Below are 72,089 nucleotides of genomic sequence, written 5' to 3'. Positions count from 1 at the left end.
AGTGACAGAGGTGGCCATGGAACAGGTGGTGCAGCAGCTCATAGAAGGACAGCAGAAATTGGAATGGGCCATCGGTCAACAGATGTCGGCGGCCGATGCCGACCGCGACATGTTTAAAAACACCATAGCAGCCCAAATTGAGGGACTCCAAAAAGTAGTACAGAACCCTGGAGTGCCTATTCCACTGGAAAGACGGAGTTTTGGTCCCCATCCTTCAGGAATGCAGCTACAAAAATACGTGCCAGGAGAAGACCCGGACGCCTTTCTTCTCAATTTTGAGCGGGCAGCCAGAGCCTGTGGGTGGCCTGAGGAGAAATGGCCTTTCTTTCTAGCACCCTTGTTGTCTGGTGAGGCGCAAGCAGCCTACCAAGTGGCCAACCATGCGGGGGTAACACCATATGCAACAATTAAGGCGGTGATCTTAGATCATTTAGGACTTGATACCAAAGCCTACAGACTGCGGTTCAGAAAAGAGAAAGGGATCGCTGGCGAACACCCTAAGACTTTATATCTGTGGCTAAAGATGGCCGCTGATAAGTGGCTAAAACCCGAGAGTAGGAGTAAGGAGGAAGTGATGTCCAGCATATACCTGGAGCAATTTATGGAGGCGTTGCCTTATGGTACACAGCGGTGGCTCAGACAACATTCAGGCCTGACCGCTGAACAGGCCATTGAGATGGCTTCGAACTACAACAGAGCCATGCCCCGTACTTTTCCCTGGGAAACAGACAAAGGTCCCAAAGGAATCCCAGGAACAGCAAAACAAGAAAAAAAAAAAAACAAGCATCAGAGACATTGAAGTTACGCCCTATGAGATTTGAGACTCCACCCACAAGAGGACCTCAGTGTTTTGAGTGTGGGGAGTGGGGGCATATAGCCAGAATGTGTCCCCGGAAAAGGCCAACAGAAGAACCTATGGAGGTCGGATACATCCCGAAGGCCGTGATGTACACTGCAGAGATGGGACCGTCATTTTACGTAAGGGTACAAGTGAACAGCAAATGTGTAAAAGCCCTTTTAGATTCTGGCTGTAAACAGTCGGTTGTCAAGAAGCAGTTAGTTCGACCCTCCCAGATAGGCCCCAACATGGTGGTGCACATTAGATGTGTACACGGCGACGTGAAACCCTACCCTGTGGCTCAACCGTCCATAAGACCCCTGGGAGGGAACCCCTGTACAGTAAAGGTGGGAGTGGTGGATACGTTGCCTGAAGACCTCATCTTAGGGGTAGATAATCCAGATTTTTTGAGTCTCTTCAAGAAGAAGATAGAACAGACCAGAGGGATATACTTAACTACAGAACCTTGGGAATTAGACCGGGGTTTCAAATTTGCTCAAAGCAATGATCCCACCCTTCTGAATGCATGGGAGGCAGCTCACATCGGGGAGACCACACAGAGACAAGGATACCCCAGATTCCGAATTATAAACAACCTGTTGTACAGGGAAGGAAAAGCAGACGAACCACCTCAACTGGTTGTTCCAAACGACTTTAGAGAACAGATACTGTTCTATGCCCACACACATTTAACAGCAGGACATAGTGGAGCTGAGAAAACTCTTCAAAATATCACCAGACTGTTCTTTTGGCCTGGTATTTATAAAGCAGCAGAGGTCTATTGTCGACAATGCGAGGTATGCCAAAAGAAAAATATGTACCGACCACCTGCAGTACCCCTTCAACCACTTCCCATCATTGGCCACCCCTTTGAGAGGGTGGGGATGGATCTCATCGGTCCCCTCCCTCGTACAACTAGGGGACATACCTACGCTTTGGTTGTTGTGGACTACAACACCAGGTTCCCAGAAGCTTTTGCCCTCAGCGCTCCTACAACCAGAAATGTGGCGGATAAGTTAATTGAACTATTCTCAAGAGTAGGATTCCCCAGGGAAATACTTACAGATCAGGGAACACCCTTCGTTTCTAAAATGATGGCTGAGGTGTGCAAGACCCTAGAGCTCAGGCATATACGGACTTCAGCTTACCATCCCCAGACGGATGGGTTAGTTGAAAGGTACAATCGTACACTTAAGACAACCCTCAAAAAAATGTTAACAGCAGAGAACAGGGACTGGGACAAGTTATTGCCTCTGGCTCTCTATGTCCTAAGAGCACAAGTACAGAGCAGTTTAGGGTATTCCCCATTTGAGTTGTTATACGGGCGTCAGGCAAGATCCCTCTTGGAAATAACAAAGGAAGCCTGGGAGAAGGAGGAGATGGCAGAACAAAGATCTCTGCTGGAGTACACGAACCAGTTGAAATCCAGGCTAGGGAAGCTAAGGGACCTAGCTTACTCCAACCTGGAGAAATCCCAAGAGAGTCAGAGATACCAATATGACAAGGGCAAGAAATGGAGAGTCCTGAACAAGGGTGATTGGGCATTGGTCCTTCTTCCATCGTCCACTCAAAAATTCAGAAGTGAATGGAAAGGGCCATATGAAGTGGTAGAGACTATTGGAAAAACAACCTACCGCCTACAGGTTTCACCAGGACGACAACAAACCTTTCATATCAATATCCTGAAGAAATGGATAGGGTCCCCCCACAAATCAGCAAACCTAACGTTGCCAATAGCAGATAAAAGCAGTACTCTGGAGATGCTTCCCATGAATCCAGAATTGTCAACAGCTGAAAAAGGAGAGCTACTACATAGACTACAAAAGTTCTCCCCCATGTTTTCGGATGTACCCGGCCGAACACATCTAGCAGAACACTGCATAGACACTGAACCAGGCAAGATAGTCAAACAGAGGGCCTACCGTATTCCGGCGGCACGAAGAGTTGATGTGAAAAGGGAAGTCAGGGATATGCTTCAACTAGGAGTCATTAGACCCTCAAGAAGCAACTGGAGCTCCCCCATAGTGATGGTACCGAAACCGGATGGGTCCACCCGGTTTTGTATGGACTTCCGCGCTCTAAACGCTATATCCTCTTTTGATGCGTTTCCGATTCCCAGAGTGGATGAGTTGATAAAGAGGATAGGAGAAGCCAGGTGCATCACAACTCTAGATTTAACCAAGGGTTATTGGCAGGTCCCACTAAGAGAAAAGGACCGACATAAAACTGCCTTTGCCACCGATGATGGGTTGTTCGAGTTCACCGTTCTACCTTTTGGACTCCATGGAGCCCCAGCAACTTTCCAGAGGCTAATGAACACGGTGTTGGCTCCACACACTGAGTATAGTTCAGTGTATCTAGATGATATTTTCATCTTCAGCAAGACCTGGAAGGGACACCTAGAACACTTAGAACGTATACTACTGGACTTACAAACCGCCGGGTTACATGTTAACTCAAAAAAATCAAGGGCGGCTTTCCCCAGGGTCAAATATCTGGGGTTCATGTTGGGAGAGGGGGTCATCGCCCCTCAGGAGGAAAAAATAAGAGCTATCACGAGTACGCCTTTTCCATCCTCGAAGAAGGAACTCCGGGCCTTTCTTGGGCTGATAGGATACTACCGGCGGTTCATCATGAATTTTTCTGTGATTGCCGCCCCTTTAACAGATCTCTTGAAAAACAACGCCAAGAACAGCATAGGGAAGTGCCCGTCCCAGGAAGCCACCTCAGTCTTTGAAGTGTTAAAGAGGGCCATTACCTCAAGCCCTGTGTTGATACCACCAAACTTTGAGAACACTTTCTCCCTATCTACAGACGCCTCCGATGTTGGCATAGGGGCAGTTCTGTCACAAACGGGCGAGGATAGATTGGAACATCCCATCCTCTTCATAAGCAGGAAACTCCACCCCAGGGAATGCAAATACCCAACAGTCGAAAAAGAGTGTCTGGCAATCCGCTGGGCGGTGGACAAGTTGAGATATTACTTGGAGGGTAAACCATTCACTCTCTTCTCAGACCACGCGCCCTTGCAGTGGATGCAGAAAAATATGACTCAGAATTCCAGGGTGTTAAGATGGTTTTTGTTTCTCCAGCCCTTTTCATTCAGGATTGTGCACAAAAAAGGGACTGACAATGGCAACGCTGACTACCTGTCGAGGGCACCCATTCTCCCCGATCGGGAGAATCCAGGGGGGGAGGAGTGTAACGAGGTCGGGAAGGGAGGCCGGGAGGACTGGTGGACCCCTGATGGTATTTCCCCTTCTACTCTACAGACTGAAAGAGCGAGGGATGCGTGGGAGCTTCCGCAGGACGAGAGCGAAGAAGCGTCCCCGGGTTCCTTTAAGTGGGCGTATTGCAACGAATAGGAGCCCCCGCCTCCTGATGACGTCTACTCTCCCGGATGGATGAATTCGGGGGAAGTCCTCTACACGGCGTGTGACGACACTGGAACAGCGAGGACCGGACCAGGCGAGGAGAGGAAAACGGAGACGCGAGCCGAGGACGGAGAAACCGAAGGAATCGACTGTGGAGGAAAGCCAGGAGGCCAACGATTCTACGTTCCGCCGTGCCATACTCCCGAGGGAGGAGTATGGCTTAGCCAGGTACGGCGGCGTTTCGCGGGCTGGTTGGGGAGGAAGGGTGCCCCTGTAAATAGTGCCGATAGCGTAAAGCCTTCTTAGTGTGTGACCGTCTTTCCGCAATTCTCCCACCCCCTCTTTCCGCTACCCGCTCCTCGTACCTTTTCCCTTACCCCTGTACCGCACACGTCTCCTCCCTCTCCAGAGCACGTTAGTGAATACGGGTGCCCCCTGCACATACACCGGGTTCCTTTGGGCATACGCGGACAAGAAAGTAGTGGCTAACGGCGTCCCTCTCTTCTTCTTCTCTTTCCATGATCGGAGCCCTGAGACATCACTACAGTGAGAGACGACCCAGGAGGAAGACCAGTACCCAGGGACCATAGAAAGGCAACGAAGACCACCATCACGGATAACTCCGTATTCGCGAGGGAGAGACTAACTTATAGAACAGGTCGTACTATCAAAATAAAACCCAGCTTAAAAAAATATACTAGTCAGCCTCTTACTGCTGCAGCACCTGTTCCTATCCCGGAGACTGTCCCTAGCACCCCTCCCACGCTTACACAATGGTAATCTCTCAAGTTTTTCGATGCTCAGGATTGTATAGTCTGCTCCTTTCTGTGCCAAGCTGATTTGTTTATCAGTAAGGTTAAAGATGGAAAACAATGACGTTGTGTTGATTAAACGCCATGGCACATAGCCTGAACGAAGATTCTGCAGCGTCCAGCCTAGCTGTACAATAGAACGTAATTGTGACTGGCCATGTTGTAACATTAGCAAGTCTTTGTCTATTATATCAATGGCAGATGATACAATACTGTTCAGTGAATATATTCTGGAGGACAGAGTCATTAACCCATTGTCCACAACAGAAAGTGATTTTTCCAAATTAATACGATCAATTTCTCGTATTTTTTCAGCTGTTTCAATTTGCATTACTTTCCATGCCTCGTTGTAAGCCGCATATACACTTGCCGCTATGAAACGTTTTTGACGCTGTTTGCGTGGTCCCAAAATGAAATCGCGCAAATCAGCACCATCTTTTTTTTATTTTTTTTTTATTGAAAGTTCATGACAATATAGTGTACTCTATACAAACAGTAGATATTAATACAGGAATATAAATATACATACATGAAGATAAATACGCATGCTTAAGAGTTAAAAAGCTCAGCTGATAAAAAGGGGTAATAAATACTATAAATACTATAGTAGTGGCTACATTAGATTTTTGAGGAGCTATGGACCCCCGCTTTTTAGCTGCCTCCATGATGCCACGGGCGCCCAAATCCTTAATCCCATTTCCCTAGATTTCACTCCCTTTAGGGCGTACAGCTCTGACTCGATGTTATGGATCCCGAGCATCCTGCACATCCACATTTGGAAGGTTGGGGCCTCAATATCCTTCCATGCAGCAGCAAATAATATTCTGAGAACAGCTGTCGCTATAAAAACAAGCGCCTCAGATTCTGTACTTAAGCCCAATTTAGCGTCACACCCAATTATTAAGAGTGTAGGGGATAGGTCTATTTTGACAGCTAGCAACCCCTGTCCTGTTCCTCACAGACATCAACGGTAAAGGGGGTAGCTATCATGGGCCGGGTAGGCCTGGGAGGAGCAAAAAAAGCAAAGGCTGATGCACTGGGAAGATGGGCAATATGCGAATGGAAAATAGGCATAACTCTATGTTCAGTTTACGGCTCCAACCTGGATGACCCAGGGGTGATGGATCATATCGAAAGAGAACTTACCAACTGGTCTTCACCTATAGTAATGTGCGGCGATTTCAACATTTCAGCGGATTTTATAGGTGATACCCCATATATTGGTCGTAAGCCCCGGGTATTCAGGGCTGTATCTTCCATAATTAAATCTCATGGGCTGAGGGATGTGTGGGGTAGCCTAAAGAAAGATGAACCCGGGTTCACATACTTCTCACATCCATTTAATAAACATACAAAACTGGATTATTTTTTAATATCAGCAACCAGCCTCCCTAATGTAGAAATTGAATTACTTCCTAGGCTTATATCGGATCACAACCCCCTTATTCTCACCATGACCATGAATATACAAAGGGAGAAGAGCAGACCCTGGACTTTTGATAGGAAGATTTTAGCGGATAGCAATTACCTAGCACATATCAAGAACTGGTCCCAATCCTTCTTTGATGCAAACAGATACAGTGCATCCCGTGTCATGGTCTGGGATAGTTTCAAAGCTGGCTCGAGGGGAGAGACAATCAGCTTTTCGGGTAGGTTGTGGAAAAAAGCTAAGGAAGACAGAGAACGACTTTTGGTTAGATTGGCGGAGGCAGAGGAGCAACACAGGAAAGACGTTTGCCAGGGGATACAGGGTAATCAGAGTTTAGAAAGGTTGAACAGTTTGAAGGCAGACATACAACGGCAATTGGCTAAAAAAGCCGCAGCAGATTATCAGACCCACAGAACCAGTATGTATGAAACAGGGGAGAATGCAGGTAGGGCTCTAGCGTTAAGGATAAGACAGGCTACATCAAAAAATATTATCACCGAAATTAAAGAAGGCGATCAGATCTACAATAAACCAACTGAAATCCTCGAAGTATTTAGGAGGTTTTATCAGGATCTTTATAAGGAAGAAACGGATATAGTTGATCCGGGTATAAACTGGCCGGATACAGGTACTAAACTTAAATCTAGCGAGATAGAATTCCTGGAGCAAAATATTACCGCGGATGAGCTCTCTCAGGCACTAAAAGATCTATCAGCAGGCAAGGCAGCAGGGCCTGATGCTATACCCCTGGAGGTCTATAAACACCTGAAGGAAGAAACGGCACCTCTTCTGTTAGATTTGTTTAATGGAATTATAAATACAGGGGTTATACCAGAATCTTGGACCAAAACCAATATAGTGGTATTCCACAAGAAAGGGAAGCCCAAGGAAAATCCTGGCTCTTACAGACCCATATCGTTAATAAGTAGCGATAACAAACTCTATGCAAAGAAAATGGCTACACGGTTGGGGGGGATGATCGCGACCCTCGTCTCGCCTTGGCAGCATGGATTTGTCACCGGTAGGGATACTACCGACCATATTAGAAGGGCAATAACCCTGTTCGATATCCATGCGGCTGGTGGGGGGGGGTCGCGATAATCCTCCTCGACGCAGAAAAAGCATTTGACCGTGTTAGGTGGAGCTTCCTGTGGAAAGTGATGGCAGATAGAGGCTTTGGTTCCAGATTCTTGCAGGCAATCAAGGCTATGTATTTTAATCCAATAGCTAGTATCCAGCTTATGGGTGAAAGTTCTAGGCAGATTCATATTACGAGAGGTACGAGACAAGGGTGTCCGTGTTCACCCATCCTTTTTGCATTATACATAGACCCCCTAATTACACTTATAAAGAATAACATTAATATAAAGCCGGTTGTTACTAATGGATTTCACACCAAAATCCTTGCATATGTAGATGATTTAGCCATAACTACCACTGATCCAGACAGTGCAATAAGGGGAATAATCAGTATTACATCTGACTTTGGGAAGTTATCCGGATACCGACTCAACGTGGCAAAAACACAGGTACTATGTTCAAGAAACATAGTCAAACTTGATGATAGATATGTAGATTCAGTAGTTTATCTAGGAATAACAATCAACGCACAGCCAAGGGAAATCATTAAAGATAATTTCTCGCCATTACTTGAAAAAATGAAAAAAGATCTTAAAAGAATTGATACCCTCCATCTATCAATCATAGGTAGGGTCAATGTCATTAAAATGACAATGTTCCCGAAGATCCTGTGTAAATTTAGGTCTATCCCCTTTAAAGTAGATGACACATTGATTAAAGAAATGGAGGCAATCTTCATGAACTTTGTCTGGCAATATGGCAAGGTGAGGAGATCAATCAAATTCTTGTCTCTCCCCCAAGAAAAGGGTGGGTTAGGAATTCCTAATCTCATGTTTTATAATTGGTCTTGCCTACTTACAGAAATGGCTATACTCTTACTTCCCAACAATAGGCTACACAGTCAGGGAGATATTCCATCCATCTATCAACTGGCTCTAGGAAGCGAAGCTCACGGGGCATTTCTAAGGAAATACGATAAACGCTTTTATAAGGCTACAGGTTATAAAATACTGGAAGACATCTGGAGTCTATGGTCCTCGGTACAGAAGAATCAGAGCATCCCAAAGTTTAACAAACATACTATACTCTGGGAATCAGGACTTTTTCCACACCTAAGTAGAGATGGCCCATGGAGACACTGGGAAAGACAGGGAATCACTACATTAGGTCAAGTGATGACAAAGGATGCGTTGAAGCCCCTTGAACTTCTGAAGTCACGATACTCACTTCAAGGATGCCAAGAGTTTAAATATATGCAGTTGGCTAACACAATAAAATCAAAAAAGACCGAGTATAGACATATCTAAAGATTGTACAATGCTGGACTATATGAAAGGAGGCGGCCGCAGAATCAGATCATTCTATGGGTTGTTCTTGGAAACACTTCCCGATGACATCCCCAAAACAGAGGCCGCTTGGGCTATTAAACTGAGAGATCCAGATATCGACTTGGATAGAGCTATCCTAATGGGTAAAAGGTTTTTACGCTCCTTAAATTTAAGAGCACAGCACTTTAAGACTCTATTTAACTTATATTACACTCCGGCTAAACTGTATGAATGGGGAAAAAGGGAGGATAGCAACTGCCCTAGATGTGGAGAGGGGCCTGCTGATGCTCTTCACATGTTTTGTAGTTTTGGTAAACTAGGAACTATTAAAAATGAAATCGAAAAGTTCCTAGAGGGGTTGCTACCTGTCAAAATAGACCTATCCCAAATCAGCACCATCTTTAAGTAAAGATAAATGTTGCTTAATTTCTGCCAGTGTGGATGTTCCTAGCCATTCAAGGCAGAGTTTCCCTACACTGTATGTTGTTACTATCCCTGGATGTTGTCCTTGGGAGTATCTAGGGTCTGGTCTGGTCATTTTAAACCCCTGTGTTTTGTTCAGGAATCTATCTTGACAGTTATTCGTGTCAGTAGGCCAGATGAACCACTTTTTCCAATCAGGATGTGTTCTGTTTAGATGTAAAATTTGTGATACGTCTATTTCAATATCTGTGGTTACATTATCAGGTATTGGCTTTGGAATAGACGGTTTGTTAACGTCTTTAATCTTAGCTAGGCCAAGACATGATGTTGGGTGAATTGTGTCATTTAAGAACATTATTTGTTCTGGGATCATGCAGGCTCAAAATAATGCTTCTAGGCCTTGTACCGGCCAATCCTTTGTACCCCAGATGGTATTTGTTTCAATGTTGTTTTTCCAAAAATCAAAACCAAATGTCATCATTTTTTCATAAAATGCTTCTGAATATATTAATTTAGTATTTGTCAGCATTGTTTTCAACCCTGTTTTATCCAACAGTTTATAATAAAACGTTTCTGCATCACTGGTGTTAAACCCTGAGAAGTATTGGAATCTCTCATAGAATGTTTTCGAACTACTTTTAGGTGGAGTAGCACAATGTTCCCATTGGTTATATTTAAAAACATTTCTTGGTTGTGCAGATTTATGCAAGTAGTGGTCACCTTAATGTGTGAAACAATACATCTGTTCATAATTGGATGAACCTTGTAAATAGTCATGTTCTGTAAATTTTGCTGACAACACTAAATCAGACATCATATTATTTATACTTTCAAAATCCCAATCATCAGAAAATGTACTCGGTTTTACAAAGTCACTTAATGAAAGCTTGAACTGGTGAGGATATTTCAAGATCTCGACCGGGCCATATACTTCATAGTCAGTTTTGTCCCATACTACCCCGCTGGGTATTGGAATGGCTGTGACATTCACTGATGATAGATCTCTTTTCTCGACGTGAGATGATTTGTGTGGTTTCAGGACTAAGTTGATGTTCTGACTTGCTGTGTCCATTGAACTGTAATACATTTTCCTAAAATTAAAAGCAAAATTAGGCCTAGTAGGAGTATAAGTACCCCTGATATAATCCAATGCTCAAACACCGGTGCAATCAGAAATGTTTCCTTAAGTTGATGAAAGAGTTCTGTTGCCTTTTCTTTAAAAGACTGTTTCTGGCATCACTTCTCGGTCGTCTTGATCTTCAGAAAAGTTATCGAAAATGATGAAGTAGCCAGAGGCAGTTCTGTCAATTGTTGGAATTGTTTTCTCAAATTGTCTTTCATTAGCACATTCTGATGCCACATCATTGTAGACTGGTGTTTCTTGACGAACTGTTTCAATCTGTGTTTCAAGAGGCACGAATTCCATGGCATTATTGCGTAGTCCCTCTCTGTGCACTGCAGGTTTATCAAATGTGATTAGTCTTTCAGTTTGAACCTCTTGGATTGTTGCAAATTTGGGTATTCTGTTATTTCTTGGGAGTCCACTTGGCCTACTGTTGATTATAGGCCACATGATTGTGGTTTTACCAGGCTGATTGATACAACTCTGTTCTCCTTTTTAACAGCAAGGGCGGTAGTACTACTGATCTTGTTCCGTTGATTGCTAAGACAGGTACTGCTTTTCTGTAAGAAGGCCCAAATTCCTTCTTCACCGCTATTTTTTCTCTGACTAGATCCCCAATCTTTGGAATCCAGACAGGTCTTGCTGGGGCTGGTGGTGCCTCTTCAGTGGTAGTTGGCTGTTGCTTTATTTTTATGTTGCTTAAGGATTTTCTTGTTTCATTCAAGTTCTGTAAAACAGCCAAACGATCTTTGATGTCAAAGTCTTTATTCTTATCTTTTCTCACTGAAGCCTGACTATCAAGGTCCTGAACATGCATTCTAGTTCCGAACAATAGTTCGTACGGGCTGAAACCTTTTAGAGAATTTCTTGGCAAATTATTTAGGCTAAGTTGGACACTTATTAAATGTTTGACCCACCCATCACCCGAACCTAATACCTTCGCTGTTATGGATTGCTTTATGTCTCGGTTTTTCTTTCCACTACACTGTTTCCTTCCGGGTGAAATGGACAAGAGAACCGCAATCCAACACCCATACTGGCCATGGCCTCCTTATAAGCTCGAGAGCTGAAAGCAGGACCCTGGTCAGAATGGAACATGGCAATTGCGTATGTGTCGATAAAGACTTGCAGATCTTTTATAACAGTTTTGGCGTCAGCCGAGCGCTGGGGCCTCATTTCTTAAGTGAATATAGTCTTAAACAATTAATAGGACGCTGGATTGCATATAGACAGCATTACCCTACCTACATACAAGGCCATGGCATTACTGCGCTTGACTCATTGCTGCGATCTCTGTCACGGTCCGGACAGTTCTTCACATATTTATATTGGTGCAGGCTCATCCCTGGCCACCAGTACTCCGATTGTAATTCAGTCAGAGATCCCTTCATCTGTTTGTGCCTTGGACCTTCACCCATGTGTGCGTCTGCTATTAATAACTTTATCCTGTTCGTGTTTGGAATTACCCTATCCCCCACTCCAGGGATTCGGGCAAAAGGAACAGAGTTTGCATCAATTACGTATGCATAATTGAGTGGATAGTTCACGGGTAGTGCTGCACAGTCGCCTTTTAAGGACGTTTTTACTGCCACCATGGTTTCCCCAACTATATATTTTCTGAACGCTTTTTTGTGGCTACGGAAGCCGGTTTAGTTGCTTCCGCTGTGGCTGTAATATCCAATGAATTCCCTGCAACGTGAACGCCATCACGTTGATGACTCAATGTGTGTATCACGTGAGTCTTTTGTAGTTCTTTCTGTAAAAGAACTACTTGCTTCCAAAGCATTTTATGCTTGATTGTGGCACCTGTGTCATCTTTGTAATCATTTTGAACCCAGCTCTGCAACTCATTATTGTAAGAGTTGACGCAAAAATGCGAATCGCACACTATTAGTGTCGGGAATTCACGTTCTGCATTTTCAAGCGCCATCTTTAAAGATCTAATTTCAGCTCGTTGAGCCGAACATTTTCTCAGTGATTCAGTTTTTGTTATTTTCAGTCTGAATTTACCGCACAGCCGGCGACCTTTAACAATCGCGCAGGCTGCATCGTAGGATTTGTTTTCTACATTGTAGTGCTGTACAAATCTGTCTGTATATATTATACAGGAATATTGTTGTAGAGGAAGAATTTCGATTGGCAGAGGATATTCTTTTCCAAAAGTTAAATCATTCAGTTTTCTCATGCGCTGGGTGAAGTAGTATTTCACGTCTTCTGCAGCAAGAGAATTTTCCCACTGTATCCATTTTGGATCCAGTGACACTGTAGGTATGTTTACTGGGCTGAATAGTGCCTCAAAAGCGGATTCTGCTGTAAGAACAGTGATCCTTTTGCCGTTTGCTAGTTCCCGTTCATTCGCTATTGCAGTTTGCACTGCTTTTACAGTATTTTCTGTGAGACTGAATGTTTTTTCTGCTTGTGTGTACAAGTGAGATCTGTAAGCTATTGGTACCATTTCTCCCTCATTAGAGGTCAGGTACGTGAATCCGGATATTCCTCAGATGACTCGCATTACAAGGTTGCGTGTATTGTCACATGTTTCTAATTTTGTTTTTGCTAACATGTCTGTTTGCAGTGATCTCAAAATTTCTGTGTGTTTTTGAGTCCAGTTGATTGGTTTAAAATCAGGTTTAATTAATTCGTAGAGAGGTTTGACCCTCACCGCATAATTTAGAATGTAAGTTCTTCCGAAATTCAGGAAGCCTAGAATCGATTGTAAGTTTTTCAGCGTTTTAGGTGCTTGGAGTACTGCGCGCTTCCCTAAGAAGTTGTCCGCTAGGCTTTTTCCTTCACTTGATAATTCGTATCCTAAAAATAATACTGTCAGATGGGCAATTCTTGACTTTTTAAAGTTGAATTTGTAACCACCTGCCGCGAACCCAAGTATTATGGTGTTCACCCTTTTCAAGTGAGTATCCAAGTTGTCGTCTGTTAGATAGATGTCATCGACATAAGACAATGCTTCATCATCATATATTTGTAGTAACTCTGTTACTCTGGCTGAGAATAGTCCTGGGCTGTTCTTGAATCCCTGTGGAAGCCTACAGAAATGTTACTGTAACCCCATTACTGAGAAAGCGGTCAAGTACCTGCTTTCTTGTGCAATATTTTGACAAAAGAACCCATTAGATATGTCTAATGTTGTTTTTTATTTTTTCCGAACTATGTTATTCATTAGTGCAGCACTATGCGAATTTTGTACTGCAAATGTTTTTCAACATGAGTTAAGGTGTCTGTAGTCCAAAACTAGACGATACGAATCATCCGGTTTGGAGACAGGAAACAAAGGATTGTTCATTTGAGAGGTGCATGTTTCAATCAACCCCTGGTATTCAAGTTGATCTAAAATCTCCCTGACCTGTTTTTTAGCTTCTTGCTTAATTGGATACTGCCTTTGTGCAGTCGGTTGACTTTTTAACTGGATTTTGTGAGGAGGAGAGTCCTCATCCCATCCTACATGATTCTTATATACTACTGTTGCCTGGGCTACTGCCCATTTCCTCGCATATATATATTTTGTGTGAATCGGAATGTGATTTGAGAAGGCAGGCATAATCATTTCTTCGCCACGAGGACACTCCCTGACAAACTCTGGGGGCCAATCTTTTTCAGCTAACAGGATGTCATAGCCTTTTGAGAGGTTATTCCAAAATAGACCCCTTATTTTCCTAGTCTTATCTCCCTCTATACGCAGTGTTATTTCGTATATCTTATGAGGTGTGCTAACTCTGGTGTCGGCAGTTTCTACTTGAATGTATTCATTCATGTCCACTGTCTCCAGATGACTCATCAGGATCTTGCGAGCTATGCTGATTTCTGCTGCACTGTCTAGCATTGTCTGTGCCCACTCCGTTTTTCAGGTGTGTCCTCAGTATTCTCGGCATGTTCGATTACTCTAACACTGGCTACCTTCTTTCTTGGAAATTGTAACTTTTTACTTTGAGCAGGTTCCTTGTCATTGGACTTGGTGTGCTCTCCTGGGCCTGACCGTCCTCTTCTTTCCGATTTCTGCGAAAAAGATCGAGAGGGACGTGTATCAATACTTTGATATCTATCAGGCTTCTTCAAGTTATCCCTATTTCTAAGGTTATATCTTTTCTCAGAGGGCTCCCGCTGGGGAGACTGGTGTTCTCGAGTCGGAGTTCTTTCCTTCCGTCGAGGAGACCTTCCTCTGGACTTGAAAACTTTTTCCTTGGGAGTGGATTGTTTATTTCCCTCCCAGTTCTTTTTAGGAGTGTTTGAATTATTTTTAATGAATAATTTTTTAGGATTTTCGAGTAGTTGGGGTTTTACTGGTTTCCCACCCAAACTATCTCTACCTAATTCTTCATAACATTTTTCTATAATTCTGGCAAGCTCAATTGGATCTGTTTTAGCACATCTGGTATTACCGCCATTGACGGAACACCATGCGTTTTTGTGTAAATGGAAGCAAAAACTGTACCCCAAGTGTCACAGTCTTCCACATGTGGTGCGACCTCCATTGGAAGGCAGGTGGTCAAGATTCTGTGTTTCTCAATAGGGGTAGTATTCGGAAATACTGCCTCTATTTGAGTAATTTTCTGCGCTAACCAGAAAGGAATTTGTTCCCGTTTTATGGGTGTTTTACCAAGACATGATTGTATGTTCTGTGGTGTAATGTTATTTGTGTTCCCCTGAGGAGGGGTCAGCTGTGGAACATTAACAGCTGTTTGGACTGTTGCAGTCCGCATTACATATTGAACTAATTGTCTATGTATTTTAATAAGTGTTTTTAGCTGTACTAACAGCTCTTCTTTTGACATTTTTGCAATGTCCGGATGTGGTGTGTAGCTGGCTAGAACCTGCCACGTTGCTCCTGGTCTACCTAGTGGACCAAGCCTGGTAATATGGTCATTGTGTTTTAGGGCGCCTTTAAACCAGAGCAGATTCTCTTGGTATTTTAATGGAATTTCAATCTTCTCGAAAGGAGCGTACTCATCCTGTGGTTCCCCTATTTTGTAATAGTGGAACTCGTTTGTTGCAGCGTTTGCCGCTGGAAATTTTATCCAAGAACAGAATACCTCTGTCTGCCGATATTCGTGTGCCTCTATCACGAAGACGACTGTGCCACCTTGTGTGGTCAGTCCGTTTTCTATAAGTTTTAACGTTATAGTTTTTCTTATGTTGACCGGGATGATTATTGCACCTGGTTCATTAATCTCATCGGGTCTCTGCTGAGTCGCATTTACTGCGGCCTCAGTGGTTCCGCTTTCATTGCCATTATTTGACATTGTATAAAATGCAAGTTTTTGCAGAGCAGGTCCCCAAGGAGACAATGATTAGGTGCACAATATTTTGGAACACTGTATCCTTCAACGTTGAATATACCAGAAACTCTACATAGGAATCTCTTCCTACTAAGTTCGGGTGGATTTTAGCCTTTCACCCACTCCAGACGTCTATTGGAGTATTTACGGGAGAAAGGGTCTGTGTGAAAAAGCACGACTGAGTTACTCTAACGTCTTGCATTAGTTTTATCGTCTTACCAAACGTTTGGGCGCCATGTAGTGTAGTTCCTATTTTCCCTATAGGCCCTGCGCATTGGAATAACATAAACAGCAGTGTAGACGTAGAAGTGCGGTCTTCCAGGTCTCTACTGACTATGTTAGATTTAATTGGGTTTGTACCAACTAGCTCAAAGGTCACTGGAAACTTTCTTGACTCAATAGGAAGTGATCAGCTTCCCTGGCTCAGACAAGAAGGGATTCAGTTTTCCAACAACCGCATAAACATGACAACTTTGCTCCTTAGAATAAGAGACAATCTCTAGAGTCGTGTGAAACAATAGACAGCTAATTCACTCATTCAGTTGTGCAAGAATTACTTTCACCAGGATGCAGAGAATAGAGAGACGGGCGTTTTCAATAAAAGGTATTATTTATTGAACAGTCTTTCTTCTCATGCAAGAGAAATGAATTGCCACGATTGCAAGACTTGTTATTATAAAAAGTTCGTACAGTAAAATGAGTATTGCGAAATAATACTGTAAAAGCATTGATATAGTTTCTTAGCCATACGATAGTTAAAATGAGTAAAATATATACATTCATATATACTTTAGGCTAACGTCCTCAACTGGTGCTTCTAACTATGCCTACCCCGGTGTACCTGACCTAAGCCTAATACTTGGGAGGGAGTAAGTAGCAGTTTAAGTTAAGTTGGTTTTGCCAAGGGTTTGCTTCAAGAATTCTCTCTAAGGGTTTAGTCAACACCATACCTCTGGAATAGAATGTTGGAGGTCTGGTATCTCCTCTCAGGACTCGATATTCCAGTCACCCGCAAGGGTAGGCTGGAAACGCCGGAGCTGGATTTTCTCTGCAGGAGAAAAGACAGCGTCTTTCTCAGCGCGTCAAGGAGGAGGAGGGGCAGCGTCCGTGGGCTTCTCGCATCTGCTGGGCTCTGCAAGGGACAGCTGTTCTGCTCCTGTATTCACCACACCATTGCATTTTCTTAAGGCAATGTTGGTAATATTTATACCTGAAAGGTGCCTTGTTTGACCTAAGTTTTTGGACATAAGACGTCAATAAAGATGTCACTAGGAACTGGTCGTTCTTACAGTGCTCATTAGAGTTCTATTACTAATAAAAACAAAGCAAGCGGGGATTTCCCAGGTTTCTGGGAGTTTTATCTGTTGAAGAACTCGGAGTGTAATCTAGGAATCTAAGATAGTGGCTTCTGCTGTGTCATCTACTGTAATGAGCTGCAGAGGCGATTTTCTGAAATATGGCTGAAATATGGCTCTGATCGTTTATGCCATTATAGGGGTATGAATTGATTATAGCTGTATAGGGGCATAAGATCACAATATTGATCGGGGTCCTAGATAGAACACGACAGTAGGGTCTGTGGTCAACAGTTTGTACGAATTGGTATCGCTAAGCTGTCTAAGGTACTCTGCGTGATAGGCGTTAGTATCCATGATAACTGTGGCCCCACCCTTGTTGGCTGGTTTTATTATGATAGTCATGTCTTTAGACAGAGTGTCAGCTGCAGCTTTCTCAGAGCCAGACAGGTTCTGGAATGTCTTTTGTTTGGAGAGGTCAAGGGACATGATGTCATGGGCAACCGCCTGCTCGAAAGCACCTACCATGGGGGGTTCTTGGAGAGGGGTAAAGGTAGATTTCCTTTTGAGGCCTGTGTTGGTATCCGTCATTTCTTCCTCATTGTCTTTTGTACTGTCTGAGAAAAAGAAGTGGAGGCGGACTTTTCGGAAGAACTTTTCAAGTTCACAGCGTAACTGGAATGGGTCTCCATTGTTCGTGGGGACAAATCCCAGATCTTTGTTCAAGACTTGGTGCTCATTCGCGATGAGGGTACGGGAACTCAGGTTGACTACGAGATCCTTCCCTCTGCACTTGTCCCTGCTTGCTGTTGTTGTAATTGTTGTACCCGTCTGCTGCATGTGTTTGGGAATGTCTGTTTGTCTTCCCAGTGTACCTGGGGTTGGCCTCTTCGTCTGCCTCGGCTCCAGTCACGGCCCTACCCTAAAAAAGCCTGGCTATCAAAGAACTGTGGCTGTGGTGGAAAATGTGGCATTGTCTGTGGATACTGAGGTTGTGGGTAGCCCCATGGTGCAGGTGGCCACCATGGACCTTCTTGGTAAAAGTTACCCTATGTGCCTATCCTGCGATTAGGTCTGTTTTGTTGGCCCCTCCCTCTCCCTTGTGGTGTATTGCTGGATCCAGAGTCAGAGTCACTTGAACCCTGATCAAATGAGGACATGGAATAGTTGGACCCATATCGTCTACCTTTTTTGTTGAATTGAGGGGGTGTGTAGGTTGCGCTAGTATATGGATAGGTTTTTTTCAAGAGAGAATCTTGCCAGATCCTTTTTGAATTTTTCTATCTTTGTAAATATAATAGAGTCTTTATATTCTTTATTGGATTTGTTTATCTCTTCCATGTTCTTTTTGAAAAGTGTGCTTGAAAGCTTGGTCTTGATATGGCCCTTCAAGACTTGGACTTCAATGAGGATGGCATCCGCCACCCTCTTGGCTGTTGTAATAATTAGGATAAGCCAATAACGGGTACACCGCCACGAGATTAAAGACCAGTCTTTCATGAAGTCTTGTCCGTCAGAAACAGTCTGGGAGCATTTATTACTATGAGACCAGTAGGTGCACATTTGCCATGTAGGTACTCAGCCATGACTTGACCATGAATACATGTGCGTGAGTGAGTCCTTTTGAGATTGAGAATGGTGTTCCAGTCATCTGGTGGACTAGGTCCAGTAGTTGGTAATGTATCTAGAATACTGGGATTCTCAGTGAGAAAGGCCCGCAAAGTCAGCCATCTTAAATGCAAAAAATAAGAAGGAATAGAAGTCACCAAGGTGAGCAAAACCAACAATTAATCTCAAATTGTTGTCGTGCAAGAAGACCCGCAGCCATGGCTGCTCTAATATATATAAAACTAAACTTCACAGAGGGTCCAAGGGGAGATTAATGTTTAAAGACCCAAGTCAAGTCAAGTCGGAATATTTATATAGCGCGCTACATACCCGGAGGGTCTCAAGGCGCTTGAAGAAGGGTGGGGAATTATTTGTCGAATATCCAGGTTTTAAGTTGCTTTCTGAATGCTAGATGGTTCTGAGTGAGACGAAGGTGAGTGGGGAGTGAGTTCCAGGTTTTAGCTGCGATGTAGGAAAAGGATCTACCTCCCATGGTGTTTTTATTGATGTGAGGTACGGTAGCAAGGGCTTGGTTGGAGGATCGTAGCTGACGGGAGGGGGTGTAAAAGGAAAGACGTGTGTTGAGGCATTCGGGTCCAGTTTCATAAAGTGCTTTGTGTGCGTGGGTTAGGAGTCGGAACGTAATTCTCTTATTGACGGTGAGCCAGTGGAGGTTTTTCAGGTGACTAGAGATGTGGTCTTTACGCGGGATGTCTAGTATGAGTCTGGCTGATGCGTTCTGGATGCGTTGGAGTTTATTCTGGAGTTTTGCGGTGATACCGGCGTATAGGGTGTTTCCGTAGTCCAGGCGGCTTGTAACCAGTGCATGGGTGACCATTTTTCTTGTTTCGGTGGGGATCCAGCGAAATGTTTTTTTGAGCATGCGAAGAATGTTGTAGCAGGATGATGAGACGGCGTTTACTTGTCTGTTCATAGAGAGTGAGGAGTCCAGGATGACGCCCAGGTTCCGTGCGTGGTCCGTCGGGATGGGTGCTTTTCCAAGGGCTTCTGGCCACCAAGAGTCGTCCCAGGCAGAGGGGGAGGTACCTAAGATAAGGACTTCTGTTTTGTCAGAGTTCAGTTTCAGACGGCTGTGTTTCATCCACTCGGCTACTTCTTTCATTCCTTCGTGTAGGTTAGTTTTGGCGGTGCTAGGGTCTTTGGTGAGTGATAGGATCAGTTGAGTGTCATCCGCGTAGGAGATGATGTTGAGGTTGTGTTGGCGTACGATGGCCGCGAGGGGACTCATGTATACGTTGAAGAGGGTGGGACTGAGTGAGGACCCTTGGGGTACGCCGCAGATGACTTCAGTGGCCTCTGAGATGAATGGTGGGAGGCGGACTCTCTGGGTTCTTCCGGTGAGGAACGAGGTGATCCATTCCAGTGCTTTTCCTTGTATTCCGATGTTTATGAGGCGATGTCGAAGGGTGCTATGGCAGACTGTGTCGAAGGCTGCGGAGAGGTCAAGGAGGATGAGGGCGACTGTGTCTCCATTGTCCAGGAGAGTTCGAATGTCGTCTGTTGCTGTGATGAGGGCGGTCTCCGTGCTATGTTTGGCTCGGAAGCCGGACTGTGAGGAGTCGAGGGATTTGTTGTTTTCGAGGAAGGCGGCGAGCTGGTTGTTGACAGCTTTCTCGATGACTTTGGCCGGGAAAGGAAGGAGCGAGATGGGGCGGTAGTTTTTGAGTTCGGTGGGGTCCGCTGTGGGTTTTTTCAGAAGGGCGCTAAGTTCTGCGTGTTTCCAGCTTTCCGGGAAGGTGGCGGAATTGAGGGAGCAGTTGATGACGTCTCGAAGGTGTGGTGCTATGATGGAGTCTGCTTTGTTGAAGATGTGGTGAGGGCAGGGGTCTGTGGGGGATCCTGAGTGGATGGGGTTCATCAGACGGATGGTGTCTTCAGTGGAGATTGAGTTCCAGTCATTTAGGATGTTCAAAGGGGGTGAAGGTCCTGCAGAAGGTTGGGTGGGTTGGTCTCTGGGTTGGTTGTCGAAGCTGTTGTGGATGTCTGCGATTTTGTTGTGGAAGAACGAAGCTAGGGAGTCGCAGAGGGCTTGAGAGGGGGTGATGTCGTTGGAGTTGGCTGAGGAGTTGGTAAATTCTTTGACGATGTTGAATAATTCCTTGCTGTTGTGGGCGTTGTTGTCTAGTCGGTCTTTGAATGCGGCTTTCTTGGCAGATCGGATATGTTGGTGGTGTATGCGGGTGGCGTTTTTGAAGGCGTCCCTGGTGCTGGTGTTTGGGTCTTTTTTCCAGGCCTTCTCGAGGGAGCGACAGAGTTTCTTCGATTTCTTAAGATCGTCGTTGAACCAGGAAGCGTTTTTGCTGCCTAGTTTGATTTGACGTTTTTTCAGCGGTGCTAGGAAGTCGGCGCTGTTGGATAGCCATTGGGTGAGGTTAATGGCTTTTTGGTCAGGGTTTGAGGAGTGGGCAGGGGGGTTTTGGTGAAGTGATGAGGAGATCTGGTCGATGGTGATTTTGTTCCAGTTTCTTCGCAAAGTAGATTGAGGATGGTTGTGAGTTGTGGTATTTTTGTAGATAAATTGAACGCAGCTGTGGTCCGTCCAATGGAGAGAAGTGGTGTAACTGAAGGAGACATGTTTGCTGGAGGTGAAGATAGGGTCGAGTGTGTGCCCAGCGATGTGGGTGGGCGTAGTGACGAGTTGTTTGAGTCCGAGGTTGGCGAGGTTGTCCAGAAGGGAGGTGGCGTTGCTGTCATTGCTCTTTTCTAGGTGAAAGTTGAGGTCTCCCAGCAGAATGTATTCCTCGGAAGGGAGGGCGTGTGGGGTGATAAAGTCAGTGATCACGTCGCTGAAATGTGCACGGGGTCCTGGAGGTCGGTAGAGGAGGGTGCCTCTGAGTGTGGTTTTGGGATCGGTGTGGATCTGGAAGTGAAGGTGTTCGGCGCTGGTAAGGTTGACGTCTGAGCTGGTTGAGATGCGGATGGAGTTCTTATGGACGATAGCGATGCCTCCTCCTGTTTGGTCGGTGCGGTCCTTACGGATGATCTTGTATCCTTCCGGGATGGCAATGGTGATGTCTGGAGCTGATGAGGCGTTCATCCATGTTTCTGTAAGGAAGGCGACGTCGGGAGAGATGGTGTCTAGAAGGTTCCAGAGGGCGATGGCGTGTCTGTGGACTGAGCGGGTGTTGAGCAGGATGCATTTTAGGTGGTTGGTGTCTGGTCTCTGATTGGTGTTCGTGGATAAGGAGTTGGTTTTGGTGCCGTCGAACTTGCGGGAGTTGCAAGAGAAGGGTCCATGGGTGTGTCCAGGAGCGGCTTGGACGCAGTTGGGGGAACGGCCAGGGTTAAGGGCTAGGAGGGTGGTGGCATCGTAAGTAGTACGAGTGGGCTGGGCATTACGAGAACCAGGGGGTCTGGCGCTGGGCGCGGGCTTGGCGCGGACGGGCGTAGACGGGCTTACCTTTGGCGCACCTTCGGCGCAACTGGGGCGCGAACGCTGCGCGTGGACGCTGCGCGTTGGGACATTGGTCATAAATGGATAGTGGAGGGGGCGGAGTGTGGGAGGGGCAGCAGCTGGGAGGCGGTGGTGGGAGGAGGGGCGGACCAGGGGAAACAAACAACAAAATGGAGGGTCAAAGGCTAAAAGAGACAGGGGCAGCAAATTCACAACAGCGCTGAGTGTGCAGGCTAATTGTAAGTAAACACACCAGCCTCAGTGTAGCAATATTAATTCAGCCAGCCTCAGCAAGGTCGCGCTAATAATTAATTATTTAAATAAAATAGTGCGGCGCTGCACGATCAAAGCGCTACTAGGCTGCGAGGGTCAGTCAAACACAGCTGAAAATGCTTAAGGAAATCACGATACCGCCAGGAGACAGAGCGAGGCAGCTGCAGTTCAGCAGGAGCGTGGGGGAGCAACCGATCTGGATGAAGGTCCAGGCGGTCACAATCTGCTCGGGGGAGAGGAAGGATAGAGATCGTGGGTGGGAGGGGCAGCAGCTGGGAGGCGATGGTGGGAGGAGGGGCGGGCCATACAGGTAAATACTCACAATCTTTTTATAGAGACTGATCAATGAAATTCTAAGAAATCTGAGTCAAGTACAATATGTTTGGGTCACTGACTATACATTCACATGACTTCAGAGTCTTCATTGAACGTCACAGGGTCTGCTATGGACTGCTTTCTGTTTTGCAAATTACAGCACCAAGGCAATATGATAACATGACAAATTATGGTGGGATAATGTGTGCTCCATACCATTTATTTTCATTTTCATAGAGCGGGTCTCATTACCTGAGCGAGTGCCAGGAGAGGTGAGGCCTTTCCCCAAGCAATTTTGGGTGAGTTCAGTTGATTAAAAAATTTACAATAAACCTACTGTGGCTATTATATGTCTTTTTTTTTCACAACAAGGTTTTATTGATAGAAGCGGGCAAAGTAAAAAGTGTGGCTCCCCACAGTCAGAAGAACACCACTAGGCATTTGTGGTACATGTACATTACAGGACCAAACGTCCAATCAAGGAACCAATAAAAGCAGTCATAATAGAAAACAGTTACACCCACCGCTATCCCTTCCAACCCCAACTGCCCACCACCCCACATCCCTCCCTGTGACCCACCCTAACCCTGTGCACGTGCGTACGAATAGTGTTGGTGCTTGGTCGTGGCATGGCAATCAAGGCATAATTTTACTGGCCTGCTGGACATTTGGGGGCTAAATATCTTCCTCAGGGTCCGCCGGGGGTGTCCAGTGTCAAACCCCTATAGTCTGCCCATCTCTTCCACACCTTGTAATGTTTTTCGGGGGCACCCTCGTGCTTCAAAGATCGGTCGCTCCAAACCCATGCAAAAGTCCAGTCCAGCTCTCCATGCACTCAAGGGGGGGGCTCTCACATCCTTCCAAGCTCGGGCCAAGTCCCTTTTGGCAACCACCAGGAGCAAAGAATGCCGTTTGTATATGTTTCCGCCAACCCCCTCTAGGATATGGAGCAGGCCCAGGCGATGAGTGCGAGGAAGGGTCCACCCGAGCACCTCAGATAGGCAGCCCCACACACCCCTCCAGAAACCAACCAGTCTTGGGCACGACCATACCGTATGAAGCAATGTGCCCACCGCAGTCCCACAGCACAAACATTCCGGGGACCCAATCAAGCCCGCTTTCCACAGACGCTCTCAGGTGTAGTAGGCCCTATGGAGAATTTTTAATTGGATTAGTCTAAACCGTATTGCAATGGCTGTCCCCCTGGGGGATTCCAGGGCCTCCCTCCAATCATCCTCATCCAGGGGGCCAATATTGGCTTCCCAAGCAGCCTTCAAAGGAAGAAGGGTGGAGGAGCAGTGAGTGACCATCGTCTGGTAAATACGAGAGACCTTTTTATCCCCCAGGTCACCCATAAAGACCTTCACCTCAATCGGACTAAATTCAGGAAGCGAGTCTAGGTCGGCAATACTGGGCGTCAGTGCGTGCCGGAACTGCAGGTACCGAAAAAATTGGGATTGGAGCATATCGCTTAATTCCGTGCTAAGCGCTTGGAAGGACTTGAGCGTCATCCCGGACATCACATGTCCCAGCTGCGAGATTCCGATCGTGTCCCAGCCATCGAATCCCGATAATGTAGATAGTTCGGGTAGTAGGCCATTACGCCACAGCGGTGTTTTGGTGGTCAGCCTGCCCCACCAGCCCATGCGGCGCAGGGCCTGCCTCCACACAGCAAAGACGAGTCTTGTGACCCTCGGCAACGTCCGGCGCAGCCGGGGTGAGTAGAGGATGGTGTGGAGCGTATTGTCACCCATCAATGAGCATTCTAAGGCATAGGCCGGATCACCACTGTCTCCATACCCCCATTCGTTCAGGATAAGGAGGTGAGCGGCTTGGTAATAGGACAGTAAGTCCGAGGTGGCCAGACCTCCACAGTAGGTTGATAGGATGCACGTACGTAGCGCTACCCTGGCTGCACCCCCAGCCCATAGAAAGCGGCCCAAGACCGAATTGACCTGTTGAAACCACTGGGGTGTGATCGGGTATGGATGGTTCTGTAATTGGTATAGGAGGCGCGGGAGCGCAACCATTTTGAAAATCGCAGATCTGCCGAATAAAGAAAGGGGCATCCGCGACCAAGTTTTCACGTCCGTCTGAACTCGCTCCCAAACGGGCACCACGTTGCGTTCCCAGGCAGTGTTTGCCGATTCCGAGAGGAACACCCCCAGATATTTCAGACCGTCTGTAGCCACCTGCAGACCCGATGTCCAGGGATCCGTCACTGAGCCGTCTCCCAGTACCCAAAGGGTGGATTTATGCAAGTTCAGGTATAATCCCGAGACTTCCCCAAAGAATTGCATAACTTCCAGCACACGCGGCCCGAGCGCTGCAAGTCGGTAAGAAAGAAAAGGACATCGTCCGCGTAGAGTGCAATTCTATCCGATAGGGTGTCACTCCACACAAAACCCCGCAGTTGCGCATCTAAGCGGATCCTGGCGGCCAGAGGCTCCATGGCCAGAGCAAATAAGTAGGGGGAAAGCGGACACCCCTGTCTGGTCCCACGGCCGATGGGGAACGTCTCCGACACCGCCCCTGCGACCCGCACCGAGGCCGTTATGTCTGTATAGAGTAGCTTGATATATGACAAGAAGACCGGGCCCAGATTATTTATATGACTTTTTAGTGTTTTAACATACTGTCTGTGTTTGTATGTATATATCTATACATGTTTATCTTTCAGGAAAGAAATCTATTTTCAGAGACAATTATCCTACCCTTTGGAATTCCATATGTGGTAGGTTAATTTCTTTACACTTAATTTTGCAGTAGTGTTACCTTTTCGGTCCTGGAGAAAGCCACAGGTCTACTTTCCGACTTGCATGGCTGAAACATGTCGACTTTTTTTACCACCAGATGATAGTTACTATTTTTCATACTATCTACACACTGTTTTTAGTCTTGACATTATGATGACCCCATAATAAAATGTGTTCTTTTGCATTAAAATAGTCAATTTTAGCTTCACATTTATGATTTATTGTCACAACTTAAGCACTGCAAATTATCTTCCAGCACCACCATACTACTTTTTATGGCCTTTCATCACTGGTGGATCTACACTAGGATTTCTCTCACGATAACACCAAGTGAGATACCTAGCAGATACCAGTTTTTGTTATAAAATCCCAGATGATATTGCTCCGCCATTGGGTGGGCTGATGGGTTTTCTTTCCATCTGTTGTGGTAAATTCTAATTACCCATGCTTAATTTATGCGGTAAAGTTCAATAAGAATAACTCAGATAAATAAGAGGCAAAATCCGTGATATTTGAGGTTTCTCAAAAAGGGTTTTATTCCTTAAAAAGGAATTGGGTATTTGGCTCGAGCCAAGGTGGCATACCATTCCGTCACCACAGAGGTTCGGGAAGGGACTGACAGACAACATTTTATTGACAGTAATTCATATATATAGTCAATGCTTTACAGTAAAGGCATATGCAGAAGGCGTAACAGCTGAGAAGAGAGATAAAATGCTCATACGTAACAGAAAAGGCGTTGCAATAGGCGTGCATGAAGGCGTGTACTAGAAACGTCATTTATCATGAGGTCACAAGTAGGTGGATCCATAAGAGAATCCTGCAGTGTCAGCAGAAATACATGGCAGAGATGCGCGCGCAGCAGCATGACGTGTGATTGACGTGTAACTGGAGGGTGAAGGGGACTTGACATTTAGCCCTACAAGTGTAGACATAAGTCTGGGATGTCAGATCAACCTAATCCCAAATCGTATCTGATATCTTATGTTTAAGGAACTGTATTATCTGGAAGGGAAAGGTCTCTCGGACGGAGGCTATTCTATACTGGTTGTGAGTGCGTGTATAAGCGTCTACGTGTCTGCATGAGAGGCGAGGGGGGCATGGGCCTACCATGGCAACAGAAGCTATGAATTACTTGCACGGAGACAGTAAGGCCGGGCCCGTTGCTCTGCAGCTGGGAGGATGTTTACCTGAACTACGAGACAGGAATGTATTTTCGAGGAGTGGAGCAGATAATTCGAAGGTTGGATACAGTCTTGGCAGGCAGAAGGCTGAGCTAAGCGCCGTGAGCCGCGCAAGGAGTAAGGCAGGGGTCACTGGTACAGAGGCAGCCTGGGCTGAGGCTTTCAGAGTCAGAAGGCAGGAAAAAAGGCTCGATGGCAGAATTCAGGGCCTACTTCGCCAGAGCTGAAAAACGTGTAAAGTATACCACAAAAAGACGTTGGCATAGCATATTTAGAAACTGAATATTCAACCCGTTCATGGCGGATCTGAAAGAGGACAGGTTAACGTTGGACGCAAATGTATTTGCGTCTTCATAACTGGCACAGGAGGGAAGTTACATGCACTTCAAGCTAGTACATGGAGACGGTGGGGTACGCGTTAGGGAACATTACTCGACCATAAAATTTATATTTCCTCATTCCCTCCTTGTTCCCTATGGACCCTTCATGATACATCGATCCTCATGAATCGATCAATCTGTTCACGTAACATCATTTGCTCTTCTTTCTTCTTTTCGCGTTTTGAATGGGAATTTGAATGCGGAATGCATGATGTGGCGCACAGGCCGCAAATCGCCGGCCCACATTGTAGACACAGGCAGCAACGGAATACTATGAGAAGGGCAATGCCTAGGAAGGATAGGATCTTCCATACCCAAGCGGTCAACGTTGTCCAGAACCAACCGGACCAAGTCCAGGTGCCTGGATTCTGGTGTATCAAACTTGCAATTTTATGAAGACGTGTGATAGCTTTATATACAGTTGGCGCGTTATCTGGAATGAAAACACAGCAACTTGACCCGATGACCTTACAAGCTCCACCTCTATCTGCCAAGATGACGTCAATAACAAGACGATTTTGAAGAACAACAACCCGCATGGCGGACTGCTCCTCTGTTAAGTTGCCTAGAGCTGAAGTAGTCTCATTCACTACTGCTTCGAGGGTTCTGGTTAATCTGCGTATCAGTTTACTATTAAAAACAGCACCTAGGTAGGGGAAGAAACCTTTATTGAAGTCTGTATATTGCTCCCATGCCGTTTCAGTGTAATCGACAAGCGGGAGATCCCTTCGGAGTCTATGGTTTACTAGATTGGTATTTCTATGATAGTCAGGAGGGGCTAGGAAAACAGGTGGCAAAAGGAATGCAATGTAACAGGTACCATCCCAATCTAGAGGTAAGCGTATGTATGCGGTATGGCCGCAAACAAAATAGGAATGACGTGTAGCTCTGAATGTAGACTTGCCTTGATCACTGAATTCGACCACAGTAGTGCATTTACTATGACCTAAATGTACTGAACCATTTTTTCGGACACATAATTCACCTGTGACTGGTAATACTGTCATAGCTGGTAAAACTGGTGCAGCTTCAGATTCAACAGTTAGAATCATGAAATTAATTGTATAATTACCTAATCCATATACTTCATTTTCTAGATCAGTTCCTGTCCCAATGGGAAGTCCCTCCTTGTCAGGGTAGCAGGCTTTAAGCAAGACTAAGTTCAGGTTTCCCCAAACCCAGCTTCCTTCATATACAGCAGTGTCAGGATCTAGGGAATTAATCAATTTAAACCATGCGCCACATGAACCATTGTGAGTGAACGGGTACGGAAAGAGGGGCAGAACTCCCTTGTATTTCTGGTAGGGAGGGAGTCGGCCACATATCCAACAATTGGTAGCGTTATTAGTCTGATGGGAGTGATGTAACATACTAATGAAAGTGTTGTTGCGCAGCGCAAGTCTGTAAGACAATTCATGGGGAGGTAATTCACTAAAAGAATGTTCAGCAGTGACGTTATAAGCAGATTGTGCACGCTTGAAAATAGGGTAGTAGATGTGCAGTAAGATACTAGCAGCAATAATCAGAAGACTTAGAAAAAACATAATCAATAACGTCACTATACAGTGACTACGAAGTGATTTACGATATGCACGTTTCTTGAGTTGTCTCTGTCTATCTCTCTCTCTATCTCGATCTAGGGGATACATGTCAGAAACTAATTTAACCGATTCACCTAGGGGAGGACCTAAACAATTAAACTGTCTGACTTGCTAGATCGTAACTTTAGTCTATATTCTTCAGAGGCGGTTTTCTCAACCAAAGGGAGTTTTGAATCAGTTTGTGTAGGAGGGCAGGGCTTAGAGTCCAAGTCCGAAGGGAGTCCGTGGAATTTCTTGACGTGGCTGGAATGCAGCCACCCTTTCCTGCCCTCAACTTTTACAGCTGTCCTCGTTGTTAGAAGAACCAATTTCGGGGTTTGCCAGCGGGGCTCCAACGGACTTCTCCGATCGAAGTTGCGCACGAAGACAAAATCCCCAGGAACCACTTTGTGGGGCTTCACCTCGGTGTTGTCGGGAAAAGCTGCGGCTACCTGTGAACGACAAGATTGTAGTGCAGACATCAAGGAGGCAAGGTAATCTGTCAGCATAATACAGTCAACATCTGTAATTTTACGAGGTATAGGCGTCCCCCACATATTCGGTGGCCTACCAAAGACCACTTCATACGGGGATAGCCCGGTTCGAGAATGTGCCACCATCCTCATATAGAAAAGGGCAACCGGCAAAGCAACTATCCAGTCAACGCCCTTCTCTCTACAGATTTTTGAAAGTCGGATTTTTAGAGTCTAATTATGGCGCTCCACGAGACCTGCTGCCTCGGGATGCCGAACACAGTGGAACTTCCACTGATAGCCTAACAGGAGTGTAATGTGTTTCACAAGCTCGGATGAGAATGGCTGACCGTTATCTGAGTACACGATACGGGGCAAACCATACCGTGGGAAGAATTCACGAACCAGCTGCTTGGCAGTGGTCGGAGCAGTGTAATCTGGGACTGGATATGCTTCTGTCCATCGGGAAAGTGCACATACGACTACGAGGACATATTTGAAACCTCGACAACGTTCCATCTGGATATAATCCATCTGGAGGACTTCAAAAGGGTGATCGGGAGGCTGAAATCCACCTTGCTCTACGGGGATGCTTTTACCTGGATTAAACTGACAACAAATCATGCAAGTACGCACTTTTTGTTTGGCTGCTGCTCGTAAGTTTTTATTGTACCATATGCGCTGAATACTGTCTAGCATAGCTTTTTCTCCTAGGTGTGCTGGACTATGTATCGTGTTAATGATGACCTGAACCATAGAGTCGGGGAGAAACCATGTAGATTTTCCCTTCGTCATCCATCCCTGATCTGTTTGGATCCCTCCTAGTTCAGTCCACTTCTTGATTTCGTCTGGTGTGGCATGTGTCTGTATGTCAATTACATCTTGTGTGGGATCCCTGACTGTCATGCAGTGTGTCGGTACTACTATTTGTGTCTGGTCAGTTACATGAGTTCGGTTTTGAGCAGTTTGCTTTGCTGTTCGGTCTGCCAGGTCGTTACCCTGGGAGATTGTATCGGTAACTTTTGTATGTGCCTTACATTTCATGATAGAGATTGCAGTAGGTAGATGTATTGCATCTAACAAAGCTTGAATGAGGGGACCGTGTTGGATGTTGGCACCGTGAGAAGTTAAGTAACCTCTCTCTCGCCAGAGGACTCCAAAGTCGTGAACGACTCCGAATGCATAACGTGAATCAGTGTATATGTTGACTTTCTTATTCTTGGCTTGAATACATGCTTGTGTCAGAGCGATGAGCTCTGCTGCTTGGGCTGACAAGGTGTCGATACAATTGGTTTCAATAATTTCGGTGTCTGTCGTGACTGCGTAGGCATCCACTAATTCACCTGTACTTGTTCTCATACATGAACCGTCCACATAAAGTGTCAGGTCTGGATCTGATAATGGAACATCTGTCAAGTCTTGTCTGGGTTTTGTTGTAATAGTAATGACTTCAATACAATCATGCGCCAATGGATCTACTCCATTTAATGGCAATAACGTGGCAGGATTTAATGTGCTACAGCGTCTGATTTCTATGTGTGGTTGAAACAATGTCAATTCATAACCTGTCAGTCTTGCTATGGTCAGGTGTTGGGTCTGTGTTCGATTCAAAAGGACTTCCACGGAATGTGGAACCTGTACTGTCAATGGATGTCCTAACACTATGGAATCGCTCTGTCTGATTGCTAAAGCTGTCGCTGCAACTGATTTCAAGCATGCTGGGAGGGCCTGGGCTACTGGATCTAATGTGCTAGAAAAGTAAGCACACGGTTTGTGTGAACCTGCTTGTTCCTGAGTGAGGACTGACAAGGCAGTACCTTCACGTTCTGTGACAAAAAGTGTAAAAGGTTTACTGTAACATGGTGTTGCTAAAACAGGTGCTTGACATAAGGCTTTCTTTAAGTCTTCAAAAGCTTGTGTATGTTCCTGAGTCCAAGGGAGGACAGTCGAAGTCGCTGCCTCCTGGGTTGTCAACTGAATGAGTGGTTTTGCTAGAAATGCATATTGGGGAATCCATTGTCTGCAGTACGAAGTGAGGCCTATGAAAGCCCGCACCTCCTTTTGTGTTCTGGGTGGTGACATGTTTACAATTAACTGAATGCGGTCAGGAGTGAGCTGTCTCCCCACTTTGGACAGCAAGTGACCCAGGTACACAACTTGCTGAACACAGAATTGCAGCTTCGAAGGGGACACCTTGTGCCCCTTGTCGGCCAGGAAATTCAAAACTGTCAGTGAGGCATTTTCACATTCGGGTTCACTTCGAGCGGTGATCAGCAGATCATCGACATACTGAAGTAGGGCAGTGTTAACTGGCATGTGGATACTGTCGAGTTGTTTTTTCAATGCTTGGCTATAGATGCTAGGGCTTTCTGTGAATCCTTGAGGTGCGCGTGCAAATTTGAAAGATCGTCCATTTAAACTGAATCCGAACAGATATTGACTCTCCGGATCGATTGGGACACTGAAGAAGGCGTTCTTGAGGTCAATTACAGTAAAGAACGTCGCTTCTGAATCAATGGCTGTCAGTAATGAAGAGATATCCGGGACCACGGGATACTGAGGTACAATGCATTTATTCAATTCGCGCAGATCAATAACTAATCGATAAACAGGTGGTGCATTTGGGTCAGTACGTTTAAGAACTGGAATGATAGGAGAATTACATACATTGGAGTCAGTTTCCACAACCACTCCTTGTGCAATGAGCTCATCAATGATTCTCAGTAAAGCCACTACAGCATCTGGGGGTAACTTGTATTGTCGAATCCGTGGTAATACCACTCCTGCTTTGAGTGTGACTCGATATGGTGTAATGTGCATACAACCTACATCAGTGGGGCCTTGTGCCCACAAATGTGCAGGGACATTCTGTAACCGGTGATCCATGTCTCTCAATACATAATGGCCTTTAAAATCTCGCAAGAATAATCGTACTCCTTCCGGAGAACAGCATATAATAGCTCCTAGAGCTTTCAATGTCTTTATACCTAGCAAGTTTTCTGGGCATGATTTCGTAAGCAATAAATCTGTAGTCCGTGTCAAAGGACCGACTGCAAGAGGAAGGGGTTGTGATACTTCATTAATAATGGGTTTTCCTGAAAATCCAAGGGACACGTTCTGTGAGCCTGAGAGGGGTGCCCCTGGAACCTCATTGTGGCTTATCGTAGTTCTGCTTGCCCCTGTATCAATGAGAAACTTTCTGTCTTTTCCTAATACTTGACTGTGTACATAAGGACCCTCTTGATCTACAGGAACCTCAATAAGAGGCAAGCCAAACTCCCTCTCTAGGCTGTTTCATGTGTATCGTTGATAATCGGGGTAATCATTTTGTGCATACTGGTACATCTGCTGTGTCGTGTTTTGTGTTGCGGTGATAGGCTGTTGTTGGGGTACTGCTACGGTCTGTGATGAAGCTGGCATAGGCGGAATATGTTGTATATTCTGGGGTACTTGTTGTTGGACCTGATCTTGTCTAGGTGGACGCGGTCTCTCCTTGGTCTTACCCGTGGAGATATTGTGTTTCAGAACTGCACAATCGTTTATATAATGACCTGGCTGTTTACAATAGTTACATACTCCCTTAACAGGAGCCGTCGAATTACTGGGCTGGGTCGCACCCTTCTTATGACCGTCGGCGGGAACTGACTGGGCAACTAACATTTTCATTTTTGTATCTTTCATACGTCTTTGTTCGTGTTCTTGTTCTTCTCTAAGTCTATTCTGATGGTACTGTAACATTTGTAACATTTGTGAAGGAGTATTAGCTTGCCAAGTGCTTTCGACTTTCAGTACTCTGTTCTTAACCTGGGGCAGGGAATTCTCGACTAATTTCGTTACAAAAAGATGTGGATATGACTCGCTACTTGCTTTCAGGCCGCTATTAATACCAAAACATTTCTCAAATCGGGTATAGAAATCACTAGTGTCTTCATCGGGTTTCTGTTTGCAGGCTGATATTGCACCCCAATCTTCCTTTTTCGTACTCAATAAACGCAGCAATACTTGTACTAACAATCCTGGTAACGCCTTGACTTTGTCTCCAAGCCCTAGGCCTGCAATTCGAGTATTTTCTTCGTTTTCTAATGCAGCCCAATCAATCTTTGTTTCTCCCACCTCCCACTCTTTTTCTTTGAGTTTCTCGTATATACCGGGAGGCAATAATACTTTCAATATTTTCATAAGGTCTGGATAAGTGTAATCGCCCATTAATAACATATCTTTTATTTCACGGTGAAAACCTGCGGGATCTTTGTCATGGCTAGGTACTAATTTTTTCATTTCCAATAATTCTATTTTAGTTATGGGTGTGTACACAAACACGCGTCTAAGCGTATTGTCTGCGTTCTGAACTGGGTGCACTTCTCGCAACGGATTCTGTCTGTCTATGTAATACATTTTTCTTTCCATGGCATGTGCTGAGTCGGTCTGTGGACACAAGAAGGCACTATATCTGTGTCGATGTTCTAGAATTACTTTAATTAGATCGGTACCTAGACCTCTCCATTTGTTCATGAGCAGTTCTACTAATATATCAGGCAGGGGGCCTGGATCGGAATGTTGGCTTCTATACAATAAGAGTAGGTGTTGTATCATGTATGTACCAGCTAAACGCTGTTCGCTCGGTGTCATGTTCAAAAACGTATGTGCTAACGCATCATCACCATATTTCTCAGAATTGTCAGCCCATTGCACTGCTGACCTGGCTAATTCTTGTTCGTCCATAGAATCGAGCACATGGTACCCCATTCGTTCTCGGAGCCTGTTGTCAGTGGCTTGGAATAAGTGTTCAGGAGTTCTCGGGTTACACATAGCTTCCTGAAAAAGTCTTTTACTTTCTGGACGCACTGGACGCATTGAATTATTATAAGGTCTTCCTTTACCTACATAAGCTATCATTTCTCTAACTGGTAACTGTGTTTGCTCTGGTGTCTCTTCTTGTTCGTTCTCCTCCTCTGAGGATTCAAGTTTGTCTGAATCTATTTCCGGTGGTGGCTGTCTTTTTTCATGCATCTTTATTATTGCATTTCTGATTCTTCGGTACATATTATCTATACAGGCCTGTTTATCGTGATTCCCATCTGCTATATTCTGACCCCACCTGTGGAGTGCTTTTACGTCATCCGGGTTCATACCCGGCCTATCCACTTCTCTTATTAAACAGTTTATAAGAAACCGTAATATCTTGGCTTGAGTATCCACTTTCTGGTAGGCCAAGGCCTCCTTAATACTTTCAGGCCCTACTCCTGTTTGGACAAACTGATATATTCGATCTAGATGATCTACCATTCCAGGTAGTGTTAATAAAAAGTTTGTAACTCGTCGCAATCGTACTGATGCGAGCAACATTCTTTCGTCATTCTTTTTACCAGGTACTGGATCATATCTACAGTCTGCAAGACGATCTCCATATATTGTAATATCGCCTGCTCTAGGTGTACGTTGTTGTGCTAGGTCTCTATAAGTCCACCGATGGGTGGGTGGCGGGGTTTGGAAACCTGTCGCTCCTCCGGACGCGCCTCCTGAGGCGCCGGCTCCGAAGGGGTTCGTTGGGTGCAAAGCAGGGGGAGCAGGTCCAGGAAGAGGTGGAAGGACGGCTGGAAGACCAGGAGGAACGGGAGGAGGAGTAGCTTGTCGGGGAGGTAGGGGCTGACCATCTTGGCCACCAGGAGGAGGTGTGCGTGGCGGTGCGGTATTAACATATTCGGGGGCTACATCATCTAGATAGGAAGAAAGGAAAATGTCCTTTGCTGTTTTCTGATGCATTTTAGTCGGGAGCAGTGGGGGTGGTAGATTTTTCGGTACTTCCGGGGTGGCCTTAGGCAAACCCTCAGTCAAGAGGGGATACATACCATTCATGAGTGTGTTTCGCTGTCTGTCTACTTGTTCTAATTTTACTCGGGTACCTTCCTCAACTAATACGTTTTCTCGGGCCTTTTCAAACTCCTCTCTACTTTTCTCTTCTTTTCTGTGTGCTCTTTCTGTACGCCTATGCGATTCTTTACGCCATAGTTCAATGGCATCTTTCTGTGACTGTCTGGCTTTCTTTTTCCATAATGCTTCTTCTACTCTCATGATGCAATCTGCATCCCATGTCCCAGCAGCGGGCCATCTCTGATTCTCTGATAGTTCTTTAGTGTAGTCCACCCATAAGTCGAGAAATAAAACGGCGTCTAGGCCATGCTTGTGGTACATAAAGTACCCTGGAGTGTCCCTAGGTGGAATGGGAACAGCTTCTTCTAGTATCCCTTTTCTAGTTTTTATTTGTCTTAATTTGGAGAATAACGGCATCCTGAAATCTGGCTACTTGGTTCTTACTCAGATATGAACACAATGAACACAATAATCACAATAAAGAAGATCGAACACTCACTCATACCACGACATTTGAATGACACATTAAAACATTTCAAAACGAACAACAATAATTATAATAAAACCTACTAACTGCGTGAAACTGGATGTACTGCTAAACAGTACAGATACACCGTAAACAGTGCAAACAAGATATACTGCTAAACAGTACAGATACACTGCTAAACAGTGCATACCAGGTCTGTGTACCCGAACCCGTCTTGACCGGCACAAACTAATGCGCATGTCTAGATGCGTCCCCAGCAACGGTACTCACCGGGAAGCACGGAAACAGAAGGCCTCGGAAACTCTGGACTGGACTGGACCGGACTGGATTCGGACTCGACTCGTGACGCAGATACTTCGGAACTTCGGAACCTGGTGGGCCTCCGTATACCTCGGATCTTGCTCTCTCAGCTAGGCTCTGGTCGGGATCCTCCGCACTCCTCACCGCCTCGTCTGGGTGTCGATCGCAGCCTCAGTCACCTCCGTTGGCCTGAGGGAGATACAGGAAATCCTGCGGGTACGCGTAGTTGTCCGTCCACCTGTGGCAGGGGGCCAGGCCTGCAACGCACCTCCGGCGCGTGAGATGGGGGAGGGGTCCCTATTCGGGCGCCAGTTATGTGGTAAATTCTAATTACCCATGCTTAATTTATGCGGTAAAGTTCAATAAGAATAACTCAGATAAATAAGAGGCAAAATCCGTGATATTTGAGGTTTCTCAAAAAGGGTTTTATTCCTTAAAAAGGAATTGGGTATTTGGCTCGAGCCAAGGTGGCATACCATTCCGTCACCACAGAGGTTCGGGAAGGGACTGACAGACAACATTTTATTGACAGTAATTCATATATATAGTCAATGCATTACAGTAAAGGCATATGCAGAAGGCGTAACAGCTGAGAAGAGAGATAAAATGCTCATACGTAACAGAAAAGGCGTTGCAATAGGCGTGCATGAAGGCGTGTACTAGAAACGTCATTTATCATGAGGTCACAAGTAGGTGGATCCATAAGAGAATCCTGCAGTGTCAGCAGAAATACATGGCAGAGATGCTCGCGCAGCAGCATGACGTGTGATTGACGTGTAACTGGAGGGTGAAGGGGACTTGACATTTAGCCCTACAAGTGTAGACATAAGTCTGGGATGTCAGATCAACCTAATCCCAAATTGTATCTGATATCTTATGTTTAAGGAACTGTATTATCTGGAAGGGAAAGGTCTCTCGGACGGAGGCTATTCTATACTGGTTGTGAGTGCGTGTATAAGCGTCTACGTGTCTGCATGAGAGGCGAGGGGGGCATGGGCCTACCATGGCAACAGAAGCTATGAATTACTTGCACGGAGACAGTAAGGCCGGGCCCGTTGCTCTGCAGCTGGGAGGATGTTTACCTGAACTACGAGACAGGAATGTATTTTCGAGGAGTGGAGCAGATAATTCGAAGGTTGGATACAGTCTTGGCAGGCAGAAGGCTGAGCTAAGCGCCGTGAGCCGCGCAAGGAGTAAGGCAGGGGTCACTGGTACAGAGGCAGCCTGGGCTGAGGCTTTCAGAGTCAGAAGGCAGGAAAAAAGGCTCGATGGCAGAATTCAGGGCCTACTTCGCCAGAGCTGAAAAACGTGTAAAGTATACCACAAAAAGACGTTGGCATAGCATATTTAGAAACTGAATATTCAACCCGTTCATGGCGGATCTGAAAGAGGACAGGTTAACGTTGGACGCAAATGTATTTGCGTCTTCATAACTGGCACAGGAGGAAAGTTACATGCACTTCAAGCTAGTACATGGAGACGGTGGGGTACGCGTTAGGGAACATTACTCGACCATAAAATGTATATTTCCTCACTGTGTTACAACACATCCATCTTTGAAAACACATGTTTCACCACTGCATCTCCATTCTTAGCCACATGTCACTAGACCAGTAGTATACAGTGCCCAAAGCACCTGACACCAGCAAAAACCACATGAGGCAACAGCAAAAATGGAAGGGAGACCCACGCCAATGGTGCCAGGTCTAGCACGTGTCCCCTCCAGCTGAAAAGTGGGGAGAACTACCCTAACTCCTGGGAGTTCTCTTCACTAAGGCGGAAAAATCTGGACTGACCATCAGCGTTGGCGTGTTCTGTACCAGGGCGGTGTTCCACTGTAAAGTCCATACGCTGTAGGGAGATGGACCACCTCAACAGCTTTGGATTCTCACCCCTCATCTGCATCAACCATCTGAGGGGTCTGTGGTCTATCTGAACCCCGAAGTGAGTCCCAAACAGGTATGGTCTCAGCTTCGTCAGAGCCCAAACCACAGCAAATGCCTCACGCTCAATAGCACTCCACCTCTGTTCCTGTGGAAGTAACCTTCTTCTGATAAAGGCTACAGGTTGATCTAGGCCCTCCTCATTCATCTGTGACAGAACAGCCCCCACACCATGCTCTGAAGCGTCTTTCTGGACAATGAACTCACTTGAAAAGTTGGGTGCCAGGAGCACGGGCGCTGTGCACATGGCAGCTTTCAGGCCGCAAAAGCTTTCTGACAGGTGTCAGTCCAGATCACCTTCTTTGGCTGCTTCCTGAAAGTCAGCTCTGTCAAGGGTGCAACAATGCTGCCATACCCCTTGACACACCTCCTGTAATACCCTGTGAGACCTAGGAAGGCCCTCACCTCTGTATGGGTTTTGGGTGGCTCCCAAGCCAGGATGGTTTCAATCTTGGGTTTTGGGGCGTCACCTGGCCGCTCCCAACTTGGTGTCCCAAATATGACACAGAACCCTGCCCGATCTGGCACTTACTCGCCTTGATTGTGAGGCCTGTCTTCCATAGAGCCAACAACACTTCCCAGAGGTGGTGCAGATGTTCCTCCCAACTGACACTGAACACGGCGATGTCATCCAGGTAGGCGGCACTGAACTCATCCAGTCCAACCAACACCTGGTTGACCAACCTCTGAAAGATGGCAGGAGCATTCTTCATCCCAAAAGGCATAACACGGAACTGAAAATGCCCATCTGGTGTGGAGAATGCTGACCCCTCCTTTGCCCCATCATTCAAGGCAGCCTGTCAGTACCCAGACGTCAAATCAAACGAGCTGAGGTACCGTGCAGCCCCTAGCCGATCTATGAGCTCATCAGCTCTGGGGATGGGGTGAGCGTCAGTCTTCGTGACTGAATTGAGCCCTCTGTAGTCCACACAGAACCGTAGTTTGGGTGTGGCATCCGGCGCTGCAGCCTTCGGGACCAAGACCACTGGGCTGGCCCAAGGACTTCTAGATGACTCAATCACCCCAAGTGCAAGCATTTTTTAGACTTCCTCTTTAATGCAAGCTCTTACCCTGTCAGTTTCTCCTGTGTCCACATCATGGACGCACCACTCTGTGACACCAGGAACCAGGGCGAACAGATCAGAAAACTGTCCCAGCAACTGGTGGCAGTCATTCTGTTGCTCAGGGGTCAGTGTGGAAGAGAGGTTAACATGATCCACTGACCCATCTTGCTCTGAGGCTGACAGGAGGTCAGGAAGAGGCTCAATCTCCTCCTCCATCCCAGCATCTGTTGCCTAGAGCATGCCCACTTCAGACCTCTCTAGGTGGGGCTTAAGGCGGTTGACATGCAGGACCCTCAAAGGGTTCCTGGGAGACCGCAAGTCCACCAAATAGGTAACAGGACTCTTGTGCTCCACAACCTCAAAAGGTCTGGTCCACTTATCTTGGAGTGCACAAGGCTCCACTGGGGCCGTGACCCACACCTTCTGTCCAGGCTGAAGCTCTACCAGAGTGGCATTCTGGTCATACCAGAGTTTCATCTCCTCCTGGCTGGCCTCCAGATTCGCCTGAGCGAGTTCACTTAAGTGCCTGGTCTGGTTCCTAAAGGTCAGCATATAGCTATATACATCCTGGGGAGGTTTCCTTGGAGATTGCTCCCAGCCTTCTTTAACCAGACTCAGAGGTCTTCTGACCGGGTGTCCATAGAGCAACTCAGAGGGGCTGAACCCTAGAGATTTGTCTGGCACCTCACGTTATGCAAAGAGTAGGCATGGTAAGAGAATGTCCCACTTACGCCTCATGGGTTCCTCAAGACCCATAATCATGCCCTTCAGGGTCCGGTTGAACCTTTAAACCAACCGATTTCCTTGGGGGTGGTAAGGAGTGGTGAATTTGTAAGTTACACCGCACTCCTGCCACAGGGACTTCATATACTTAGTGATGAAGTTGTTCCCCCGGTAAGACACTACCTCGAGAGGGAATCCCACTCGGGAGAAAATTCCCATCAGTGCTCGTCCCACCACGGGGGCCATCACTGTCCTCAGAGGTATGGCTTTCAGGTACTGAGTGGCATGGTCCTCCAAGACCAGGATGAACCTGTTGCCCATCGCTGTCTTGGGGTCCAGTGGCCCCAAAATGTCCCCACCCGCTCAAAGGGGGTACTGACCACAGGGATTGGCTGGAGAGGAGCCTTGTGCTTCCTCCCACTCTTTCCACTTGCCTGGCAAGTCTGACAGGCCCTGCAATGAGTATCAGAACTCTTGTGCATTCAGGGCCAATGAAAGTGGGTGACAAGCCTTTCAAAGGTCTTGTCCTGCCCCAAATGTCCTGTTAAAGGTACATCATGAGCCAGCCCCAGTAGGAAGGCTCAGAACTTCTGGGGTACCACCAGCACACGGGCTGACCAAGGTTCAGCAACCTTAGGCTCACTATACAGGAGACCATTCTCCCAGTAAATCAAGTATGACCCTGACTGATCACCTGCTGCCAGGCTTACAGCCTGTTGCCGCAAACCCACGAGAGAAGGGCATTCTTTCTGCTCCTTGCAGAATTATTCCCTGGAGGGACCTCCTTCTTTCTGCCAATGGGTCAGCTCATGCAGGGCTCCCAGTTTAGCTATCTGCTCCCCGGTAGGGTCCCGGGCATCCCCCTCAGGGTCTACCTTCTCCTGGGCCGTGGGAACTTCGGGGGCCGGTTTCCCACGCCCCTCACCACTTCTCTCTAAGGCAGGTTCCTGGGCCTCCCTTTCATGCTCCGGTCCTCTTGAAAACCCCTACTGGCTGACATTGACCGGGTGGTCACACACGCCCAGTCAGGCAGTCCAACCATCTTCAAGTGAGTACTCTTCTCCACCTTTTCCCAAGGGGAGCTCTCCAAATCATTGCCCAACAAACAGTCAACAGGCATGGCGGGCCTCACAGCTACCTGAAGAGTACCAGAGACCCCCCCCACTCAAAGGGAACCTGAGCCATTGGACAATGACTCTCTGTGTTGTCGGCGTTAACAACTCAGCAAGATGCAGGAAGTACTATCTGCTCTTGAGTCACCAGGTGACACCTGACAGCTGTCACACTGGCTCCTGTGTCTCTAAGAGCCTCTACCCTTTGGCCATTGACGGTCACTCGCTGCCCATATTTTTTAGTGTTCCTGGGTATATGAGCTTCTGAGACCGTCTCACAGTCTCCTAAAGAGACAAGGGCCATCTGTGCGGGACCCCACCCACCTTGGACATCCATCTCCTCCCAAATGCTACACTAGCCATCTGCTGAGGCAGAGCACCAGTGGGTGCTTCTTTACCAAACAGGCGGCACCTGGGATCACTCGCCTTGTGACCCAGATCACCACAATTGTAACATTTCAGGGGCCCCTGGGGAACAGGACTACCTGTCGGGCCCCTTGCTTTCTCTCACGGGGAGGCTGGGAACCTTTCACGGGGTTCCCTCGGGGACTACTTTGGGGCCCTTTGTGGAACTCCTTCTGTTTACCCTTGTCTCTCCCACTCTTCTGCTGGGGACCCTGCCCACCTTTGGCTGAGTCTCCCATGTGACCCTTGTGGACCCTGGTACTGACCCAGCGGTCCGTCTCCTCAGCAAGCTTCCTAGGGTTAGTTAGCTTGCTATCTATCAGATGCTGGTGCAGCTCTGGAAAACAATTATCAGACAAGTGCTCCCATGCAATCAAATCAAAGAGACCTTGAAAATCATAAACCTTGCTGCCCTTTACCCAACCATCCAATGCTCTGCGAAAGAAAGTGACATATTCCACCCAAGTACTGTTTTCGAACTTTTTGCATTTCCTGAACCTCTGCCTATAGAGCTCAGGTGTCAAACCATATCTAGACATCAATGCATCTTTCATGTGGCTGTATGAATTTTGGACATCAGAAGGCAGGTCTAACAATGTATCCCACCCCTCACTAAGGAACCTTCCCCACAACCCCGCTCCCCAATCTCTCTCAGGTACCCGGTGGGAAGACATGGCTACCTCATAGACTCTGAACCACTGACCAATATCATCATTTTTGTAAAACTGTTTCACCACATCCTTGGGAATATTCACTCTACTTTCTGTATGTACTGATGGAACGCTGCCTCCAGAGAGAGTAATTTCGAAACTTTTAGCCTTTAAGTCCAACTCCCTCAAAACTTTTTCATGCTCAAACTCTATTTTCTTTTCCTCAAGATCTAAACTTCTATTTTCTATTTCTAGCTGCCTATTCACCTTGAACTTGGTCATCTCCATTTCATGCCTTCTTGATCTCTCTCTGTCCTCCAATTCCTTTGGAGACAGACTTTTGTTGGAAGCAGTGCTACATGCGGGGGAAGGTACTTTCCTTCCTCCTGGGCCCAATAGCCCGTCCTGTTGCACTATTGCTTGGTCATCCTTCTCAATCACAGGAGTTTTCCTTGCCTCTACCGAGGCCCTCAGCGCCTTGTAGAATCCTTCCTTCACTCTGATCCCAGAGGTGGAAACATTGAACTTTTTGCAAATGTACTTCAGCTGTGCAACTTTGTAGCTCTCTAGCTTCTCCTATTCCCATTCAAAATCAAGAGAGACTATGGATTCTGCTCTCTCTACTGAGTTAGGCATCTTTCAAAAATAGAAAATCTCAAAAAGGTAACTACCAAAATGTATGCAGTATCGTTATGGTCTGCATTCACTAAGTAGTGTTCACCAGTCACTGTACATGAGTCAAAAATGCAATTCCAGAATCCTTTCCGCTGCCTACAATGTTAGATTTGGGGGCCTCTGGTTGGCACCGGCAGGTATTTGTGAGAAGCAGGGACCATCTCCTCTAGTCAGGACAAGGGGGATTACACCCTAAGATAACCCCTGCTCACCCTCAAGGTAGTGTGGCGTGACCAGCCAAGGCTTTACTTCAGAGCCATTGACAGTTAGGCATTTGTGACCACACACAGTAACCCCGTGACAACACTACAAATGGACACCACACAAGGTTTATATACAAAATAAGTAGACTTTATATAGAGTTACCACAAGACGATAAATGACAAAAATACACACCATGATTACTTTAAAAAGGTAGATTTAAGCATAGTTCAGTTCAGTTCAGTTCTTAGATGCGACACTCTGCGTCAATGTACCTTAAATTGCGTTGCGCTCCCACAACAAGCATTGTCGCAGCGATGGGAAATGCGACAAAGTTCAGATACAAAGAAATAAAGATGTGAATTTCTTCCAGATATGGCACACTTCTCGGGGATGCAAGAAACTCTTGGTTCAATGCGTGGACTGCAACGGCGACACCCTTACGATGCAACGGCAACAGCTCCAGCGGCGACGCTCTTCTCCATGATCCGTGAAGCTTCTGCACGATGCGACAACTACAGCGGCAACATCCAAGATGCGACGGCAGCAGCTCCGACGGTGGCGCACTTCTCGGGGATGCGAGGTGCTATTGGGTGATGCGGTGCAGTGCGACAGTTCCAGCGGCGACACCCTCCTTTCTCTGGAGTTGCAACGGCAGACACAGCGACGGTGACACGCTCCGACATCGTTGCGAGATTCTTCTCCTGATGCGATGCAGTGCGACAACCACAGTGGCGACACCCTCCTTCTTCGGAGTTGCGACGGCAGCAGCAGCGACGGCGACATGCTTCTTCTCGTTGAGTCGCGCCTCCAGCTCCTTGTGACACGCAGTTCCTCAGAAGGCCCAAAACAGCAGCAGGCACTTCCACAAGAACTCTGGGGATCTGGGGGGTGAAGTCTGTTGTCCCTGAGACTTCAGCAGGAGGCAAGCTCTTTTCCAAGCCTTTGGAGATCCTTCACAAGTTGAAAGCAAACTTACTCAAAAGTTCCTTTCTCCTTCCTTTGGCAGTAAGGCAATTACCGCAGGCCAATCCTCCAAGCAGCACTTCAGCTTGGGAATAGTCTTGTCTCAATTTCTTCAGGTTCCTCTCCTCAGTCAAGGTTTCTTGTTGTTGTTCATAGTGATCTAATTTCATGGGAGCAGGGTCCCAATATTTATACCAAGGGTCTAAGAACTCACTCAATAAGTAGTGTGCAAACACAGGTATACAAATGTATATATATATATGTGTATGTGTTGTATAGAGAGATATATATATAAACCCATCAGCCCACCCATTGGCGGAGTCTCGTCATCTGGGTTGTTTTGTACAGATTGATACCATCCACATTTGACCCACTGTATAATTGTGGGTTAGTAGTGTGGAATCAACCAGAGCGAGAAAGATGTCTCTGCTGAAGGGTCAATAGTTGCAGTGCATGAAAAGGTGTGAATACAGAAAGTAAAAGTGATTAAAATTGCCTATTGTGATGCCGAAAAAGGAATTTTAATAGGGAGGTCATCATAATGGCAAGGTTAAAAACAGCAAGTGGTCATAGTATGGCAACAAATATTACTATCAATAATGTCTACGTGGTCAACCTGTGTCAGCCTTGAAGGCTTTCGTCAGGACCTAAAAGTATATACCACTACTGCAACAGTGAAAAATAATAATAGTGTTAGTGATGTAAATTCTTTCACATAACAAATGACAACACCTACCCCAAGAGATCAACTTCTCGTAGGTGTGGAGTCACTGTGGTGAGAAATATCTCTCCTAAAACACAAAAAGAATTATGCATATGTTCATAAATACCCATATTAGTAACAGTGTGTGACAAATAGTGTTTATTCCACTATCATCTGAATATGAACTCACCCATCTCTTGTATGGAGGATGCCTCACCTCACCTGGCGCTCGCTCAGGTTGAAAGAGGCCACGCCCTATAGGAAGAAAGAGGAATAATGGCCTCAAGCTATCACTTGGATTAAGTGAAGCTATATATTGAATGCTTATTGGTTACTCTGTCATAAAACAGGGAGAGATGGTAGGAAAATAGCCAAACCTAAATAATGATGATCAACAAATTTTGTTAAAACCCAAAGTTTTGTTTGGAAAGTAAACTCAGCATAATCTCTCATATATGCTAAGGTATCCAAGTAGCTAAGATGTTGTAATGCCCTGGCATTTCATAGCATTACCTCTTATTAATAAAAGATGGTCCCAAAGAGTTATAATACTGGAGCCACAAAGGAGACCCACCTGTCCGTCTTTGCCTCGAGCCTCCCACTGAGTCGAGGGGAAGGTAACGAGGCATACGGACAGTGCTGGCTAAATACGATGCTTGCGGACCTGAGAGAGACCCGATTTTTATTATTGTTTTGATTGGTTAGGCTCAAGTACGATTGCCTATTGGTTAACCCTCCGTGTGGAAAATAAGCCGGAAATTGCTTAAGCGAACGGAAGGAAACCTACCGCCCAATCAGAGCACGTCACCGCTGAGTATGCAATGGCGGACCAGTTAGGAAAACAAGTCCTCCGCAGGGGAAGCGCGGCATCGCATTGTTCGATGCTGCGCTTTGACTTCAGAGCGAAGGTCCTCAGCGGAGATTGGCTGTTTAACAGGATACCATCCTAAACCGGAAATGGTTTCGAAAACAAGACAAATCGTCGCTATGTGCAGTGTAGCGGACCTGAAAGGCAGTCCGGTCTATTGGTAATGCCTGGTAGAAAGCTATGATAGAAAATCCCGAGTGTTGCTCGGCGATGAAAGACGGATACGGTCCGAAACCGGAAATAGTTTTGAGAAATGAAATAGTACGTCTCAACCTGCGGCGTAACAGACCAGAAAGGCAGCCCGGTCCCTTGGCTGTAATTGGTTAGAGCAAGGGGAGATGTTTGCGCATAAAAATAGTAATGGAATATCCCCAATAATTGCTCGCAGAAAGCGGCACAGCTGAGATCTTTGGTATGCCCAATCGCCGTGTGTAGCGAGAGTAGTTAAGTTATCGCTGCAAAGATCTATGTGCCTCCGTTTTTAAAAGAACAAGAATGGAATATTTTGTCCTCTCAGAGATTTCTAAACTGGTTTGAGACTGAGTTCAAGGAGACACGAGCTGAAGTTAAACAGGAGTAGGAATAGTATGGCTCCTTAAAATAAATACACTGACAACACAACCTGGAGCCTTTGTTATATTATTTTTTGCTCTCAAGGAGTATATTATACTGTGGTTTATGGACCTTGATGTCAATTTCAGAGATAATTGAAGTTCTTAGTAACATGGGATACCATGGATTGAGGACCTTAGTGCTAATTGATCCTGTATTCCCAAACTGAGAGCATAGTAAGGGCCCAAAATACACCAGCTTGACCAATCAGTAATGTACTAAATATAGATGTTTGTATCAGTGCAGTATAGCTTATTCACAAACAATGATACAGGACAGATCCCAGTGGTCATTCATGTTTTCTTCTTTAGATCTGAATCCAAGGAATTTCGTCATTTAACCCTCTTGTGTCACTTTTTAATTTAAAAATCCATTTTTGTTCTTTGGTGAACAAGTATCCGGATACATCATTAACATGTTTAGGGAAAAATGGTTGGTCAAGGACTAGCCACTTCAAGTCTTCTTCCATGTGTCTCATTGTGAGGAAGTGATTCGTCATTCGGGTAGCCTATCTGTTTCGTCTTATAGTACTTTTATGTTCTTGGATCCTAAGTTTCACTTTTCTTGTCGTCATACCAATGTAGCGAAGTGAGCAGGGACATGTTATTAGATATATCACCTTTTCGCTGTTACAATTTGTGTGGCATTTAAGGACCCAAGGACGTGTTGTACCTATATCCACTGTGAGTATTTTTTCAGTCTGTGGACATACAGAACAGGTTCCGCAAGGGAAATGTCCTTGTACAGGTGTCATGTTCCAGAGAGTGGTTATGGGCTCTGGCTGGAAAGATCTAGGTCTAGTATGTATCAGGTTATCTCGAAGATTGGAACTCCTTTTGAAAGAGAAAAGGGGAGGTGGAATTCTATCCCCAGCTGTATTAAGGATCCGCCAATTTTTCCGAATGATTTTCTGTACCTGCGTTGAAACTGTGCTAAATGTGGTCACACATGTCAATTGTTCCAAAGGAGGTTTTTCAACCGGGGCAGCTAATAAGGCTTCCCGGTGGTTATTGGATGCCCTCTTAAGTGCCCTCTTAACCATTGGTCCTGGATATAGATGTTGTTTCAGTTTAGTGGCCAAATCCCTTGATTGGGACTCAAAGTCAGTTATCTCCAAGCAGTTTCTACGGACTCTGAGAAATTGCCCGAAAGGCAAATTAGCCCTAAGGGAACGCGGGTGATGGCTATCAAACCGAAGTAGGGAATTCCTACACATGGGTTTGCGATATAATTTGCTCCCTAAATGGCCATCTTTGGGAGTAATCAGGTAAGTTTTGATGTCGAATCTTTATATACGTGCATTCCACAGGAGGAAACTTTGGATGCTATTCGAGGTCTTTTGGAATCACAACCCCATGAAAGTATAACACTAGTACATTTCATCATGGCATTAGCTAGACTTGCGATGACTGAAATTGTTTTTCAGTTTGTGGAGTCGCTATACCTTCAGATCTCCAGAACCTCGATGTGGAGTATTTTTGCCCCAAGCTTGGCCAATTTATATGTTCATCTATTTGAGAAGCATTTGGTGTTGTGGAAGAGATACATTGATGACGTCTTGGTAGTATGGCGAGGAGACTGCATCTCCGTATTGGCGTTTCAAAATTGGCTTAACACTCAGAATCAACACCTTAAATTTACTATGGAATTCAGTGATAAAGAACTTCCTTTTCTGGATCTCCTGATTACTCCCAAAGATGGCCATTTAGGGAGCAAATTATATCGCAAACCCATGTGTAGGAATTCCCTACTTCGGTTTGATAGCCATCACCCGCGTTCCCTTAGGGCTAATTTGCCTTTCGGGCAATTTCTCAGAGTCCGTAGAAACTGCTCGGAGATAACGGACTTTGAGTCCCAATCAAGGGATTTAGCCACTAAACTGAAACAACGTCTATATCCAGGACCAATGGTTAAGAGGGCACTTAAGAGGGCATCCAATAACCACTGGGAAGCCTTATTAGCTGCCCCGGTTGAAAAACCTCCTTTGGAACAATTGACATGTGTGACCACATTTAGCACAGTTTCAACGCAGGTACAGAAAATCATTCGGAAAAATTGGCGGATCCTTAATACAGCTGGGGATAGAATTCCACCTCCCCTTTTCTCTTTCAAAAGGAGTTCCAATCTTCGAGATAACCTGATACATACTAGACCTAGATCTTTCCAGCCAGAGCCCATAACCACTATCTGGAACATGACACCTGTAAAAGGAAATTTCCCTTGCTAACCTGTTCTGTATGTCCACAGACTGAAAAAAACACTCACAGTGGATATAGGTACAACACGTCCTTGGGTCCTTAAACGCCACACCAATTGTAACAGCGAAAAGGCGAGCAATTATTGGGGATATTCCATTACTATTTTTATGCGCAAACATCCCCCCTTGCTCTAACCAATTACCGCCAAGGGACCGGGCTGCCTTTCTGGTCCGTTACGCCACAGGTTGCAACGTACTATTTCATTTCTGAAAACTATTTCCGGTTTCGGACCGTATCCGTCTTTCATCGCTCGGGATTTTCTATCATAGCTTTCTACCAGGCATTACCAATAGACCGGACTGCCTTTCAGGTCCGCTACACTGCACATAGTGACGATTTGTCTTGTTTTCGAAACCATTTCAAGTTTAGGAAGGTATCCGGTTAAACAGCCAATCTCCGCTGAGGACCTTCGCTCTGAAGTCAAAGCGCAGCATCGAACAATGCGATGCCGCGCTTCCCCCACGGAGGCCTTGCTTTCCTAACTGGTCCGCCATTGCATACTCAGCGGTGACGTGCTCTGATTGGGCGGTAGGTTTCCTTCTGTTCGCTCAAGCAATTTCCGGCTTATTTTCCACACGGAGGGTTAACCAATAGGCAGTCGTACTTGAGCCTAACCAATCAAAACAATAATAAAAATCGGGTCTCTCTCAGGTCCGCATGCATCGTATTTACCCAGCACTGTCCGTATGCCTCGTTACCTTCCCCTCGACTCAGTGGGAGGCTCGAGGCAACGACAGACAGGTGGGTCTCCTTTGTGGCTCCAGTATTATAACTCTTTGGGACCATCTTTTATTAATAAGAGGTAATGCTATGAAATGCCAGGGCATTACAACATCTTAGCTACTTGGATACCTTAGCATATATGAGAGATTATGCTGAGTTTACTTACTAAACAAAACTTTGGGTTTTAACAAAATTTGTTGATCATCATTATTTAGGTTTGGCTATTTTCTTACCATCTCTCCCTGTTTTATGACAGAGTAACCAATAAGCATTCAATATATAGCTTCACTTAATCCAAGTGATAGCTTGAGGCCATTATTCCTCTTTCTTCCTATAGGGCGTGGCCTCTTTCAACCTGAGCGAGCGCCAGGTGAGGTGAGGCATCCTCCATACAAGTGATGGGTGAGTTCATATTCAGATGATAGTGGAATAAACACTATTTGTCACACACTGTTACCAATATGGTTATTTATGTCCATATGCATAATTCTTTTTGTATTTTAGGAGAGATATTTCTCACCACAGTGACTCCACACCTACGAGAAGTTGATCTCTTGGGGTAGGTGTTGTCATTTGTTATGTGAAAGAATTTACATCACTAACACTATTATTATTTTTCACTGTTGCAGTAGTGGTATATACTTTTAGGTCCTGACGAAAGCCTTCAAGGCTGACACAGGTTGACCACGTAGACATTATTGATAGTAATATTTGTTGCCATACTATCACCACTTGCTGTTTTTAACCTTGCCATTATGATGACCTCCTATTAAAATTCCTTTTTCGGCATCACAATAGGCAATTTTAATCACTTTTACTTTCTGTATTCACACCTTTTCATGCACTGCAACTATTGACCCTTCAGCTGAGACATCTTTCTCGCTCTGGTTGATTCCACACTACTAACCCACAATTATACAGTGGGTCAAATGTGGATGGTATCAATCTGTACAAAACAACCCAGATGACGAGACTACGCCAATGGGTGGGCTGATGGGTTTATATATATATCTCTCTATACAACACATACACATATATATATATATATATATACATTTGTATACCTGTGTTTGCACACTACTTATTGAGTGAGTTCTTAGACCCTTGGCATCATTTGTGTTTTGTGATTAGATATTTGGGGGATAGGATGCAAGCAGGTCTCTAAAAGGTTCCCCTTAGACCCTCTTTCTACAGTCTGTTTTTTTGTGTTGTCCCAATATTTATACCCAGAACTCCTTTGTTCTCCGAGGGGAGAGGGGCCTTTTCCATAGTCCAAACCAGTTCTGAAGCACTCTGTTTACCAGACTTCTCCTCTCCTTTTACAGTACAAGGCAGAAACATCAGAAGCCCCACAGGAGGTGGAGCCAGCATTGTGGAAGGCAAGTACGTACAGTCCCGGAGTACTCTGTTGGCAGACTTCCTTCTCTTCTTTCAGTGTGCAGGGCAGAGACATCAGCCACTCCCCATGGGGTGGAACCAGCATTGTGGAAGGCAGGCGCAGCCCTATTCAGAGTTCAGGTGCACTCCTCCCTCCCATCAAGATGCAGATCTTTCTATTCACCACTGGGTGACTCAGCCTGTCTCCTGGAACTCCCCAGCCCTGTCACTCTCAAAACCAGACATAGGAATTCACAACCTAGCAGAGGCAGGTTTGAATGGTTAGACAAGCAAATACCCACTTTCTAAAAGTGGTATTTGCAAACACAGAATATTAAAATAAACTTTACTAAAAGATCTAATTTATTATTCTGAGTTCAGGCATACTAAATTCGAATTTCTACCATGTTCTCAGAGCCTGTTAGGATTATAAAATGTAACAATTATAACAGCCCATTCTTTCCTATGGAGAACAGGTAGCCTTGCAATAGTGAAAAACAAAAATGGCTGTAATTCACTATTAGGACATGCCACACACCAGGGCTTGTCCTACCATATACTTACAATGCACCCTGCCCTTGGGCCTACCATAGGGGTGACTAATATGAAGAAAAGGGAAGGTTTAGGGACTGGCAAGTGGGTGCACTTGCCCAGTCAGCATGACAGTACCAGACTGCACACAGGCTCTGCAATGGCAGACCTTAGACACACTTTACAAGGCTGCTTCTGTGGGTGGCACAACCAGTCCTGCAGGCCACCAGCACCATTTGGATTAGACGCCTTGGCACATTCTGTGCACTAGACTACGGTCTGACAAGTAAACCAAATAGCCAAACATGGAACCACTGATTCATACATCAATTTAGAATAGGGAGCACTTGCACGGTGGCACTGAATAGCAGTGGCACTGTGCCCAAAGCATCTAACACCAGCAAAAACACATGAGGCAACAGCAAAAATGGAAGGGAGACCCACACCAATGGTGCCAGGTCTAACACCTATCTATATACGTGGGAGCACTGACAGGGGTCAGTTGGATGACTATTCGCTAACTATTTATTGTTGTAACTTATACCAGTAAAATCTCAATGGAACAGGAAGCTCCTGGAGGCTATTTTATGACATGATGACACACCTCACACTCATTTTCTTTTTGTTGCAGATACTCTATCCATCATTTTCGACATTATTTTGCCTTCAGGTATGCGATTGAGGAGATCAACAAAAACCCTAAACTTTTACCCAACATTACGCTGGGCTATAGGGTCTCTCGGTCGATAGCAATAGAGGCAGAATCAATAAAGAACATATTGATTTTATTAACAGGGAACGATGCACTGGTTCCTAATTACAGATGTGAATCAAAAAATGTTCTGGCTGCTGTTATTGGTGATTTGTCACCAGTTTCTACGATGGCTATCACGACTCTAACTGGGCTCTACAGGTACCTGCAGGTAAGAGAAGACTTAATTAGAAAATTCATGATGTTGCACAATCATGTTTCGAGATAATTGAATATTTGAAGAGTTGTCAACATTTGTTAAATGTAGTCATCATATTTGGAAGCGCCCCAAAATGTACTAGCATTGGCTTGTCAAATAAGTGTACTCACAACTTTTCAATGAAAGAAAAGGGATAGGTGTGGAAGTGTCTACAGACTCATAGCAAAGAAATATTGTCAATCCAGAAATGTTCTGAGTAATGAACCACCCGAGAGTGTGTTTTCCATTTTACAATTAAAGACATTCAAACAAATGTGCTAGCCAAAGATTTGTTGTCAATTATGTTAAAAATATCAACTCGGTATAAAAGCATCAAAAGCTTTCTTCTGCCACTGATATCTTCTCATGCCTATGAAAGCAAGTTTATGTTCTGTTCAAGATTCTAGTCACCAAGTGGTCTGTGACACATCATCCTGCGTATTACTAGGCCCACATCCTTTTAACTCAAGCTAAACTATGTTTCAGTGGATCAGCCAACATTTGTAGCACCTTCTTCAAGGTATAACACAGCAATACTTTTCAATTCATGGCATATAGTCAAAGGGTTGCAAGGACTTCACTATGAAGATACATCATATTGCATGCAATTGAAAATATGAGAATCATCTTGGCCCCACAGGGCGCCCAGTGAACTAAATGAGAAAAACATTTTCATCCCACATACATCAGAACCCCCAATTATGTGATGAAGAACCGAGGACCAACAATTAGAAGATGGTGATTGGCCAAAACTCTTAGGGGCATATTTACAAGGGCTTTAAAAGCCAAAAAAGTAGAGATAAAACTAGCGCCCTATCAGCAACATGGTGCTGACACGCAAATTTGCATGTTAGCACTCTTTTACTCTACGCTTCCCCTTGCATTTCTCACGAGAAAATGCGCATGCGCGGCCGCCCGCGCATGCGCATTAGTAAACAAGACGGCAGCAATGAAGATAGCGAGCCCCGGGGACGTGGCGGGCAGCGGCGGGCAAGGTAAGTGCCTTTTAATTATTTTACACTTTGATTTTAACGTATCTAATGAGATGCAAAGGGGGCGTTCCAGAGTAAAATAATAGGAGAAATGACGCTAAGCGACATTTCTCCTATTATCAAGGATATTGCTAACCCTGTTAGCGATAAAAAAGCAGCGCTAACCGCGTTTAACGCTGCTTTTTTACGTCTAGTATTTTTCCGACTTAGCGATGATATCCTATGTAAGGTGGATATCATGGCTAAGTATGCCTTGCCCTATTAGCAAGCTATCACCAAACCTTGTGGGATTATCGCTGTATTTCCGGCAATAATCTCACAATTGGCAGCTTGTGCTCTGAATTTATCGCTTTGGAGATAAGTGTTGCTGATAGCACACTATCTCCGTGATAAAATTCAGAGTTGGCTGGTGATAATTATCCTAGCGCTAAGTGCGCTTAGCGATAATTATCACCTGGCCTTGCTAATATTGCCCTAAGTGACTATTTATGTATTTCGAGTAAGGTGACACTGTATCCTCAGTAAGGGTAAAACACACCGGTTCCTAATCAGTTTTGTCAGAGTCCCATTGGCAACCTAAGGATACACAACCGCCTCAAAAACTATAGATACTTCAATGTGATTCCGGACCATATCCCCCTATCGACATATTGATTCTATGTTCTCATTTCAGGATACTAGGACACAATATTTTTACCTGTTGCTTGTTACTTACCACTCTGTCCAAAATATGGAATATTGAGAATGTGATAGTCATGTCACAAGACTGAAATGCGTCTATGTTGTCACCATGGCATTCAATCGTAAGGATGTCATAGTGTCCACACAATTTAGATACATCATTGGCAACATCATATGGCTCAACACAAACATACATCAATCAATCAATCAATCAGAACACTTGTAAAGCGCACTACTTACTCGTGAGGGTCTCAAGGCGCTGGAGGGGGGTATGCTGCCACTGCTCAATTAGCCAGGTCTTGAGTAGTCTTCTGAAGGTTAGCAGGTCCTGGGTTTTCCATAAGAGGGTGCAGAGGGTGTTCCAGGTCTTGGCGGTGAGGTGGGAGAATGATATGCTGCCGTAGGTTGCTCTTCGGATACGGAGGAATGAGGGTAGGTCGGCGGAGCAGAGCTGGCGGTTGGGGGTGTTGAACTGAGTCGTCTGTTGAGGTATGCTAGTCCGGTGTTGTGGAGTGCCTTGTGTGCGTGGATGAGGAGCTTGAAGGTGATCCTCTTGTTGATGGGGAGCTAGTACAGGTCTCTCAGGTGGGGAGTGATGTGGCTGCGGCTAGGGGTGTCGAGGATCAGGCGTGCGGTGGTGTTTTGAATGCGTTGCAGTCGTTTCAGGAGTTTGGCCGAGGATCCTGCGTAGAGGGCATAGATAAGGCTCCCGGTTTTCCATTTGTATGGAGTTTTACAGATAATTACAGACAGAAAACAAAGTGCTTACTGTCTGTTTTTGTTTTAAAAAGTGGAAAAATGCAGAAAAGTGAGCTAATTGCTGTTTTTGGTGATTTCTAGGATAACAGCTGAGCAGATAGGCAGCATGGGAAGTTAAAAATAGGCTGAGATTTCCCTAAATGCTGGCTTACGGTAATATATATTTGTATTAGTATTATAATGCTCAAATGTACCTGAAGGTTTAGTGGTTTGCTATATTTGGCTGCTTAATTTGCTAAAAAATGACAAGCGGCGAAGTATGAGTGTATTTTTATCAGTTAAATAAATGTGGATATATACCATTTAATGACTCCATATATTCGCAAAACACAAAATAAATGTGGATAAATACCAATAAGATGAGTAAAAAATAAATATGGATAAATACAGATGGAAATGTTAAAAAAAGTAAATACCATAAAACAGGGAGCCCTAATCATAGATAAGTCACAGAAGTCAAATGCATCATTAGCATCACCTTATGACTTACTGTATATATTGAAACCACGAGGGTTAGAATTGTGCCCATTATCGCCATATGACTCATTAGTGTGTACGTCATGTTGCATGTCACAGGACTCAGAGACATCCTTGAAATCACCATAGTACTCAACAGTATATACGTCATGGTGTCATGATTTAGATGCGTCTTAGGCGATAGGCCTTCACAGTGACACGTCATAGTCTAATCAAGTGATTCAGACAAATCTGTGTCTTAGGCCATAGGACTCTACAGTCTATAGGTTATAGTCTCATTAGGTTATACAGAAGCATCTTTGTCATTGGACTCAACAGAAAATATGTCATAGTCATTTTTCTTTTGTTAAGCCATTTTTATTGAAGATTCAAAAGAATATAAAACTACAATAATGATAAACATTAGAAAAATATTAATAACAATTTAAATTAATATAGTTATAGGATTACTTCTAATTTAAGGAATTTAATAAATATTTAGATACATAATTTAAATATATTTTATTTTTTTATACAAAAAAGAAAAAAGGAGAGAAATGAGACAGAGAGCTAGGAAAAGAAAAAGAATAAAAGGAGAGAAAAAAAAGAAAAATGGAAGAAAAAGAAAAGGAAAAGAAGGATATAGAGAATATAGGAAAGAAAAAGAACAAGGGATATTTAAGGTAATTGTGAGTGAGAAGAGAGATATGCACTGAAAGGTAACCAATATAAGTCAGATTTAATTTTCTGCTGAACATATAGTGATGAAACATTGGCAATTCTATGTTCGGCACATGCCCCCTACCTTATAGTTGTTTAACAAATAGTGTAGCACTGATTTCATACAGCCAGTACTCGTACTAGTAGTAGTTGTAGAAAGTAATCATTTATTACTCAGTAAAAAGTCATATACAATCAATGTGTGCAAGTGCATTTTGGATAGTTCTAGTGTGCCAGTGTGTGCAAAAGAGTGCATACGGTGCAACCATGTGTTTTTTTTTATTACTTGGTTAGTGGCCAGAGGACACTAGGACCCGACACTCAAAAGTTGCCTCGCAGTCTACTGGGCTTTGAAAAGTCAGGCCCTGCAGCCAACCCCATGGCTCGCACAATGAAAGGTGGTGTGGGGTAGGCTGCCTACTGGTGGTCAGCAGTAGGACCAAGCTGTAAGCCAGGCCCTCTGGCCAACCACACGCCACGCACGACCAAAGGTCCTTATTTAGGGAGGGCGGGAGGGAGGCCTGTGGTGCGTAGTGGGGCTACGCGGAGTGCGGAGGTGGGCGTAGTTTCTCGCCACTTCACGTAGCTCCGCGAAGCCCCACTACGCACACTACGCCCAGGGCTATATATTATTTAAAAAAATTATATGAAAATATGACTTACCTAGACCACCACTTCTACTCATCCTAATCTACTCATCATAGCTTGTCCAGCAGGTCCAGCTTATTGTAGATGACGTTGGCACAGTGGTTCGTCACCTGCTGCTCGCTGCGGGAGACCCCAGTAAGACATGCAGCGCAGACCCTCTCCCTCACCTCAGTCAAAGCTCTACTAGCTCTTAGCCCTAGCTGGGCCTGCCACCTCCAACCAGCAAGCGGGTGGTGTAGCGCTAAGTCTAAAAAACAAGTGCCACCACCTCCAACTTGCTAACAATATGGCGAGGCATCATCTCAATGCGCCCCCGTCGACCACAGGCGGTGCGTGATGTGCCACGCTGCCTGCCTCAGCCATACCTAGAATGGGTGGATGGGATAGGTACAATATACAAAAACACACTAAGTGGAAAAATATATTAAAATAAACACACAGGGTACTAGGAAACTAGTACAAGCTTTTGCAATGCAATAGGTCTCGCATTTACATGAGTTTGAGATATTGACATTGTAAATGACAATGCCTTTTATTTTTGTTTTCGTTTTTAAAACATAAATAAAAGGATAATTTATAGAAGTGATATATTTATCGAACTTTGCAAAATCATATCTCCGAAAATACTTACCTTAGAACTTTGTCCTTGATCTTAAAAATAATATAAAAATCGATATTAATTGGTCTTGGATTTATTCTTGAGTGTGTGTCCAATTTATTGCTCCTCTGAGTACAACAAATGCTTAGCACTACCCTCTAATAAGACTAACTGCTCACCTACACTACCACAAAAAGAGAGTTAGTATTATCTGCTTATATCTCTGTATACCTGTTGGGGATTCCCTGGATTCTCTACATAGTGTACTTAAATTTATTAACTTGTACAGAGAGTCAGTTTCCTACAAATCGAGATTTGTGCGACTCTCATTTTGAAAAGACAGTTGAGGCCAACCAGCTAAACAAGCTGACAGAAGCCCTTTCATCACCCTACTTGTAGCTCACAAGATATTAGGGAGACAGGAACGCTCCATATTTAGGCCATTTCCATTACTCCCTCATTCCCTGTATATTAACTACTCTCTTGGTATTTTATCCATTTTATTTTTTGTTGAAAATTAAAGCAAGTTACTGAGTTCTACCTGCACCTGTTAAGTTGGACTTTTTGGAGGTTTTTATTTATGGGCCACATTAGAGTGCCGGACAAATGGTGGAAAAAGTAAGAGTTTGAAGAACAAATCACTGAAATGTACAAATTACTTTACTTTGAGGTTGGCTTTTGCTTGGTCACTAACTCCAGTCACCTCACACACCACAAGATGGTAAACTTTAAACTTCTCTGCAGTTGAGAATATTCATCCATTCAATAGATCACAACAAGTTATACCTATATCCCTACTTAATGTCCCCTTTCCAGAGAGTCAAATCCTCCTCAACTACTCAGCTATGCATAACTACAGTACTATAAGCATGACTTAAGTTTGTGTCATGTGAGGATGACACAGTATAACATCATGTTCTCCATAAATACACTCCTGCACCTCACAAGGTGGGTTATGCTTGGATAGGCCACAGGACTATGTTTTCAGTTGACTTTGCTGTCTTTTCGTAGCTTCTTATATATTTGCACTCACTTGAAGTGTTTTTTCCATTCTTTTCAGTAGCTTCACAATATTTCCTAAGTTTATCAATGTGCATTTAAAGAAAAGTTAATGTTCGAATTCTAATTAAACAGAGGAGTACTTATAAGCTACAGTGAATTGTGTGTACTCAACCAATGGTGACCCCTCTCCCACTGGTCCATACCAGTGTCCTAGTCAACCACATAAGATCGAGTCAGATGATTGTCTCCAGTACAATGCTTCATGGAAAGATTGGTAGTCTCCATCTTCTGCTAATGACTTTAACACCTTAGCAGCGGTACGAATTCCGCTGCGGTGCTGGACATTCCATTCTTGGGCATTCTTTCATCTGCAGACAGGCATTGTTTTATTTTTGTGCTTCAGACAGACTGCAAAGTGGCAAATGTGCTATTGCAAAGACTGATGCCCAGGTATAGATTGCCAGTTTCTCTGAAACCAAATCATAATGTGGTCTCAAAGATAATGAGTGCAGAACAACAGATTGGACAAGAAATGGATTGCAACTATCTGCCTGAAGTGTCAAGCGTAATAAAGCAACACAATGGCAGCACAGACTTACCTTTTGCAAAAGACTATGGTAAGGGGCGACCACTCGGTCCCCCCGAACGTATGGTGGAGTACCCCGATCCCCCCGGGAGGCCATCTTGGGCGGGAGGCGAGTCTCGGCTGGTATGCCCGAAGCGGCGTAGCCGGGGCGCGCCTTTTCCCGCCCTGGAGTGGGTTGTCCTAGACACTGACGCCGCCGACCACGCCCCCGGAGGCAGGTGGAGGCGGGTTTACGCCCGCCCAAAGACGGATAAAAGGAGCAACAAGCCAAGAAAGCATCCTCTTGTTCCTGTGCTCTGAAGCTGCACCTCCCCGCTGCACGTGAGCTCGAGACGGAACGAAGAGCCAATTTTGAGCGTTGTAATTTTGTTCTTGTTCTTTCAGATATCTTCGTTGGAGAATGCCGGGCAAGAAGGTCGGAAAGCGGGTCGGTACCGATCAGATGCTCCGCATGCTCGTAAAGGACATGGCCGAGATGAAAAAGCAGATGGCGGCAATGAACGGGGTTGGAGGCCCGAAACGAGTCGTCGGACCAGCATTGCCGGGAGTAGTCCCCAGCGGGAGAGGCAAGAGGTCCAAGAGGGGGGCACCTGGGGGGGAGGCCCCGGTTCCTGATACACCGATAGAGGAGCCAATCCCGGTTCCGAAGGAGGGGCAACCGATCCCCGTTGTAGTCACCCCCGTGAACGGGGAAGATATGCCTCCCGAGTTGGCTGCACAACTGGCAGCGTGGTTGGGAAAAGATAGTGAGGGCACCTCGGCGGACGACGCCAGGGCAGTAATGAGGCAATTACGGGAATCTAGAGAGGCTGCGAAGGCACCAGCTTCTGTTCCCCCACAGGTTCCGGTGGCTGAGACCGCAGCGGGCACGAGTTCGGCAGCAATTACAGCTCCTAGTTCAGGTAAGCGGCTACTGCCGATTGCGGGGGAGGGGTCTGTACCCTCACGAAGGGAGAAAGTGGCCCAGCATGTTCCACTCGAAGTTAAGGAAAAGATTTGGGCTGATAAGTATGTGAACATGTTTTCTTTGCTTACCGACCATTACGAGATCGAACATGTGAAGGGCCAAAAAGAGCTTATGCATCCGAGTGTTTGGCGCGCTAAAATGGCCGCCTTTAAGGTTGACGAGAACATAGGTACTTGGGGCAGAGCGTTTGGCATTTTCACCTCCATTATGGGTGAGCGAAGGCCTGAGTTGTTGCCCGAGTTGCCCATTTATCAGACACGTATCATGGAGTATTCTCTAGCATATGAGGGCAATCAGTGGTTTTGTTATGACAATATTTTTAGGAAGGCTAAGGAGCACGACCCAGCTCTAACATGGGATTGTTATGACTCCATTTCTTGGCAGAAAATGGAGAATTCAGGCATGTTGAAGGTACCATTGTCGGGGGGTAACGGGGGTGAGTCTTCCTGCCAATCCTCTGGTACGCCCTTTCGGACGGGTACAGGTAACGAGCATCACTCGAAGTCGAGTGGCAACGCAGGAAAAAAGGGGATTTGTTGGAATTTTAACAGGGGAAAATGTACAAGGCCCCAGGGGTCATGCAAGTTTAGACACGAATGTGGGGGGTGTGGGCAGTCCTCCCATCCTGAGACCATGTGCAGAGCCAAAACGGGTGATAACGGTGGTAGGGGAAGCGCCAAACAGGTCTGAGATAGTCCGAGGGGCGTCTTTACCTACCCCGGTTGATACCATGGCGATGATTCCTTGGCTCAATGAATACCCGGATCATGTCTCCGCTGGGGTGTTGCGAGACGGTTTTTCGTATGGTTTCCGCATCCCAGTGGGGGATTTTTAGGGTAAAACAAGTTTAAGAACCAACTGTCAGTCCTGCAGCATACAGCGGTGGTACAGGTAAAAATTGGGAAAGAGGTGACTCGAGGGCGTGTTGCCGGTCCATTCCATTTACCACCGGTTGCTAACTTTGTTTGTTCCCCCTTAGGGGTGGTCCCCAAGAAGGACCCGGGTGAGTTTAGGCTCATACATAATTTGTCAGCCCCACGAGGTCTTTCCGTGAATGATGCGATAGACCCGGAAGTGTGTTCGGTGCGGTACGCATCTTTCGATGAGGCCGTCGCCATGTTGAATCGCCCGGGGCGCTGATGGCGAAATCAGACATCGAGTCAGCGTTCCGGTTGCTCCCGGTACACCCAGACGATCAGCGTCTCCTTGGTTTCATGTTTCAGGGTCGCTATTACATGGATAGATGTATGCCAATGGGATGCTCTATATCTTGTGCTTATTTTGAAAAGTTCAGTTGTTTTCTGCAATGGGTATTCACAAGAAAGACGGGTTTTCAGCATGTGATGTATTATCTCGATGACTTTCTGTTCCTGGGGGCAGCCGGGGATCCAGAATGTGGACAGGCTTTAAGAGAGTTTTTGTGTCTTAATGAATCATTTTGGCGTGCCATTGGCACCAGGTAAGACTGTGGGTCCCTCGACTTCACACGAGTTTCTGGGGATCGAGCTCGACTCGGAGGAAGGTTGTTTTCGGTTACCCAAAGAAAAGGTGTTAAAATTCAGGGCATCCCTTGAAACATGTATTCGAGAGACTAAGGTAAACCTGCATCAATTGCAACAAACGGTGGGCCAGTTGAATTTTGCCCTTAGAGTAATCCCAATGGCCCGCCCCTTTTCCCGCTCGATTGCACAAGCCATGGTCGGCCTTAAGGAGGGACATCACCGCACGAGGCTCTCGGCAGAGATTCGCCAGGACATGCGCATTTGGTTGGCATTCCTGGCGGATTTCAATGGTCGAATTGTCTGGAACAAGCCGGCGGTGTCCTCCGAGGAGCTGGGGCTGTGGACAGATTCGGCGGGGAGTATAGGTTTTGGCGCCATATTCGGTACGCAATGGTCGGCTCAAAAATGGCCGTCATGGTGGCACGAGTGCGGGCTGACGAGTAACATTGCTTTTCTCGAACTCTTCCCTATTTTGGTGGCCCTGAAAACATGGCCTGAGGGGTTCCGAGATCACTCTGTAGTGTTCTGGTCTGATAACATGACCGTGGTTGAGTGTATCAATAGTCAGGCAGCACGTTGCAAATGGATTCTGAGACTGCTCAAAGAAATTGTGTTATTGTGTATGCAGTTGAATGTGCTCTTTAGGGCGCGACATGTCCCGGGGGTGCTGAACCAAGCGGCTGATGCGCTTTCTCATTTCCGTATGCAGGCCTTCTGGGGTTTTCTGCCCACAGCGGACCCGGTGGCGGCACCCTTTCCCGAAGCTCTCTGGTCTCTCAGTGCCCCGAACTACAAAACCTCGTGGGAGAGAGTTTAGCACCCAGGACAAGGAAGGCATATGAAGGGGCGTTTCGTTCCTATTGGTCCTTTTTGGGTTCTGCTAGGGGGGAGCTTTGGGGCCAGGAAGAGCTTGTCGTTAAATTTTTGCTGTCTTTACATCAGGCAGGCAAATCAGTAGCTACGGCCCAGAGGCATCGGGCCGCCATTTCCTTTATGGCGAAGGCTCATGGGATCCAGGACCCGACAGCGTCTTTCGTGGTGCAGAAAGCGCTACGTGGGTGGCAACGCCTTGAGGGTCGCAGAGTAGATGAGAGGCACCCGATAGGTCTGGATAGGTTGGCCCTGTTATTTTCCGTACTCCCTGCGACATGTTCATCCCAGTATGAAACAGTGTTATTCCGAGCCGCTTTTGCGTTAGCATTCCATGGGGCAATGCGGGTAAGCGAACTGGTGGCAAAGAACAAGCAGGATACGGTGGGGGGACTGTGCCGAGAGCACATTCAGGTTAAGGTGAAGACGATGACGGTCTCGTTTGTCAGGTCCAAGGCCGATCAGGGTGCGATTGGGGACTGCGTAGTCATACATAGGATTCCCGGATCTCCCATGTGCCCTGTTGTTTTCGTAGAGGAATATTTAGCGCAGAGGGTGGCATCATGGGGGGGGACCATGTTGAGACACGCTGACGCCACCCCACTGACGAGGTTTCAGTTCCAGCGGGTGCTTACAATGTCAGTTTCGGCCGCGGGCTTGAACCCCGGCGAGTTTGGGACCCATTCCTTTCGGATAGGGGCTGCTACTGAGGCTACAGCCAGGGGTCTGAGTGTGGAAGAAGTGAAACGTTTGGGGCGTTGGTCCTCGAATTGTTACAAAAGGTATGTGCGGTTGCACATGTTGTGAAGCTGTAATCATGTACTCACGCTTCTTGTTTTTGTTTGGTTTACAGTTTCGCAAGCTTACGAGGCGGGGCGGACTGTGCAGTCGACCCGACACCTGGGAACCAGCGGTCAGACATCACCGGCTGTGGAAAAAGTGGTGTGGGTCGTGGGCCACTCATACGTGAGGCGTGCCGCGGACGTATTCAAAGCAGGTGACATGATTCACATGGCTGGGGAATACGGGTACAGGGTGACCTTCTATGGAAGGGGCGGTCTCTGTATTGACCAGTTTCAATCCTTTTTCGAGGGTTTGTTAGGGCGGACAAGGTCACCGCCGTCTATAATCATAGTCTATCTTGGGGGCAACGATTTGGTGACCACTGGTAGACGACTTCTTCTCGAGGCAATGCTTTCCACAGTAAGTTGGTTGGCGAGAATAGTTCCAGGGTGCACAATTGCATGGTCCCATATGATTCCACGAAAAGTGTGGCGGGGGGCGAATTCGGTTTCTGCTCTGAATCACTCAGTGAAGAAAGTAAATAACAAATTGGGTAGATTGTTTCGTTCAAGTGCACTGCATTCTATTCCGCATGGTTGTATCAAGGGGGACAGTATGTATTTGGGGGATGGGGTCCATTTGTCCCGGGTGGGGAATGAGTTACTCATAGGAGACCTCATAGCTTGGCTAAAGAGTTTAAAGCATGACCTTTAGGCAGGAGTTGTTGTGGGGGGTCCGGATAGCCGGTCAACTATCCGGCCTGTGGCGGTAAGGTCATGATCGGTGAGCAGTAATTGGAAGATCCCTATGGGGGGGCGTCACCCATTACGGATGGGAGCGCCCGGGGGAGGTGGCCATTGGCCCCTCAACGGGGAGGCGGTCCCTTCTAAGGATGGGCCGCCGAAAGGAAAGGAAAGGCGGTCAAGGCCCCTTCCTGGATAGGAGGGGCTACGGGCCCCTCCTGGGGAATTTCGCGGGGCCAGGACACCTGCGACGGCAGGTGTGGTAAGTTGTGTGGGGTGGGGAGGGGGTTTACGCTACCTTCTAGACACCTCACACGAGTCCTCGGACGACCTTTAAATGGCGTCGAGTTCATTGGGGCCCCCGTCAAGTCAAGGGAAATTGGTAGATGCACTTGAGGTACAGCCTCTGTGCGGTCGCCCCTCCCAAGTGGGGGGGGTAATTCTGGTTTAGGGATCTGACACCGGTTACGACCTTGCCGTTGGCCCTTAACGTTAGGATGTACAATTTCAAGTTAAATGTTTTGTAGGATGTTAGTTCGGCTAGGAGAACCTTTGAATTAGAAATATGTTAAGGTTAGCCAAACATCGTAATGTGGAAATGAAATTGTACATAATATGAAACTGTTATTTTAATGTTTTGATTTTGTTTCATATTTTAATAAATACGGCCGGGAGGGTCACTCCCTCCCGCCTTCCAAAAGTTCAGAACCGTTTCCGGTTTCCCATCCTTGGGGATTGTGTCGAGAGGGGGTGGCGGGTATCTCAGCCATATGGTAAGGGGCGACCACTCGGTCCCCCCGAACGTATGGTGGAGTACCCCGATCCCCCCGGGAGGCCATCTTGGGCGGGAGGCGAGTCTCGGCTGGTATGCCCGAAGCGGCGTAGCCGGGGCGCGCCTTTTCCCGCCCTGGAGTGGGTTGTCCTAGACACTGACGCCGCCGACCACGCCCCCGGAGGCAGGTGGAGGCGGGTTTACGCCCGCCCAAAGACGGATAAAAGGAGCAACAAGCCAAGAAAGCATCCTCTTGTTCCTGTGCTCTGAAGCTGCACCTCCCCGCTGCACGTGAGCTCGAGACGGAACGAAGAGCCAATTTTGAGCGTTGTAATTTTGTTCTTGTTCTTTCAGATATCTTCGTTGGAGAATGCCGGGCAAGAAGGTCGGAAAGCGGGTCGATACCGATCAGATGCTCCGCATGCTCGTAAAGGACATGGCCGAGATGAAAAAGCAGATGGCGGCAATGAACGGGGTTGGAGGCCCGAAACGAGTCGTCGGACCAGCATTGCCGGGAGTAGTCCCCAGCGGGAGAGGCAAGAGGTCCAAGAGGGGGGCACCTGGGGGGGAGGCCCCGGTTCCTGATACACCGATAGAGGAGCCAATCCCGGTTCCGAAGGAGGGGCAACCGATCCCCGTTGTAGTCACCCCCGTGAACGGGGAAGATATGCCTCCCGAGTTGGCTGCACAACTGGCAGCGTGGTTGGGAAAAGATAGTGAGGGCACCACGGCGGACGACGCCAGGGCAGTAATGAGGCAATTGCGGGAATCTAGAGAGGCTGCGAAGGCACCAGCTTCTGTTCCCCCACAGGTTCCGGTGGCTGAGACCGCAGCGGGCACGAGTTCGGCAGCAATTACAGCTCCTAGTTCAGGTAAGCGGCTACTGCCGATTGCGGGGGAGGGGTCTGTACCCTCACGAAGGGAGAAAGTGGCCCAGCATGTTCCACTCGAAGTTAAGGAAAAGATTTGGGCTGATAAGTATGTGAACATGTTTTCTTTGCTTACCGACCATTACGAGATCGAACATGTGAAGGGCCAAAAAGAGCTTATGCATCCGAGTGTTTGGCGCGCTAAAATGGCCGCCTTTAAGGTTGACGAGAACATAGGTACTTGGGGCAGAGCGTTTGGCATTTTCACCTCCATTATGGGTGAGCGAAGGCCTGAGTTGTTGCCCGAGTTGCCCATTTATCAGACACGTATCATGGAGTATTCTCTAGCATATGAGGGCAATCAGTGGTTTTGTTATGACAATATTTTTAGGAAGGCTAAGGAGCACGACCCAGCTCTAACATGGGATTGTTATGACTCCATTTCTTGGCAGAAAATGGAGAATTCAGGCATGTTGAAGGTACCATTGTCGGGGGGTAACGGGGGTGAGTCTTCCCGCCAATCCTCTGGTACGCCCTTTCGGACGGGTACAGGTAACGAGCATCACTCGAAGTCGAGTGGCAACGCAGGAAAAAAGGGGATTTGTTGGAATTTTAACAGGGGAAAATGTACAAGGCCCCAGGGGTCATGCAAGTTTAGACACGAATGTGGGGGGTGTGGGCAGTCCTCCCATCCTGAGACCATGTGCAGAGCCAAAACGGGTGATAACGGTGGTAGGGGAAGCGCCAAACAGGTCTGAGATAGTCCGAGGGGCGTCTTTACCTACCCCGGTTGATACCATGGCGATGATTCCTTGGCTCAATGAATACCCGGATCATGTCTCCGCTGGGGTGTTGCGAGACGGTTTTTCGTATGGTTTCCGCATCCCAGTGGGGGATTTTTAGGGTAAAACAAGTTGTAAGAACCAACTGTCAGTCCTGCAGCATACGGCGGTGGTACAGGTAAAAATTGGGAAAGAGGTGACTCGAGGGCGTGTTGCCGGTCCATTCCATTTACCACCGGTTGCTAACTTTGTTTGTTCCCCCTTAGGGGTGGTCCCCAAGAAGGACCCGGGTGAGTTTAGGCTCATACATAATTTGTCAGCCCCACGAGGTCTTTCCGTGAATGATGCGATAGACCCGGAAGTGTGTTCGGTGCGGTACGCATCTTTCGATGAGGCCGTCGCCATGTTGAATCGCCTGGGGCCCGGGGCGCTGATGGCGAAATCAGACATCGAGTCAGCGTTCCGGTTGCTCCCGGTACACCCAGACGATCAGCGTCTCCTTGGTTTCATGTTTCAGGGTCGCTATTACATGGATAGATGTATGCCAATGGGATGCTCTATATCTTGTGCTTATTTTGAAAAGTTCAGTTGTTTTCTGCAATGGGTATTCACAAGAAAGACGGGTTTTCAGCATGTGATGTATTATCTCGATGACTTTCTGTTCCTGGGGGCAGCCGGGGATCCAGAATGTGGACAGGCTTTAAGAGAGTTTTTGTGTCTTAATGAATCATTTTGGCGTGCCATTGGCACCAGGTAAGACTGTGGGTCCCTCGACTTCACACGAGTTTCTGGGGATCGAGCTCGACTCGGAGGAAGGTTGTTTTCGGTTACCCAAAGAAAAGGTGTTAAAATTCAGGGCATCCCTTGAAACATGTATTCGAGAGACTAAGGTAAACCTGCATCAATTGCAACAAACGGTGGGCCAGTTGAATTTTGCCCTTAGAGTAATCCCAATGGCCCGCCCCTTTTCCCGCTCGATTGCACAAGCCATGGTCGGCCTTAAGGAGGGACATCACCGCACGAGGCTCTCGGCAGAGATTCGCCAGGACATGCGCATTTGGTTGGCATTCCTGGCGGATTTCAATGGTCGAATTGTCTGGAACAAGCCGGCGGTGTCCTCCGAGGAGCTGGGGCTGTGGACAGATTCGGCGGGGAGTATAGGTTTTGGCGCCATATTCGGTACGCAATGGTCGGCTCAAAAATGGCCGTCATGGTGGCACGAGTGCGGGCTGACGAGTAACATTGCTTTTCTCGAACTCTTCCCTATTTTGGTGGCCCTGAAAACATGGCCTGAGGGGTTCCCAGATCACTCTGTAGTGTTCTGGTCTGATAACATGACCGTGGTTAGTGTATCAATAGTCAGGCAGCACGTTGCAAATGGATTCTGAGACTGCTCAAAGAAATTGTGTTATTGTGTATGCAGTTGAATGTGCTCTTTAGGGCGCGACATGTCCCGGGGGTGCTGAACCAAGCGGCTGATGCGCTTTCTCATTTCCGTATGCAGGCCTTCTGGGGTTTTCTGCCCACAGCGGACCCGGTGGCGGCACCCTTTCCCGAAGCTCTCTGGTCTCTCAGTGCCCCGAACTACAAAACCTCGTGGGAGAGAGTTTAGCACCCAGGACAAGGAAGGCATATGAAGGGGCGTTTCGTTCCTATTGGTCCTTTTTGGGTTCTGCTAGGGGGGAGCTTTGGGGCCAGGAAGAGCTTGTCGTTAAATTTTTGCTGTCTTTACATCAGGCAGGCAAATCAGTAGCTACGGCCCAGAGGCATCGGGCCGCCATTTCCTTTATGGCGAAGGCTCATGGGATCCAGGACCCGACAGCGTCTTTCGTGGTGCAGAAAGCGCTACGTGGGTGGCAACGCCTTGAGGGTCGCAGAGTAGATGAGAGGCACCCGATAGGTCTGGATAGGTTGGCCCTGTTATTTTCCGTACTCCCTGCGACATGTTCATCCCAGTATGAAACAGTGTTATTCCGAGCCGCTTTTGCGTTAGCATTCCATGGGGCGATGCGGGTAAGCGAACTGGTGGCAAAGAACAAGCAGGATACGGTGGGGGGACTGTGCCGAGAGCACATTCAGGTTAAGGTGAAGACGATGACTGTCTCGTTTGTCAGGTCCAAGGCCGATCAGGGTGCGATTGGGGACTGCGTAGTCATACATAGGATTCCCGGATCTCCCATGTGCCCTGTTGTTTTCGTAGAGGAATATTTAGCGCAGAGGGTGGCATCATGGGGGGGGACCTTGTTGAGACACGCTGACGCCACCCCACTGACGAGGTTTCAGTTCCAGCGGGTGCTTACAATGTCAGTTTCGGCCGCGGGCTTGAACCCCGGCGAGTTTGGGACCCATTCCTTTCGGATAGGGGCTGCTACTGAGGCTACAGCCAGGGGTCTGAGTGTGGAAGAAGTGAAACGTTTGGGGCGTTGGTCCTCGAATTGTTACAAAAGGTATGTGCGGTTGCACATGTTGTGAAGCTGTAATCATGTACTCACGCTTCTTGTTTTTGTTTGGTTTACAGTTTCGCAAGCTTACGAGGCGGGGCGGACTGTGCAGTCGACCCGACACCTGGGAACCAGCGGTCAGACATCACCGGCTGTGGAAAAAGTGGTGTGGGTCGTGGGCCACTCATACGTGAGGCGTGCCGCGGACGTATTCAAAGCAGGTGACATGATTCACATGGCTGGGGAATACGGGTACAGGGTGACCTTCTATGGAAGGGGCGGTCTCTGTATTGACCAGTTTCAATCCTTTTTCGAGGGTTTGTTAGGGCGGACAAGGTCACCGCCGTCTATAATCATAGTCTATCTTGGGGGCAACGATTTGGTGACCACTGGTAGACGACTTCTTCTCGAGGCAATGCTTTCCACAGTAAGTTGGTTGGCGAGAATAGTTCCAGGGTGCACAATTGCATGGTCCCATATGATTCCACGAAAAGTGTGGCGGGGGGCGAATTCGGTTTCTGCTCTGAATCACTCAGTGAAGAAAGTAAATAACAAATTGGGTAGATTGTTTCGTTCAAGTGCACTGCATTCTATTCCGCATGGTTGTATCAAGGGGGACAGTATGTATTTGGGGGATGGGGTCCATTTGTCCCGGGTGGGGAATGAGTTACTCATAGGAGACCTCATAGCTTGGCTAAAGAGTTTAAAGCATGACCTTTAGGCAGGAGTTGTTGTGGGGGGTCCGGATAGCCGGTCAACTATCCGGCCTGTGGCGGTAAGGTCATGATCGGTGAGCAGTAATTGGAAGATCCCTATGGGGGGGCGTCACCCATTACGGATGGGAGCGCCCGGGGGAGGTGGCCATTGGCCCCTCAACGGGGAGGCGGTCCCTTCTAAGGATGGGCCGCCGAAAGGAAAGGAAAGGCGGTCAAGGCCCCTTCCTGGATAGGAGGGGCTACGGGCCCCTCCTGGGGAATTTCGCGGGGCCAGGACACCTGCGACGGCAGGTGTGGTAAGTTGTGTGGGGTGGGGAGGGGGTTTACGCTACCTTCTAGACACCTCACACGAGTCCTCGGACGACCTTTAAATGGCGTCGAGTTCATTGGGGCCCCCGTCAAGTCAAGGGAAATTGGTAGATGCACTTGAGGTACAGCCTCTGTGCGGTCGCCCCTCCCAAGTGGGGGGGGTAATTCTGGTTTAGGGATCTGACACCGGTTACGACCTTGCCGTTGGCCCTTAACGTTAGGATGTACAATTTCAAGTTAAATGTTTTGTAGGATGTTAGTTTGGCTAGGAGAACCTTTGAATTAGAAATATGTTAAGGTTAGCCAAACATCGTAATGTGGAAATGAAATTGTACATAATATGAAACTGTTATTTTAATGTTTTGATTTTGTTTCATATTTTAATAAATACGGCCGGGAGGGTCACTCCCTCCCGCCTTCCAAAAGTTCAGAACCGTTTCCGGTTTCCCATCCTTGGGGATTGTGTCGAGAGGGGGTGGCGGGTATCTCAGCCATATGGTAAGGGGCGACCACTCGGTCCCCCCGAACGTATGGTGGAGTACCCCGATCCCCCCGGGAGGCCATCTTGGGCGGGAGGCGAGTCTCGGCTGGTATGCCCGAAGCGGCGTAGCCGGGGCGCGCCTTTTCCCGCCCTGGAGTGGGTTGTCCTAAACACTGACGCCGCCGACCACGCCCCCGGAGGCAGGCGGAGGCGGGTTTACGCCCGCCCGAAGACGGATAAAAGGAGCAACAAGCCAAGAAAGCATCCTCTTGTTCCTGTGCTCTGAAGCTGCACCTCCCCGCTGCACGTGAGCTCGAGACGGAACGAAGAGCCAATTTTGACCCACCCACCAGCCCCTGAAGACAGCAAGTGGTTTTTAAATAAAGTTTTGATGTGGTAACTCTATTTCTTACAGGTTGTGATGATTGACGTGTTATTTGAGTACGCAATAAAGAGAATGATCATTTACAGTATGTTTTTTTTTTCGAATAAAGTATTTTGCACTAGTGTTGATCAGTAATCATACGTAAAATAGTTATGGTTGTCTTTTTATTTAGTAATTTTAGTTAATTGTCGTATTTATTTTGGTCGGGCGGTAAGGTCATGATCGGTGAGCAGTAATTGGAAGATCCCTATGGGGGGGCGTCACCCATTACGGATGGGAGCGCCCGGGGGAGGTGGCCATTGGCCCCTCAACGGGGAGGCGGTCCCTTCTAAGGATGGGCCGCCGAAAGGAAAGGAAAGGCGGTCAAGGCCCCTTCCTGGATAGGAGGGGCTACGGGCCCCTCCTGGGGAATTTCCCGGGGCCAGGACACCTGCGACGGCAGGTGTGGTAAGTTGTGTGGGGTGGGGAGGGGGTTTACGCTACCTTCTAGACACCTCACACGAGTCCTCGGACGACCTTTAAATGGCGTCGAGTTCATTGGGGCCCCCGTCAAGTCAAGGGAAATTGGTAGATGCACTTGAGGTACAGCCTCTGTGCGGTCGCCCCTCCTAAGTGGGGGGGGTAATTCTGGTTTAGGGATCTGACACCGGTTACGACCTTGCCGTTGGCCCTTAACGTTAGGATGTACAATTTCAAGTTAAATGTTTTGTAGGATGTTAGTTCGGCTAGGAGAACCTTTGTATTAGAAATATGTTAAGGTTAGCCAAACATCGTAATGTGGAAATGAAATTGTACATAATATGAAACTGTTATTTTAATGTTTTGATTTTGTTTCATATTTTAATAAATACGGCCGGGAGGGTCACTCCCTCCCGCCTTCCAAAAGTTCAGAACCGTTTCCGGTTTCCCATCCTTGCGGATTGTGTCGAGAGGGGGTGGCGGGTATCTCAGCCATATGTTTCAGCAACACCAAAGTGGCTTGAAAATGCATAGGCAAATGCACTTGTGGAAAACACTAATGAGAACACTAGCCATTGCTGTGTAGGTCTGGTTGATGTACAGTGTGCAGTTTCTCACCAGATTGCAGCTGCTACACAAGATCTGCATGATGGATGGTGCAACGACTTTGTTCTGAGAGATGCTGTGGTGAAACATCTGAATCTGATCAAAGTGAAAACAAGAGTGAAAGGCCTAGGTCGAAAAAGTGCAAAAGATTGATGGTGCTATGCCAGAGTTTCTCAGCACCTAAGTAGTGTAATTTGCATGGAAAAGGTAGAGAATGCCACACTGTATGAGCCATTCTGATGGCAAGCTGATGACAAAGAGCAAAGAAATGCTGAAACTGTCCTGTTGAATTCTCTTTTTATCATTTTACTTATTTTAAAGAAGACTAACTGTTCCAAGAATCTACTTACAGAACTCTGCACTAAAATATTTGAGCTTGGCTATATATGATCTAATTACAGAGGACTTGTGTTTGCCTTAGAAAGAGAAGTAAAATTGTTATATGCTCAGCTTTTGCAATAAAAAATGTCACTTTTGAAATTAAATGTGTGTGATGAATTATAAATCATTTGATTATGATTTGATATCATCAGAAGGGTGGATTGATGGAGCAGATTTCCTCTGCCGTCAGGCATTGTTTTATTTTTGTGCTTCAGACAGACTGCATTTAAATTGCCATGCGCATTTTGATGCAAGTTAAAAACATGGCACATGAAAAACATTAAAGTGAGGCCTAAGTCAGTCTGAAATGCTTGTGCTGAATTAACATGTGTTTTTGCAGTCTAGAGAAAAGTGGCCTTTTTAGTTTTGAAGATTAATAGAATGTGTTTCTCTTTTCCCAGCTCATCCCTTGCAATCTAAATTCACTATTCCTGTCTTAAAAGACTTTGGCTTGATGCATATTTGAATAAACATGTTTTGTCTAATAACACCTCTTTTTATAATGTGTGTGAATTAATAATGCACTAAATACTACACATGGGGCTACATGCTTTTTTGCATGAAAAGCTACATAAAATACTAAAGCATGTTGCTGTGTGCTCTGTATTAACTGTGTGCGCTGTATTAACTGTGTGTGCTTTTAAATTTTTCACTAAAGCATACAAATGCTATGTTGCACATTGCACATTTATTTTGCATGTTGTCATAAATAATAAAAAAGCTGCTTGAAACTAATAGCTTGGCTAGGTAAACATTTATACGGGGTATTAGTATGGAGTTGGGAAACATAATGAAATTAATATTCTCTTTGTGTTTGTTTTATTTTTGAGGCCTAAGAAAAAATGGCTGCCTGTGAATTCAGCAAGGCTATGACTTGCATGAAAGAAGAGTGCATGCGCAGATCTGTTTGACTCAAACCACAAAGAAGTCAAGGCCTCTTTGTACTTTGAGACATTCTTGTGATTTTGCCAATGTACCAGTTAGATAAAGTATCCGTCCTGCTGCGCTGTGACAGGAAGGAAGGAAATTGATAGAAACATTTTTCCTAGTAAAAGTTGCAAACATATAAAATGTATTAAATCATTTGCTCTTCTTTTGTTAAAACTGGTATGCTCTAGAATTTTCAATGAGTCAGTAAGGTTAGACCTCATGCCATATGACTGACCAATCACGTACAAGTTGTCCTGA

This window comes from Lissotriton vulgaris, chromosome 1_1, assembly GCF_964263255.1.
Source record: "Lissotriton vulgaris chromosome 1_1, aLisVul1.2, whole genome shotgun sequence".
Classification (NCBI taxonomy): domain Eukaryota; kingdom Metazoa; phylum Chordata; class Amphibia; order Caudata; family Salamandridae; genus Lissotriton; species Lissotriton vulgaris.
Note: the sequence above shows the minus strand (reverse complement) of the source record.